Raw genomic sequence first — 72,089 nt, 5'->3', positions numbered from 1 at the left:
AAGAACACAAAACTGTCAAGTTTCCAAAACAATATTAAAAAAAGTATTAGATGTTTGCTGCCAGGTTCTTCTGATTGAGATTACAGAAACAGCAAGTAAAAAGGTACCATATGGAACAATATGGGATTTCTCTTTTGTTGTCTTGTGAGACAGTTTAACCTTCATCAACTAAGTAGATGATATAAAGCCACTTGATTCTACAGCTTTTATCTCCCGATGTACTTGAACCAGAGGGTCTTCTGTTATCAAATGTTTTAGTAGGCTTGACAAATTTTGTGGGTCATGTTCATAACAATGGAACTACTGGACACCTTATTAGGTACACATATTCAGCTGATTGTTATCATAAATCTCTAGTCAGCCAGCCACATGGCAGGAACTCAGTGCATTTAGGCATGTAGATATGTTCAAGAAAACCTAAGCATAAGAACTGGTAAGAAAGGTGATTTAAGTGACTTTCAACACTGCACGGTTATTTGGTTTCAGGACTTCAGAAACTGCTGTTCCACTGCAATTTTCACACACAACTGTCTCTAGGGTTTACAGAGTACAGTCTGGAAAAGGGAAAATAGCCAGTGTCCAGAAGTTGTTGAGGCCAGGGGTCAAAAGAGAATGGCCAGACAGCTTCAAGCTGAAAGGAAGGCAACAGTAATTCAAATCATTAATTACAACGAAGGTACGCAGTATTTCTGAATGTACATGTCAAACCTTGAACTTTGGACTATAGCAACATTAGACCACATCAGGTATCTCTCCTGTCAGCTAGGAACAGGAAACTGAGACTGCAATTGGCACAGTTTGACCAAAACTAGACAACAGAAGATTGCTTGGTCTGATAAACAAAAATTTTTGAGGTGTCAGAATTTAGCTCTAACAAATTAGGGTCAACCTGATACTAGGTGTGTGCTATACCAAACAAAGTGGATGGTGATTTTGTGCTCCTCACTGTACATTAATAAAGTTCTGAATCACAAAATCTTTATATTTATAGGCTCAAACAGAGCATTTGATTAAGGAACCAAACACTACCAGCTTCTCAGAAATATTCATAATAGCCATAAAAAATCTTATTCTGTTAGCCTTTAGTAAAAAACTAAATAATGGAAAATCATGCTGTTTGTTGATGTAACCATGGACACTAGCTGTGTGCTATCTATCTTAACTATATGTGGCCACCTCTATAGTTACACAAACATCACTCACCAAACAAACGTTTGATTCCTGCAAGATTTTGAACTCTAGATAAGAACATAAAATGTGGAAGTGCTTTATTTAGTGTTTTTGCAAAGTTGAGGTAGAATAGATATTGTAACACAATACAACAGTCTATTCATGGAGGTATTGCACACATTCTCATTTAAAAATACTGCTTTTGTATCAAAGTACCACATAAGAGAGAGATTATATTGGGCTGCTGGTACTTGGAAAGAGGGATTTAGGAATGCGTGTGTGTGTGTGTGTGTGTGTGTGTGTGTGTGTGTGTGTGTGTGTGTGTGTGTGTGTGTGTGTGTGTGTGTGTGTGTGCGCGCGCGCATGTACTCAAGTGTGTATTCCCAGGGCTTGGACAAGCTATCAAGCATCTATCCATCCTTTGTAAGAATCAATATTTATAAACCCCCGAGGACCTGTGGTATAAAGCATATAAACAAGCAATGGAGTAGAGCAAGACAGACCACCAAAAAAGACACGCACATACACACATAAAAGTAAGAATGTATTAAAGTGCATCTGAAATCAAACACATTAACAGAAGACTGAAGGCAAGACAGAAGGATATCTAGAAAAAAACAGTGGTTCAGCAGATAGTCAATATTTTTCAGAAGTGTTCATAATCACATAAGGAATATTGTAAATGGGGTCTCAGAATACTTCCCAGTGCGATTTGCTTTATGTGAAATCACCTGAAACAGGAGTATTGATTGTCAATGCCATTCAGCATCTTATTACTGTCACAATGATATTGTCAAATAAAAAAAACATACAAAATCTGGAGTTGTGTGCACATGATTACCTACACAATATTGCCTAAAGTATTCACTTGTCTGCCTTCACACTCATATGAATTTGAGTGACATCACATTCTTAATCCATAGGATTTAATATGATGTTTGTGGCCATAATAGCTTCAACTCTTCTGGGAAGGCTTTCCACAAGGTTTAGGAGTCAAGGAGGTTTACAGTAGGAGTGTGCATTTGTGAGGTCAGACACTGATGTTGGATGAGCAGCCCTGGCTCGCAGCTGCTATAATTCATCCGAAAGGTGGTCTGCTGGGTTGATGTCAGGACTCTATACAGGCCAGTCAAGTTCTTCCACACCAAACTTGCTCATTCATGTCTTTATGGAGCTTGCTTTGTGCACTGGTGCACAGTCATGTTGGAAAGGGGGCTGTTCCCAAACAAGCATCAAACTGTCCAAAATGCTAAATTGCATATTTATTTGAAGATGTATTTTTAATTATTTTATTATTTATTTATTATTTGTGTGTGTGTGTGTGTGTGTGTATAAGTACGCGCCGCGCACGCGTGTGTGTGTGTGTGTGTGTGTAACATACAGATAAAATAAAGTCAGTTTTCCATGCATGTCACAATTATTGTGTTAATCATCACTTGGCTGCAGGTAAACACAGCTACAATAGTTAGGTTACTTCTAGCTGTTTTTAAACAAGCACAGGCAACCTATTCTTATCCTGGCATGTCCAAAGTTTCGCTTGAATTCACAAGGGCCCCATACCAACACAACGTCCAAGACACTGTGTGTGCAGGACATCTTTTAATGTGCGTGTTGTGTCATCAAAGCAGGTGGAAACAGTGTGTAATTAACATGTCATAATCAATGTGGGGGAGTTTGACACCTTGTAATCACTGCACTGAGGAACCCTAGCCCCAGGACATACACGTGCACACACACACATACACACCAATGGAGAAAGACACTTTCAGCCCGTCCACACAAGAACAAACAGCCAAACAAAGACACACACATGCACGCACACAAACACGGCAGCCTTCACAAACATTCATGCACACGCACCTGCATGCTCAGCTGCTCAGGCTTGAATACACACTGGAAACACACACAAATTCACACACAGAGGGCCTGTTTAATATCATTTACATAATGAGAGAGCAGCCACAGTAATAGCTTTTCCTTTCTCTTATTATCATAATTTCACCCTGGGCACTAAATGACAGAAAAGGAGAAAGAAAGAGAGAAAACACAGTAGAAGTGTCTTGTCCTTGTTATCATGAAACAATTCTCCCTCAAAGTCAAGGCCAGTTATCCCTTCTAGCCTCTGTTTCTGCCCCTGTTCCTTTCGTGCTGTTCTTCATGTGCCTAATTTCTTTTATATTCTTATGTCTACATATTTAAGATTGTATTTTTTAAAATACATAATGCTCTGAATGACAGTAAAGTAGCTATGCTATTCTATTCAGTCCTATTTTTTTCTTCTATTTTAACATTTTGCTTTTTTGTGCATTTGCTTTAATTGCTAATAATCAAGCTATTCAGATTCGGATACTCGTAAATACTATATATTTAACTGTGTGTTTCTGATTAGCTAAAAAATATGCTGATAATAACCTTTTATTTTGGACATATAAAAACAAAGCAATACATACACATACACACACACGCTCAAGCACATCTCAGTGACCACTCAATCATTGAATGGAGTAGGAAGACATCTATCTATAAGACAGTGTAACAAATCAAACCGTTTTAGTATTATTATGCACTTCCAGTTGCAGTGTAATTAAGGTACATCATTTATGTAATAACAGTTAATAAAATAGTTAATAGTTAAAAAGTTTGAATCTCTTACAAACTGATATTAAAGCAGCTGTTGTAAACGGTTGTAAATTGTAGGGTTTTTTTAAATACAGGATTCATGTGAGTCAAAAAAAAAGGGGTTTTTTGCTTTTGTTTTTTCCAACTGTGGAAATTCTGTTCATTTGGCTTTAGGGCTGTTTTTATGTTTCTTAAGCAATTGCACACCATAAAACCACAATTTCAAAATGCAAGTACATCTTTAAAATCAATGTGGAAATGTCTGTGAACATCTATAAAGAGGAAAGTGGGTTCATGTTCTACTGAAATCTAAAGAGTAAAAGACATATCGGACTCCTGTGTCTCAGTGTGCCTGCAGAATGTCATTGATTTTGAACAAAAATAAGATAAAAAAGACCGTGTTTCATCCATAAAAGAGGGATCAAGTGTTGGAGGCAGAAAGAAAGAAAAGCAGAGGGAAGAAGTGGATGCACTGGTATGTTTTAATTGCTTCTCTCTTTTTGTTTTTTAACAGCATTTTCTTCTCTTCCTTATCAATCTCCTTGTCTTTTCCTACCTTCCACTATGACTTTCTCTCTTTACCTGCCTTCCTTTTCTTCCTTTGTCCAGTTTTTCCTGCCTCTTCCTCATCCACTATCTTTTCCTCCAAGTTTTCTTTTTACACTGATGCCACTAATACCTTCCCTTTACTCTCCACTTGTCTCTCTCTAGCTTCTCTTCTTTCCTTACATGGTCCCATCCTTTCACTTCTCCTCTTCTTTCCCTCTTCTCCTCCTCAGTATCGACAGAGGAGGTATGCATTTTGCTAAAACACTGGCTGATGAATCATTGATGTTGGTGTTGAGGTTTCAGTGGCTCGGGGGCAGCCGGATGTAAATAAGTGAGGACTAGGCATGGAGTATAGCTAGCTGATATTCAGCCCTCGATCTGAAACATTGATGAGATATGCATGGGAGTGTGTCTATGTGTGTGTCTGTGTGTGTGTGTGCACACTCTGGACCTTCTTTGAATGCTATTTAAGAAGGCCAGATATGACAGTTGTTTACAATTTGGTCCAGACACTGAAGAAGTAAGGAAGGAGCATGGGGATAGAGAGGATGACAGATGGATGTGGGTAAGGAGGAAGAGGGATGCAAGGATGTAAGGGAGGTAGAAAGAAAAAAAAATGAAAAGAAAGGAGATGAAGAGGGGGAGTTAATGATGATGTTACTTGTATAAGTAATGAATATTAGATTACATAGAGTACAAAAACATGAATCAGGCAGACATGTCATGATGACTGGCATCCTCTCAGACATGGATCAAAAAAGGGGCCGTGCCCCCATATTTCCCACTTTAGACACTCCCCCTCAAGATTGAAGAGTGCAAGTATAACTATTAGAAAGAAAGTGAATACCTTCTGTCAGTCTGCATAGAACTTCACAGGAATTTGAAGACAGGCACCAACCTAAACTAGCAGTAAGTCTTCATTCAAATCTGCTTAGCAAGAATGCTGTGATTGCATAAAACATAATGGCACTAGATAAGACTTAACTGTGGAAATAGTTACGCTTGTTGAGTAAGCAATGTGACTCTCATTTGATCTTTCCCAGCAAAAGTCAAAAGTTTTGATTTTGATTACAGTAACTGTCACTTTTATGGCATGTTTTCTTATTTTCTATATAGATCCTGATTGGACTGAATTTTCCTATGTTTTAAAGTTCACATATATCCATAAACATTGTTGTTTGTTTTTAAACTGCCGCCAGCTTTTGGGGAAATTGGCTATAAGGCCCCCCCAAATATGCAAAATTTATTTGTGATGGGATAACATAAGTTAGGATACTTGCCAACTTGCTGATGTTAGCACACAGTACACATCACTCAAAATTGTTTGGACCACAGATATGTTTTCATATTTTGTGTCAACTACACCAATGAAAAGTTAACAAAAGACACACACACACACACACACACACACACACACACACACACACACACACACACACACACACACACACACACACACACACACACACACACACACATCTATGTAAAATACAAAGTATTATTCATATAATCGCTTACCTAACAGAGTTACCACTTTTATAATCAAATCCATGATAGTTTGGTGGAAGCCATAAGTAGAGGCTATCAGTACACTGGAAAGATTTAACCTTTTCTCATATTTGTGGGAGACTATGCTGAGTAATGGATGGTGTTTTTGAGAAATACCAGTGGCTGTATTGATGTACTGCATCACATTTATAGCAGCACAGTGGTGCAATGGTTATCATTGTTGCCTAACAGAATGAAGCTTCTAGATTTGACTCTACAGCCGGGTGGGTACCGTCAGTTTGGGGTTTTTGCATGTTCTCCCTCCTTACGTGGGTTCTCTCTGGACACTCCCACAGTCTGAAAACATTTATGTTAGGTTGATTAATGAAATGTTTAGACAGGCTTTCAGCATCCTACAGGAAAACACCTTCTGTTTTGTTTGAAACTGCAATTTCTCCGTTAAAGGAAGAGAAAAAAAGATTTAAGAATCCTTGAAAATTGTCCTTAAATGTGATGGATTTCCTAATCTATCTATTAGCTCCCAAAAAGTCATGCACACACACACACACACACACACACACACACACACACACACACACACACACACACACACACACACACACACACCTATCGCAGCCAATCACCATTCCACACCTTCACTTAAAGCACTTTTCGGGCCTCTTAGTGCCTCCCTCCCTGTACTGAGCACCATTAATACAGTCACTTAGTCCACTAATACATCAGCGTGGTCAGTGCTGTTACATTATGCATCGTTTGGGGTCAGCGCACAGTGAACTGTACTGGTCTTGACTCTAACCACACATTGTAAAGGCATTATCCATTTCCCACAGAAAACAACACTGACAATGTGATGAGTGATTTAAGAAGACATGCACTGATGTGCCAGCAAATACTCTACACATATATACATTCATACTCAAAGTTTTATGTCCGTATGCTACATGTATGCTACAGAAAGGTATTATTATAAAGAGAAAGAGCTTTGATTAATAAAATTAAATAAGAAGGTACTGTACAGCCATTTGCAACAATGATACAGGCAATCACACCTTAAAGAGCCAAATTAGCTATCTCAATCAAGTCAGCATAGTTATGAGTCAGATAATAGTTCCAACATTCACAGGACATGCCACAGGCCTGCAGACTTTATATCACCTCACAAATGCACTGAAACAAAAACAAAAAAATCTGTTATCTGAGGAAATAGACAGACTATTTACTGCTTATCAAACTATTCTGCATTTTGGCTGAGCAAACATGAATTAAAAAATAAGTTAAAAAAAAAACCAAACAAACATCAAAAATGGCAATGAAAGGAGGACTGGCAGGAAAGGTTTATTGTACAATGTAACAGTTATAAAATAATGGCACCATAACTGTTGAGATTGTTATAAGTCTTGCAGTTACAGTGCTGGTTGCAAAATATCCCCAGGAAAAACGTAAGCCCCAACTGTAACCAAATCAAGAAGACAGATGCTGCTTTTGTCTGCTTATTTATTCGCAAAGAGTCACCAGAGCAGGTACATGCTTGATTTCACTGAACGTTTTTATATACCACAGACTCTTTGTGACACATCTGTCAATGGGATTTGTGCCTCATTCCAGGATCAAGCTGAGGATCTTTTGCTTGTTAGACAAATGTGTAAACCACTACGCTACCATCAGGACCGTTACATTTGTGTTCCTCAATAACTATGCACACTTCTTCTGGTAGCTAAAATGGCAGATGGTGGAACAACTAGAATGACTGTCGAAACGCTAACTTGCATGCTTAAGCAGGGAGAAGAGATAGTTTTCCACAACAGCTAGTCTGTATTGGATTTGAACATATAGAGCAGTTATTTTCCATTCCACATGCACCCATAAACATGAAATCCATTCTGCTTATTTCTCGTAACTTGAGGCTGGACCATTTCCCAAAATGCTTCTCGAGAAATCACACACGCAGTAACAACTCTGATTCCTTTCCTGTTTGTCTCCTATTTTAATTCCATAATAAAAAAAAAACAACCCACAGGATTACGCTTGAAATAACACCTCACAAATGCACAGCACTTCCAACTTAGCATGAGTAAACTCTAAATTTTTAATTTTTACGGTACAAATGAAATCACTGGTGGGGACTATTCTCCTAGCACAGAAACAAATGCACATGAATACATGCATAAACACACACACACATCCAAACACAAGTGCAGCTCTTAACCACACAGTAAAACCCCCATTATCTTTTAACCACAGAAAACAACAGCGCCTTAAGGTTAAAAAACCAAACTCTCTGAAGCCCATTAGCTATTCACCGCAGGGCAGAGCACTTTAGACTGGTGGTGTATACAGTTAACCACAGTATCTGAAGCACATTACCTACTTACCACAGCTCGTGTGTACTTGTATATGTGAATGCTTGTGTGTCTCTTGTGCAGTATGTACACCAGGCTCAGGTTAGCTTATGTGTATGCGCATTTTAACATTTGTGAGTTACTGAGCATGTGAGCATATCTTATCATTTCCTGGCTGTTTGTCTGTGTGTACACATGTAACACGACACTTTAATGAAAGGAAGAGAAAGACAAGGGTGGAAGAAAGATGACAGAGAAGAATATTGAACGACATAAGTCGCAAAAAATTCAAGCTATAGGGGGACACAAAAAGCAAGACATGTGGACATCGATAATGCCAAGCCACAAAGACACTTTGCATACAGCAATGTAGAAAGAAAAACAGAAAAAAAAGAAAAAGTTGCTTCTGAAACCTGCTTAAGAAAGCAAATTTAAGGACATTTTTAAGAAAAAAGCAGGGAAAAAGAAGGAAGAAGACAAAGAGAGAAAGAGAGAAGCGCAAGAGTGACTTAACTGTGAAATTCAGAGAGAGAAACTGCGATGAGGAGGCAGCAGTACATCTTGATCAACAGATGACTGATCATATCAGTGCTGGCCATCTTTCACCAGCCGCCGTTTGACGACATAACATGACCCCCTGTACACACACATGCACACAGCTGCGCGCACACACAAGCGAACACGAGCACACTCCCACATACACGCACATCCATTTCCCCCGACATACCCTGAGGCAGGAGCATCAATAACGAATGGCCTGGCCAGGGGCTTCCACTCACTCTCACTCACACACACACACACACACACACACGCACTCATTCATTCACACATGCACACAAGCATGTGCACAAATATACCCCCATATGTGTCTCTCTTTCACATATTCATGCATTCATTCAAACACACATGATGGTCAGGCTAGAGGAGAACAACAGAGGAATAAATTGGACACACAGACACACACATTAACCCCACAATATGGTTCTGTGCCCTCAGGCCTAAGGTCTTACCCCCTACTCAGGACCCTGTGTCCTCCTGATGCCCTCCTGCAGCTCCTCTCTGTGTGGTTATAGGCAAAAAGAAGAAGAAATGAGAGATTATTAATAAACTGTGAATACTGCTAGACCTAGAAACATACATTTGAAGTGAACAAATGATGTGTGGAAAACAGTAAAAGCCAGCAAGGGTAACACAAGAAGGGATAAAGAGGAATTAGAAAGTAAGAAATTCACAAAAAAAAAGTGACTCAAACAATTCATGAACTAAAAATGAACAATTCCAGTCTATCAGTACTGTTTCAACTGTAAGTGTAAATATTTCATTCCTTTAAGATGCCTCACATCACCCAGAGAATGGCTAAGAATGTATTTATTTAGGTTATTTATGCTATAAAGCACAACAAAAATCAAAGTCATGGAGATTTCTATAAGGTGGAGTTCATTTCCCCCTCCACAGTGTAGTTTTGACAATAATAATAAAGTTCAGCTTTAACTAACAGAATTTAGTTCAGACAATTTCTAGTTAATACTGAATTTCAATCAGTGTTGAAAACTGAACTGAAGATGGACTGTGAGGTAAGAGCAGAAAGGGGTTTTAAAAAGACAAAGAAGGTTAATAAAAGGTGGTTGGGTGGTGGAAAGATGGTGGTGTTGTGTCTCCAGTCTCATGGCTGACATCTCCTAAGTGTAATGGGAGTGTACTTTAACACCTGAGTCCACCAAAAGCAAGCGCACACATTTTCATATGAGATCCTTCACTTTCCATTCAGTCTTTCATCTTATATTCATCTTATATTATAGTATTTCTGTTTCTTTTGTTTGGCTCTCCTTTTTTCTTTTCTTCTGACTTTATTAAACAAACACACCTGGTGTCTAGCTACTTGAGGCCACACGTGGCTTCTGTTCACTCATCAAACACAAGAGCAGTACTAGATTAATTCTTCAAAGTACATATCCAATCTCTGTCTTCTTACCATGGTGGATGTCTCAGTCTTAAGACTTAGTCCAAGCCCACTTCAGTGGCATTGTAGTTACAAATACTAAAGTCCAGAATGATGGCTGAAGGGCTGTCCACAAATGGTCCAATCAATCGTAAATTTAGCTTATAAAAAAAACCCAAAAAATCATTTCAGGAGAGGAAATATTTTTTATCTAAGGAGGACTCAAACTATGGTTTACTGCATATAATTAAAACACTCTAAAGTACTCTGGACTCTAAGTACTGTCCAGAAGTCTTAAGTAACCCCTCATTTATTTATATTTCTTTATATTATATTTATACTGGACAAGTGGACTTCAACAGCAGACGAACAGTATCCAAAAGTCACGTCCTTAAGAAACAGGAAAAAAATCCAGCAAAGACCTGAACAAGCTCTAAGAGATTCATCTGCCCCTTTAGTTGATCCAATTACCAAAGCCTCATCAGAAATGGTCTCAGTGGAAGAGTGGCTGTCAAGATGCTATTCTTAAAGAAGAAAAACAGAGAGAAAAGTCTGAGTTATGCCAGATTACACAATAAGTGGTCTGAAAATCAGCGGGAACAGGCTTTTGATGAGGGCATGATGAATTCAAATGTGAAATTTCTTGTCCCCTGGTCCCACATTTTGAAACAACACCCTGTATTTTGACTGGTTCTGTTGGACATGCACTTTTCAAAACTTCAAAACTACTCCAATGAATACAATCGGTGTCTTTCTTTTATACTCAGACTGTTATCCTGTGTAAGGCCATAGTTATCCTGGAAAGTTACAAATCAAACATGCATCTAAACTTACAATTAAAGATTAAAAACTGCCTAAATTAGCTTGGAGAATTGTTATTTTTACAAGAAAGCTTGCCCCAGACTTCAGACTGTGTTGAAGAATTAAGGCGGTCAGACGAAATATTGACTTTCAAGTTTGTTAGAATTGTTCAGACTCTATTCTATTCTATTTACATTTATCTTTTTAGATGTTTCAAAAAAACACCTATTTCTAATTTTGCTAGCAAAATATAAAGGAAAAGGCTGAAGAGTTTTGCATTGTACTGCATTTCTAATTCAAGTTCAAATGCACCTATTTAACTTACTAGAGGCAATGTAAGCTGTGAGTTAGACACGAGGATCTGCAACCTATAGTCTAAGCTGATGTTTCATTATCACAAATACTGTTTTGTCAAGCATTGTAAATAAAAGAGCAGAACGTGACATATTGTACAGACAAAACCTCCCCTGTGACACAGGTAGTCAATTATCTCAGAACATAAATGTACCTGAAAGTTGACACTTTAGCGATTTGCTAAATATCAAAACCACTGTGCAGTCAAGTGTAGAGGCAATCGTTATTTGTGTAGGTTGACCCTGCACCTCAAAAGCCGACCATGTGGCATTTAGTGCTGATACACAAACACAGCTGATCTGCAGCAATAGCAGTCCAGCCTCCTATGGGAAGTGCGGCCTATCCCTGACTATTTAATGACAGAGGGGGAAAATCGCTGCACATAAAGCTGTCTTTGCTTCTTAATTGCACTCTTTAGTTATTCCAGTTAATGTTAAATACTGACAGAAAGGGTTTAGAGACACATTAACACACACACGCAGATTAACACTTACACACCTTAAGGTTGTGGGTGAACTATACATGACACATACACACACAAAAAGAGAAAAAAAAAATGCTTTAGGTGAGCCACCGAAAACACACTGAGGATAATTATTACATTCATATGCAAACGTCTGCAGTGCCTGCCTGGCAGCCTGTGTTTCTTAAAGTGTGTGCTTTTCTTATTTAATTAATTAAAACAATTGTCAATGAACTTTAAATTAGTCCAGCATAAAATAATCATTTCCAGTGTGTGTGTGTGTGTGTGTGTTAATAATTAGCAGGCAGTAAAGCGGCTGTGTTAATTGCATTTAGGATCCTGCCTGGGGAGAGAGAGGGGAAGGAGTGAGCAAGAGAGAGAGACACACAAAATGAGGGAAAGAGAGGAAGAGAAACAGCAAGCGAGAGCGCGCATGCAAGAGAGAGAGAAAAGGACCGTCTCTCATCTCTTGTTCCTGAAATAGAGAATTCCCATGTATTTTGAGATATAAAATGGAGCATGGAGCCCCCAGGAGCAGGAAAACACACATATACCGTCCATCTCACACACACTTTTTTTTTTTTATTCACTCACACCCTCATACATACACAGCCCCTGGGAGCATAGCGCTAACCTTAATTAGCCTAACACTGTGGTGAAATTGATTGAAATGCAGAACATCAATTATTAAGCCTAACTGTTTTCATAACCCCACACACACCCCGCCATGTAGCACATGTAGGGGGAGGCGGAGAATATTAGGAAGGTGGAGAGTTTGTGTGTTTGTGCGAGCACAGACACGTGCGTGTTTGTTTGTGCGCACGGCCTTCAGTAGCTCGTTGCTTTAAAAAGTAATGTGAGATGATGTAAAAATACACAGTGTACACAGCTGCACACTTAATACACAGAATTAACAGACAAACATGCATAATATGATCTGCTTCGCAACAAACAGGGAATAATATTGGCTGATATTATTGCACACAATGTATTGATATTGGGAGGAAAGACAAATAAGAGAAAAAGGTTGAAGATCAGCGAAGGAGACAAAAGCAGCTTACAGGCCACATTCAGAACTGCAAAAGTGACAGTAAAAAAATCGTTAAACTAAACAAAGAACAACTAGTGCTTTAATTTTATTTATTCAACCAACGTGAAAAGGTTAGAAGGGACAGAATGTCTTCTCCCCCTCCGCTCAAACAGCCTCCATCATTGTAAAAACAACCCCACAAACAGCTCATTTACAGGTGCTGCTGTATGCTGACAGGTTTGCCTGTGGTGGGAGAGCAAGACCTCGCGCTCACAGGGCACTAAATTTATCATTATGCAATTTTTTAAGGAAAAGTGGCTGTGAAGATATGAAAACTTGCTAATTCTTTAAGATGGCAAGAATGAGGTGAAATGAAGCGTCATGATCACTGCTGTGCAGGAAAGGAATGGTTGAGATGGTGTGTGTTTCAGCGCCTTAAAAAATCACCTAAAAATTAATTATAATTTCAAAATCTGAAGCCAAATACCCATCCCCAAAAACATTTATATGCATAGTTGAATATCTGTGCACAGCACTAAATTTCATTTTTCCAATTTGTACCATTAAGCAGTTGTATGAGAAGAAGCAATCGGCCTGTGCTGTCATTCTCACTGGACATTTCAACCTGAAGAACCATCTAACACCAGCTACACTTGTATTTTAAAGAAAGCGTAGAAGAACAACCTTGAAAGTATATTTAGATTTTACAAGAGATATTCAGTGTTCCCAGCTAAGTGTAATATTTCCCATCCACATAATGAGCGGATCTTAATTACAAATAACCCACCATACAATCTCATGTAAAAATTCCCCCTTAATGACCATTTCTGTTACAGAGTAACCTTTTGAACTCGGTTGAGGTGATGATATAACGACGTCACAAACACTCTTAGAGCTCATAACAGCTCATAATTGGAGGGATCGTTTTGGGGTTAAAGCAGAACTCACCAATAAGAATGACAAACACATTTGAATAGAGTTCTTGAGTTGATTCCTTTCATATAGAAAGACTATTTCAAGGGTAACTTTGCCACCAGTTTCATCCATATTGAAGACAAGTGCGTTCTAGGTGCTTTGCTGTCTATGATTCGTCTATTTCTGATAGTAAATCAGTTAAATGGAAATTGAAGGATAGCTGATTGTTAAGTAAGCAAGACGGTCAATAGAATATCAGGTTAAGCAGCATGTTCAATGCTACAGGAATGCAGTGGAGAGACTTTTTTTTTCTTTGTTTAAGTGAAACAAGTCATTTAATATGATTAATTACTGTCAATATCGTGTTATTCCTCCAGCAGAGAATGTATCCTTGCAATCTTTTTGCACAATTACACCTGTGGTGACAATGTATTACACATTTATGGGGCAAATAGGCAGCAGAAAGTATGGCTTTTGCTTCCGTTTTGGGACTTTTATATGTGAACAGATTACAGATATATAATTGTCACTCATTCCTTATTGTACATATTCATGAGAATAATTGTAACTGTTGATAATATGTGAAATTCTGTGGGTGGACATAGGAATGCACTTTCATTTGGGAAATTAAGTTGTGCATTCCCCCACATTAAAATGTTGTTCATATTCAGATGTAAGATCTGATATTTTTTTTAGAACCATAAAGAAACAGGGAAAAAAAGTCGTGTCAGTCTCCCCTAAAAAACCTTGACCAAAGGAGGTCTACCGCCTGCCACGCTGCACTCATTTCTTCATGTGACCACACCATGCCCCATCCCCAAACTTGATGACTCCCTGACCTCCAGCATATCTTTGTCCCAGCGCTGCCACGACCCACTGAGTCAGTGGAAAACTCATTTAGGCCTAATTACATGGACTAGCCGTCTACACCCCCTTACTTTCTTTCCCCTCTTCGGTGAAAGAAAGTAAGAGAGGGGTAGATGGCTCTTTTCTTCTTTGCTCTCTCGCTGTCCTTTTCTCTTTGCTCTCTCGTTTCTTCTCTCATCGTGCTCCAGTTACCAGGTCAGAGTAGCCCTCTGCTACCAGCCAGCCAAAACACACACATGCATGGACACACACAGGCACACAGGATATCCAACACTCTAGTGTGGCCAAGAGGCCACAGGTAAGCAGGTACAAAGGCTTTTAGATGGTTCATTGTTATTTCCTTGGGGTCAGCCATAGGTTAGGGCCCAGTCTTAATTAGTTAACATAACTTATACATGATCAACCTTCTTCGGGTCCTATGGTGCCCAAATACACACAAAGTGCCTTTCTAAGATGTAAAGCCAAGAAGTAAGAAGGGTTCATCTACACATGTATCGACTGTTCCCAAGGAACCATCCACTTAACCCTGTCCAGGAAAGACACACATCATTCGTGTACACACACACACACACACACAAACACACACACACACACGGTTGGATCAAGCAGCACGTATAAGGTTTAGGTTCAAGGGGTCAGGTAAGTGAAATGTAAGGAACCCATGAAAGGAATCTTACACTGGGACGTCAAATGGCACAAACACAACGTCAGAAACAAAAAGTCATATTAATGATAGATGTCAGTCTGGGGTCAGCACACAGGTTGTATGTCAGGACCTACGCTGCAACATCACCAGGTATTAAAAAATACCTGACAGAGAGAGTTAAAGGTATTCTTAAAAATCCTCCCGCCTGTGTCAGGTTTTTTTTTTTTTTTTTGCCTTAGATGCATAGACATAAACAAAGACAGAGACATGGACAGCAATAGATAAACAAATTACAAGACAGCTATTTATAGCTGTGCTGAAATGTATGATGAGGAGTCAAGCTAATAAGTCCAGCTGAGAGAGACCCTTGTCGGTACGCATTACGTAGATTAGCCATACTGTTAAGAGCAGCAGTCGTAAAACCAATGAAATGTCATAACTACACTCAAATAAACTTCATGCTCACGTGAAATCCATAATACACTACACATACTAACAGCCTGGAGTAAGATCACAGTTGCAAAATACTATATTTGCTGCTGACTGTAATTTACCAAGCCGAATTACTCTCATAGTTACTGGGAAACATATTTTGCATTTGCAACCTCTGCATGAATAGCCAGCACATCCGATCAATATCTAGTCCATAAAGCAGACGCCACAGTCACAACAATTAACGTTCTTGCGTCTATTAACCAATCGGAAATATAAATTGAAATCTTTTCTGCCACCGCAACTGAAAAAAACATGACTGCCACCATTAATAGTCTATATTACACTTCCAGAAAGTTTAGGCACACTCAGGATATGGTATTAATTTGTTTGGGAAATGCTTACTGCTCTGTACTGTAAGAGGACTCAGGGGACTGGATGAGATCCAAGGCCAAACCATAAGGAAGGAGGGTAAGCATCAACAACAACACCCTAATGATGCTCTGGTAATGGAGTGGGTCACTTAGAAAGACTACTCATTCAGGCAGGCAAAAAAGATGTAATAGGTGTACTGGCATAAATTTAACTGGGAAGACCAAAATGCTGAGTATTTACACGAAACAGGTTAAAATGTGTTGCTAAATATATTTTACTGCTTTTTTTTTTATCACAACACCAATTATCTAAAACCAACAACAACAGTACATACTATAACACATATAAAAGATACTCCACTCTCTAGACTGTTTACTCCACCCAGCCTTTTAACTGCAAAGGTTTTAATGTGTTTTAATGTGTCTGGGATGTTTAACTGTAAAACCACCATATCACTAAGTAGACTATTTCACTTCAAGGGAGGGGGTTAAAAGACGGTTTCACTCACTGACAGTAAACAAATATAAATAATTCAGGGAGGGAGAGATTACCATTTTATTTATGTTACAGATCAGTTACTGTTTCAGGGTTGTGATCCAGTGTCTGTATATATGCTTGTGAGAGTGCACATAAAGAAGAAAACATTTATTATCAAACTGGTTTGGTCAGTTTTTTACAGAAATATACAAACTACTTAAATCTTCATTACAACGCTAAGTAACTGTCAGTGTCCTTGTAGACAGGTAGTGTACCTGTGTAACAGTCCGGCTTTCCTTAAAACACATTTACAAATTAACACGTGCACAGGTTAATAATACTGTTGTGAACTGGGAGTAAAATAATGCAAATAAATAAATAAACACAAAAATCAAATTTAAATTTTAAAGTAGGTTTTGAGCTTCTTTATTGCGCCTCACACCCCTGGGGCGCTTCATTAGTTTGCTTCTACCTCCCCCTACCGACAATCATAAGACATCTAGCAACAGGACCAACCCATATTCTACAACCTAGGCTACTAGGCTAGTGATTTGCTTACATTTTTAATAGTAATGCCATCCTTTTTAGTATTTGAACTAAACCACCAAAGCCCTTCAGTTTACATGCAATACACTATAAACACCACATAAGCCTCACTAAATACACTTTAGCGAGGCTTTAAAAGCAAACACAAGCTAAAAGACTTCTAACAGACAGTCTAAACAAAGCTAACTTCAATAGACGTCTGTGCATCAACTTACTGATTTAAACAGTTTACTATACTTATATCTCTCGAGAGTTATAGGATGGACATTAGCCAAAGACAGTACCTGGACCTCCGAAATGCAAATTCTTCAAGTGTTACTGTTTAATTGAATCCATCGAAGAACTCAGTGTTTAGCTAATGAGCTGGAAGAGCCCGTCCTTGTTGTAGCTGTGGTTGAGATAATACTTATTCCAGCTAAATCTTGCAGCTAATCCATTTTAAAAGTGTCCTCACGGTGGCCTAAGCTAATTAATCATAATTTGGTTGGTCTAATACACTAATATTTATCAGTTTCGCTTCTGGGGAGAGCAAATAAACATGTCTCATTATACAAAACAAAAAAACAAACACTTTTTTTATGTGCACATAAAATGTGTGCAGCAACTCAGTGAAGGTCAAAATGAGCATCAGCGGGGGGGTGACATTGGTGTTGGTCTGAGTATTTTAGAAACTGCTGCAATCTGCTGTCATTCTCCTGCACAACTATCTCTAGGCTTGGTCTGAAAAGAGAAAATATCCAGTGAGGGGGCGAAAATACCTCATTGATGACAGAGTTCAGAGCAGAGCGCTTCAAGTTGATAGAAGGGGAACAATGGCCCAAATAAACAGTCATTACAACTGAGGTATGCAGAAGAAAATCTCTAAATGCACAATATGTGTCTTAAAGCAGATTAGCTGCAATAGAGGAAGACTCACTAGGTACCACTCCTGTCAGCTAATAATAGAAAACTGAGGCTACACACAGGCTCACCAAAACTGGTTAACAGAACACACAGAAAACCGTTGCCTTGATTTCTGCTGTGACATTCAGAGGGTATGGTCAGAATTTGACATAAACCATATGAAAGCATGGATCATGTCTAGTTTCTATTAACTCTCCAGGCTGTTGGTTCTGATGGTGTAGTCATGTGGGGGATTTTTTTCTTGACACACTTTAGGCCTCTTCATATCATATGAGCATTGTTTAAACACCACAGTCTCCCTGAGTATTGTTGCTGACCATGTCCAACCCTTTAAAACCACAGTGTGCCCATCTTCTGATGGCCCCTTTCAGCATAACGCACCATGTCGCAAAGCGCAAATGGCCTCCACAATCACAAATTTCAATCCAGCAGACCACCTGAGATATGCGGTATGAGTTTGGGATGTGCAGCCGACAATTCTGCATCCGAGGACTGTTTCCTTGTTTTATCTATGCCAAGAAGAATTAAGGCAGCTCTGAAGGTACAAGAACCAGCCTGTTTATGCCGAGAGCGAAAACACCACAAAGGACAGTATTTTAAATTAAAGAAATTCAGGTAAACTGTCAGTTTTAACTGATGACTACACCAACATGAGCTTTATTCATTTATGTAGAACACTCAGCCTAACAAAGGCTAGAACTATTTGCAATGCAACACAAGACACTATTTTCAGTTGAATTAAAACAGCTTTATTAGTGTACACAGTAAGAAGTTGTATATGCAAGGTAGTTGGAAAGCCTATGAAGTGAAGTGTTTGAAAAGACAAATTCTAAGAGACTGTCTAAGTGAATATGCTCCATTGACAGCAAGCAAAAGGAACAGCATGTATGATAAAAACAAAAGTACAACTATATAACAACACATCACTAGTGACATGTAGAAACTTCACTGTCTCCAAAGAACCACCTTCTTGACGATTCACCTGAAAGAGGCTTATTTGAAGATACACAATTGTCATCACAATCAGGAAACAAAAAGAAATAATAATAATAACAATAATAATACAACACGTGATCCTTAAATAGGAATGTGGACCTTCAGAATGTGTTGAATCAGCCGTCATGAAACCTTATTTGGTTTCATCTTCCCTCTGAGAGCTGGTAATTTGTAGGGCAGGCTAAAGTCTTAGGTGGCACTTAAAAACAAATAGAAGCGAAGGCTTTTGCTGGATCCCGGCAATACGCACAAAACAGTATGACTAGCCATCAGAAAAAAAACGAAAAAAAAACAAACAAAAAAAACCTTATCAATGTTTCTGCATAGAACAAACGTGGGTTAGCAATAATACACCATGATATCGTCACTTTAACATTTGGAAAGTCTGGCTATGACTTCCAGTCAACATTTTCCCTAATAAATAAAAAAAGAAAATATAAGACAGGTTGACAGATAAATAACAAAAAGATAAACAACATTTACCACATTGAGCTGGTTTTAGTCTGGTTACAGATGAGCATTAGTTAGGTGAAGAGTATAGGTCAACATTTGCCTGGGTCAAACCAGTATAAAGACAGGCAGGGCTCTAAAGTAAAGATAAAAATAAAGGCAATGAAGTACACTGCCTAATGAGAGACGTCATCCATCAACTGTGCGCTCTAAAACCCACCTACTGAAGTTTGACATCTTTGAATATGCAATAATGTATCATGTACCAGGATTTCTGGACTTCATGTCTTGGCCCTCATTATGTGAGAAGCTAAACCTTCATTTTGGTGTCCTTACTTAAAAAATAAAATAATAGCAATAATAATATGTCACATCTGCATCACTGATCAAGTAGAAGATGGGAATGTGTTTACGTGCACACCAACAACAGCTCTTTTATTTAGAGAATGTAAAATGAGGATACTGGGAATGTGACAGCAAGAGCCACAACAATGAGGCAAGTGAGTCCCATTATTATATATTTACATGTCCCACTTAAAATCCCAAGTAAAGAATTCACTTACAGTACAGAGACTTCAACTTAGTATCCCGTGTGCAAGTAAACACACTCATTGTTAATTAATGTGCATGTGTTGAATTACGGAACTCAATCAGCTTTTGATGCAGTTTGTTCACTGCACACTGGAATCTTAACTCCACAAATACACCTTTCAGCAACAGAGCTATATTAATTAATACCATGTGCTGTATACTCCATTGCGAGGCGGTTGGATTATACATCAATATCCAAAAGGTCAGTTATTTAGTCATCGAAACACCTTAATTTTTCTAATAGCTGTGGTACTTAACCATAAAATGCTCATCTTTAATTGTGGAGCTCAAACAGCCACTGGTGAATTTAAAGATTAAGCCGATCTTTGGTCAGACTCTGAGATGAAATACTGGTATCACTAAGATGACATCTGTAAGAGCCTAAATATGGTGAAAGTCTCCAAATTTCACACGTTGAAGAAAGAAAGGTATCAATTAGGACAATGTCAGTCATTGAGCGCAATGATAACTAAATGTGCTTTAAGTGGTAAATTCAGTGATAATGGTATATCCTATGCTACACGCACGCACACACACAAATAGTCATCAAGCTGTAATAATTTTCAAACTGAAGGTATGTTCTAAGAAAAATAAATTCTAATAAAAAGGAAGAAAGCTTTAAAGATTTTAAATATATTTATATGTAAAAAATACTCAGAAAATACAAAATGTAGCTAAAGGAAACAAGTAAAGAAAATAACTGTAGAGTAACTAGCTTGTGGAGTACTTAAAGCTTGAATACTTAAACGCTTTCAAACGCCAATGTCGGTACCAGCTGGCTTTCAGATAGGAAATTTTATTTATTTATTCATTTTTCAAATCAAATGAACACCAATTCATGCAATGTAAGGGCCCAAATCTTTACAGTAAATAGTCTAAAATAATAATCTTCTTCTGTGATTATCTTGAATCGAGTAGGCTTTTCAACACTTCTATATTTTCAATTTAAAAGCATACCTTGCTATATTTTACATGAAAGGCAACCATTTTTAATTTAGGATAGTGCAAGTGCAGAATAGAGGATGCTTGTTAATTACAGTCCAACACTGCAGGACTTTACTTACTGATAAAATGTCAATAATGATACACTATTGCAGAGATTTATGCCTCTTCCACAAATGTGAAACATAGGGAATAGGTGTTTATCTTTTCCTCTTGTTAGACGTAAGCAATAGTGAAGCCTTGTGTTTAATCTTAAGCCTGTGCATCTCAAAGTCTATACAGAGCTCCTCTTCACAAACAAGCCGATGTAACTGGAATAAAATAAGGAGAATGTAAGAGAGGGTGCATGGGAGGAACAAATTTTGGCCTAGTGTGACATATTGTAGACACTTGCTTCAAGTAATCCTCAACTTTAATTCCAATCATCTACACTAGGTGGTTAGTGATGACTACTACTATTTAATGGAAACTCCTCACCAACCAGTCCACACTTCGTATAAAGAGGAGACACTTTATCATTATGAAAACAAAGGAAAAGGAAAGCGTATATGGTTTGTGTGCAAGAGAAAATGCGAAGATGGGGTTCATGAGTAATTAAACCCCTTTAAGAGCAGAAGACTTTGCATTCCAACATAGTGAGGTCAGTGATAACAACAGCAAATGACTGACTGGGAGAAGAGAGGAGCATCCCAAATCAAATGGAAGTTTGGTCGCCAGAAAATGAAGATGTGAAGTTGGCTTTGGTCGATTGTGAGCCTGGAGTGGCAGTAGTACTGTTAGTCAGCGTCGTGTAAACGGAAATACTGACATGGGATCAAAGTTGTGCTGTGGTAAATAGGTAGTGAAGATGCGATCTGAACGAGTAGTTGGACAGACTGTCCAGCAAGTAGAAGGTCACATGCTCGATGCCCGAAGCAGCTGTTGCTGTGTCAGTGAGGGGGATAATAAAGCTCTGTCCTGCTTTGGGTTTTCAGATCAGAAATGTAGGCTCGCCCAATAGGACATCACTCTCTTGTCATTTTGATATTGCAAGGTGATCTCACTTGATGAGAACTAGAATGTGTCAGTTGTTCCAACAGAGTCAGGGTCTATTGTGGCATCACTTAATAAACCACTATTGTCAATTAGTGATGTCAAGCTCTTGTCCTCCGGGTCCAATGTGTGTGGGGGTTTTTTCTTCTTGTTTTTGTTTTGTTGTTTGTACATCACTTAAGACTGCATGGTGCTCTCCTTTAGGATACACTGTTCCAACACTGAAATGTCTGACTTTGTATCTGCAAAAGCAGGACACTGTTTAGGACATACTAGAGCAGCGCACTGAGGGTGAACCCATTTGGGTCAACACCTTATCCAACCACTGGAGGGGGCCATTGAGATGCAGTTCAATCCAACAAGGGGTGCTGGTGACTGTCTGACGCCTGCAAGGATAAAAATATAGCACATGGGTATGGGACAAAAGTAGCATTTCATGTGATTTGTTATTGATAATAAGCAGCATTTATAGATGGATTTCATATCAATATTCATTTTTTATTTTTTAAAGCACAAAAAAAAAAAACCCAGTATGTTAAACATTATTATGAGATTTCTTACGTGTGATTAAAAATACTAAAATGTACATCTGAGTTTGCAGTTTGTCCAAGACTGTTACATTGTGTGTTACTCTTGGCAGGATGCCTTTACTGCACTCACAGTCTGTTTGGGACATGCCAACCAACTACTACTCTGTTTAAATACAAAACTGTTTGGGGTGTAAAAAGCACCCGTTTTACCTTCCACTGAACACTGGGGAGCAGTAAGGCAAAAAGTCAGTCCTCATCCTTTGTTAATGATGTTCCATGCATTTAGCTCCTAAAAACTTAACATTTTACGTGCACACACAAACTATGACCACTTAAAATCTTGCACGAGCTGCTTCTCTACGACCTGCATGTAAGATATACTGCTGACACCGCAATAGAGAGTGAGAGTGTACCTAGATTTGAATTTCAAGTCCTTCATCACTTTCTCAAGTTAGGTTGCTGATTCACTATTTCTCCTTAAGACTAATTTACTTAGGTTCAGTCCATTAACTTGAAGGTATACAAGCTATGAGTCAGTGTTAAGGGAAACTACAGTCTTTTTCATGCACAGTCCAATAGCTTCAGAAAAGTCCCCCTAGAACAGCTTGAGAACTAATACAACTTCTATTGCTGACTATTCAACCATCACATCATGGCAAGCAAAATGTGCAGAGGTGAAGGGAACCACAAGCTTTGTCACAACTATTTGTGACACTTATGTGGCCTCTACCCACAAGCTCATTTTTAGTGCATAAAGAACTTAGATGGACACTGATGTGTACACAAAATTACAACCAAAAGTTGTTTTTAAAAAGGGAAGGTAGGCCTAAGCCTTTCAGTTCATAGAACCAGAAAAATATTGTTAGCAATCAGAGTCATGCCAACATTTGCAACATTAACAGTTTACAGAGAAATATAAATGAATTAAACGGCTCAGAAATTGCAAACACTATATTCCTGAGCAGTCCACAGAGAGAGAGAGACAACACTACTGAGTTTTACTGAGCAACTCTCTGGTCTGATGGGGACCAGAAAGCCCTCCATTCATTATGGATGGCAGTGTAAGAGAACATGTGCTTCAGAGACAAATTCACCTGTACTCAGCTCCCCAGCCCTTGACAAAGCTCATTCTGATGGTGCACATCCTGGTTAGTTGGTATACAGCCTCAAACCCTTGATTTACTGACTGGGCCAGCAGTGCGGCAAACTCCTGGTTGTTAAAAATCTTCAGATTACAGCCTATCAAAACAGAAAAAAAATACATTAGAAAAAGGAAACGAACAAAATGATGTGTGGGACTAATAATCCCCACCAGGAAAGATTTAATTTAGTTAATGCAAATACTCCGAGGACATTTCATTTTTCACATTTGTGCACATGTAACATTTTACAAAAATAAAGCCAAATTAACAACAAATTAAATAAATGTGCATTTCCAAAACCAGTAAGCTGAATATTAGAATTAGCAAGATCACAGTTGTGCTATATTTGTAGGTACCAAGCTGAACCATTGTGAGGAGTGGGTGTGTTGCATGTTAGGAATTATTCTACACAAGCCTTACAAATCTGACCCCTGAATGTTCAAAAGATCTTTGTGGTGCATTTCAGTACCACTGTGTGCTTCAGTAATGATAGCGTTCACACTGCTCTTTTGGCCAGGGATGAAATGTTCAAAGTTACATGGGTACAGATGAGTCAGAGTGTGGGTGAGTGTCTGAAAAGACTGTCACACTGTATTCCCTTTCTTCAAGCTCAATTTCATCAATATCAGAGGGGGGGGGGGGGTGTCTACATATCAGAGCTATTTTAATTAAAAAAAAAAACAAAAAACAAAAAGCACAGCCATCACGCACCATCATTTTCTTAATCTTTGTTTGGTGATACTTCCATTGGAGGAGGACCAACACTAAGGTTTTTTGTTTTTTTCCCCAAGAAGGGCACGAGCAGGTTGTATCCCCTGAGAAGGCAGAGATCCTTCAATGTGTACAGCAAAACACTAGGGATTTTCTATCAGTCGGACGCCAACAGACTAAACAAACCAATCTGGAAGGCCACCTCTGTGATACAAGCTGGACACGTTAGAAGCCCTCTGAACCACTTACTGTACAGGCAGCAGTGCACTTTTTACTAAGAGTGATTCAGCTCCAGACTGACTGACACAGGAAATTGTGGTTCATGCCATAACTGTGTTCAAATTAACACATATGCCTAGCAGAGAATCATCTCTCAAAAGTTTATCTCAACCCTGCAGTGTCACAGCACTTAACACTTACTGATTTACTTCACTGTACTGCACTTTCTGCTACTGAGAAACTTTAATAGCATCTGATATCTGCTATGCTGTTTCTACTACACTAGGTAAGTCACTTTTTTATAAACTTAGATTTTTTTTTTTACTGTATTGTATGCTACTACCTAATATTGTCAGCCAAACATTTACTTATTTAACATTTTTTAATACTCATTTTGATCCCAGATTAGTTTTTACCTTTCTGAGACATTTGCAAAATTCACATCTTTAGGATAAATAAAGTACATCTTCTATACTGTATCTTGTAAGCAAACCAGGCAGGACCTTTTTAAACTGTTGTATAAGAATCATTCAGCTTTATTTAAAAAATAAAACAAAACATGTACAAACCTGGTGGTATCTTGCAGACTGTGGCAGGGTGCCAGCCATATCGTTGATTGCAGTTAGGACTCTGGACAAAAATGGCACTGTCACTGAGGCACTCGGCAAACACCTCCCCTCCGATATAATACAATCTCACGCCACGACCTGCAGAATGTATCACAGAAAAATTAATGTGAAGCTAACGAAAAAAAGACAGGAAAAAAAATCACAAAGGCTTACTCTGGAGCAAAGCTTGAACTTGAGTGAAATATCAGTGGACATAGTGCTATGGAAAGTCTTAAATCAGTCACACCTATTCAGCAACATGTCTTTATCAGATAGATTTTTAAAGCCATCACTGAAAGAACTGCTGTATTTCTCACAGCACCTTTACAATTGAAATCTCTGTAAAGACACATTTACAGCTCAAGGACGTCAGTGTAATGAATCTGAGATTCATAGTGCAGGTATTGTTAAAGTGCCGCAACACTGTAAAAATCCTTAAAAAGAGCTTTTCCCACACAGAGTAGCTGCTACACCATGTTATTTTTGAGTGTGTGGCAGTGTATGCTGTACCTATATGTCTCCTTGTCATTTCAACAGTAGCATTTCTGTTAACATTGCTGAGAAGCCCTAAACAGAAGCGTTCAGAGTTGGAGGGATCGGTGAAGCCATCAACGGTCAGGGATGGCTGTGAGGCATGGAACGTCTCTCCAACCCGCTGGTTTAGCTCGTAGTAAGCTATAGAGCACCAGAATGCTGGTTCGCTATAGGTGACTGGCTGAAGGTCTGAAAGAAAGAAATCAAGGTGGTAATGTTTAAAGTTTTCATTGAATCATTTATTGATCATTTCCAAGGAAACTAAAGATAAATAAATAAACCAATAAATCGCTCTTACCCAGGCCGTGACTGACAGGCGACAGGGTGCTCGGTGACATTTCTGCTGGTGAGCCTGATGACAAAAACATACAACACATTACATCTTGTTGTACTCTGTTTTGCATTTTAAACACTGCCTGTGTAAAACACACTGCTGTAATGACGTGCATGTGTGAGGAAAAAAAAAATCCAGAAGTTTACATGCGAGTATAATCTTAAGGATATTTCCAAGTGCTAAACTCAACTAATCTACCTGATTCCATACTTTGATTCATCTGCTGGTCGCTGGTTTCACCATCTTCACTCATATAGCCAGGTGGAGGAGTGTCTGTAAAAAAGGAACATTAAATAAGATGTGTATTCTTAACAGCAACCATTGCTTAAAACCCAAACAAAGCCAAGGGGTTTTTATACTAAACCAAAGCTCAAGAGTTAGCACAGAAAGATCAGTTGTTACTTTAAACAAATGAGTGAAACTACCGAAATATGAAGGAAAACATACATACCTGGTATATAGTTATTAGGAGGATCTATGCCTGCAGGGAAGTTGGTGTTTTCAGGAATGGAGTTTGTAAAGTCGTCTAGAGGCGGAAGCTCTGTCAGAATCTCTGTGTGACGTGGGACCAACACCGGTGGCAGCACTGAAGAGAAAAGGAGTGTTATTGACAAGTACAGATGGAAATTGTTATACCAATTAATATGATATAATTATATGCATTTTTCCACTAAATATAATCTTGTAAAAAGACGAATGAACACTAATATAAACACATTTAGACTGATTTTAACAGCACAAAACGGAAAGAGACTAGGAGATCTAAAACAATGATTTTGCTATGACTACCATGCTCATAGGGTTGTTCAAGGACATCTTGAACACCAGAACCAAAAGTACTTGAAGTAAGAGGACACACAATTCTCAAGGACCCTTACCAGGTGTCTCCACTCTCTGGTAATGGTAGGGATTGACACACACTTCATCCTTCTTAAGGTTAAATGCATACTGGCAGGTGTCAATGGCCCTCAGCTCATGGTGGCTGTGAAGGTCAGGCCATCTCCACAGGCGGCAGTAGATGACGTGAGGCAGGCCCTTACGATGAGACACCTGAAGACGGCCATCCAGTGACCTAAGCGAGAGAAGATGAAAAGCAGCTCATAATGTGCCAAGATCTTCACAAAAAACTCTCAGAAACTCTGAAAGGTGATTGTGTCATTTCTGGTTTGAAAGTGCTTACTAATATATATATATTTTTAAAAGTTACTGGATATGTTGCATGGCTAAACCTTATTTTAAAAGCCTACCTGCTAGTTGATTATTTAAAAAGCTATAAAGAAAGCTTTTCAGTGGAAATGACCAGCTACATTATTTCCTTATCGTCTAAATAATAAGGGTGGGGGAAAAAAATCGATACTGTGTAGTATGGTGATATTTTGTTTGCTAATTATGTATCGATACAGGGACAGCAGAAATCGATATTCTGTTACAAAAAGGTTTTTGTGCTCTGACTTCAGAGCATGTTGATCCTTTTTCTGAGCAAGAATCATTCCTTCACTGTCCAAATGTGTTTAACTTGTTTTTTGGCAGCAATAAACATGACAGTTTACTTATTTTAATTTAAGACATGTTTTATTTTAATTAAGTTTAAAACTTTTTTATTTAATGTAAAATTATATTTTGTTTTAATTTACTTTCAAATTCTTCAGTTGCTGAAGGGGCTGCATAGTTTTCATAAATTGCATAGTTCAGAATAGCTATAATTGTACCAGATGGTTGCATTCAGTTAAGTTGGACTAGACTGTAAAACAAACCGTTCAGTTTGTCAACAATAAAACTGACTGAAATGAGAGAAAGACTGAGTGTGAGACTTTGATATCAGATAAAATGAATATTGATAAAGTTTACCTTTATGGAGAGAATCTGAATATCGCAAAATATTTTAAAAAATTACAATAATATCGTATCGTGCGTTAAGTATTGTGATAATATCGTATCGCGGGATGTATGGTGATTCCCACCTCTACTAAATAACCAAAAATGCAAAGTTGTAGCACAAGTTGTGATTACATCTGGTTTAAAAAACAAAAACAACAGAAATGACCCCATCTTAAAAAAACAATAGGCATTACTTTTTTCTGCACAACTTTTGCAATAATGAAGACATATGTAGTAAATCTGTTGGATCACTGTATTTTTCATGCATGTGAGTATATTCACCTGCTGTGGTCAGGATATCCGTACATGCCTGCTGAGTCCCACTGCTCTATCATGTGGCCTGAGCCTAGACCCCAAAGGTCTGAGCAATTGCTACAGACACAGAAACACACAGGCACGCACACCAAAGACATGCATACACATACACACGCACACAAGTGGAAAAAGAAAAAAAAAAATACAAAATGAAAGCAAACAGATGGTAAACATGAGGCGTTTCATTCCAAATTAGTACGATGAAATCACAGATATGTACAGTTGGTAACTCAATGGCATGAAGGAAGGAAAAAGCTCCACCTTCAGTTTCCCAGTAAGAGACCAACAAGATGACAGATGACTGCAAGACAAATCCAAATCAGACAATAGTGATGTGGTGCAATCAGGTGACACAGAATGGCTCCGTAAGATAATACAATTCCAGGCATGCATCCAATTGTCATTTACTTGACTTAGGTGGCTAATAAGCCGCTAAAATGCACAACTGCAAAGAACACACAAACAAATAAAAATAAAATAAAACCACACATTTGGGCATGTTTTTTTCAAAAACATGAGAAGTGTGATGTGAAGAAATATATTAATCTAAACATGAATGATATGTGAATGAGGACATTTAAAAAAAATAAATAAATAAAAAAATCACTAAACACTTCGTGTGTCAAGACGTGAGAAAAGAAAAAAGAAAAAAAAAAGGATACAACACTAATGTGTATCTGCATATAAGGAGTTTGTGTGAGAGATCCTGTTGTCTGATTAGAGCAAAATGATTGTCATGCCTGTCTGTGCAAGGTTCTCTATCTCGAAGCTTATCACCCTACTTGCATAGTTTTACAACTACAAGAATCACAGATAGCACTTTGCCTTCTTCCTTTCCTACTTAAAAAGGTCAAAAGTACAAGGTCTCTTGAGTCCATCGTCAAAAAGCCCCCTGTCTGGGAACCCTTGATCTTCATCTATTCACCTATTGATCACTGGAGATAATTTGACACAAAACTAGAACTGTATTTTAAAAGAGTCTTCTTGCAAGTTTAACCAAAGTATGCGCAAAACATTAGGCTGTTGTCATTTAAAATTTCCATTACCACCAACTATCTCCAGAAATAGCAGAGCTGCTACAGTGTTTCCTACCTCCAGTCAGAAAGAAACCTACAAACACCTTGCAATACTCGAGATACCTTTTTCCACATCCTTCACTCCACCCACAAAAAGACCAAAAGAAAAAAAAAATTATCTTAGACTTTATCGTCACTTTCTTGAGCTTAAAGGAAATTAGAGGCGATGTGACGTACTATGCAGCTAAAAGAATCCAAGCTGTGTAGTTACAACCCTTAAAACATACTGTCTAAACAAATGTCTTTCGGTAACTATCATGATTTTATCAGTTCTATATCAGAAACTACAATCTAACCTACATTCCTCAATGAGAAGAAAACAGCAGACATTTAGCATCATGCAAGGCTTGTCTTTTTCATTTACAGGACATGGATGACAACATATGATGAGCCATTCTCATCTGTGCTAAAATCTCTGACAACTTCCTCAACAGTTAGACCACTTTCAGATGCACTGTTTAGAATACAGTACATAACCACATACAATACTGTGCAAAAATGTTGTGCTGGCCCTCATTTCTTTGCATCTTGCTTCTATGACGGCTTGGGCTGCATTTCAGCCCTAGGTGTTGGGGATCTTGTAAGAACTGATTGTATCATGATTACAGAAAAGTATCATTAGATTTTGATCCACCACACAATACCATCTGGAAAGCATCTGATGGGCTGCAACTTTCAGTCTGGCAATGATCCCAAACACACTCGAATGGAAAACTGTCAGTTTCAGTTATTGATTGGTCTCCCCTGAGCCTGGACCTCAATATTATTGAAGTGGTAAGGGATCATCTAGACAGAGAACAAAACAAAAGACATCTGGCATCCAAAGAACTTTGAATGTCCTTCAAGAGAACAATTCCTGAAGACTACTTAAAGAAAGCTTGCCTAAGTTAGATTAAGTCTACTACAATTGTACAAACCCTGTTTTTGCCTTTTATACTGTATTTACATTTAGGTTTTTACATGTTTGAATACATCACTGCACATATTTCTACAGTTTCTTAGCAAAATATAAAGAAATGATGGGTACCTTAAAACTTTTGCAAAGTACTGATTTTATATCTATATATCTATCTATCTATCTATCTATCTATCTATCTATCTATATATATATATATATATATATATATATATATATATATATATATATATATATATATATATATATATATATATATATATATATATATATATATATATATATATATATATATATATATATATATATATATATATATATTATGCGCGCTCATCCATTCAGAGTACATCTACACAAATGCATTAAAGACTGCAATGTAATTATGTCTGTCTGACCTCAGCCAGAAATCTGACCAGAGTGCACTGCTGAGAAACTATCTGCCCACCAAGGACGTCGTCTAATATTCCTTAATACAGAAGGTGAACCTGTGTGTGCTACAAGGCCAAAAAAAGGAAAAAAGAAATACAGTGCAAACTCCATCACATTAGCTGCATTTACATTTCTGGTCACCTCACAAAGCCCTCAATTGTTTCACAAACTAAGTTACAAAAAATGGAAGGAAAGCAGGAAAGCACCAGTCTGCCAAACCAGACACATGCTAGTTTCAACTCCATTATATTCTCGGTAAATCTGACCAGCATTCTCTGTGACTATATGGGTTTCTACCCCAATACTCCAGCTTCGTCCCACAGTCAAAAGGTGAGCTTGTTTTGTTAATTGGCCATGGATAAGAGGTAGATACAGTGCTTTTAGTGTACAGAATAAGACACTTGCATGGATGTATGGTTAAATGTGGCCTGTAGTCTAAAGCACATATGTAGGACTAGAAAAATGTTATTGAAATGCCAATTGCTTTGAACACCTGATGTAAATTAGATCTGAATTTTCATTTCTTTTTCTTCTCCATATCTGTCAAAAGCTACCAATAGAAAGCAATGGGTTGAGTGATCAAGAATAGCACCCATCAATTCAGTGACAGGCCAGTCTGAGTGTGCTGATTTATGGTCAGCATAAGTACGTAGTGTGGTACTAAAATAATACCAAATTATAATTTGTAATTAACATGAGGCTTAAGACAGAAAGGAGAGAAAGACTACATTGCATAAAACACTTGAGAAGGGAAGCTTCTAATAATCCAATCCTCAGTGAATTAATGAAAGGTGATCACGTGTACTTTGTTGGGTTTCCATGACTTTTTTGTCTCACCTCATCTGGAGACTTCCAACACCTTCTCATGTGACAAACAGAAATCTACTGAAGCCATATGTAAGAGAGGTAGCCAGCGACTATTTGAACTAGGTATTATGGCAAACAGTTTCAGAATGAAAAGAATAAATAGATGCATTTTCTTTTGTTTTTTCTTCACTTGTTTGCAAAAACTGCAATTTGTTAAGAGAATATTCTTCACTGTAACAAACTGCACAACTCATTTTTTAATAGAATTTCATCAGCTTTTGTAATCATATAATGTTCATCATATTTCAAACAGTTTGTTAACTGGTGCAGAATGCTTTACATACCAAAGGTATTCTTAAGTTTTTGGACATTGCTTCAACAGCTATTCACATTTGGTTGTCTCTTACTTTATTGCTTGAGAGTTGTAATAACATAATTTCTACAAAACTTACTGGACTTAAAGTGCTTCATGAAGTGAAGTGGCCAATGCAGAGTGCTAATTAAAAAAAAGCAGCTATTTAATTAGTAACGCCTGCTGTTATCTGAAAGTACTTAAAAGTATGCTACCAGTTAAACAACAACATTATGCTCCTACCTTTGAAGCCAGAGACGTTTATTACTTAAATAACATTTAGATCTTTGATTTGAAAATAAACTTTATAGAATTAGGAGACGAGATGGTGCAAACTACTGGCGCAAGACAAAAAAAATTTCTGAATATATTTTAAAGATAAATTCTAGAATAGGCACGTTAATCTTTTCACTGTTTTCACTGTCATTATATTATGCTGCTATTCATACTGTCATTATATTAATGCTGCTATCCTGTATATATTGTACATACTATTGTTTGAGTACTTACGATTGTTTTTTTTTGTACTTTTTATATTTTACATTTATATTTATTATTGAAACTTGCACCAAGGGAGTGGCACTCCAATTTCGTTGTACTCTGTACAATGACAATAAAGGCTATTCTATTCTATTCTATTCTATTCTAATCTTTTCACTGTTTTCGATCAAATTCATCCGAATGATCAGTCATCGGTATAATGTTCTCAAAGGAAACACTGAAATCAGCTCAGGCAGTTCATATTCTTAAGGTGCAGAAGACCACAAGGCTGATGCAATCAAAGATTATCAGAGAAAAATCAATATAGAGCAAACTCTGCAGACGGTGTGAATGCACCCCCGAGTTCTGCATATAGGTTAGTGAGTTCTAATGAAAGCAAGCACAAGATGGTTTTGGTTGGCAATGCATGCAGGACATCTGTTTCCTCCAACCTGGTTTCACTTCTGCTGCCTTGCTAACCTATGGCACAAAGTATTGGGGAAGTGGACCCACTGTTGCATAACGGAGACTTCTTTCTGCAAATGTGTGGGTGCCTGTCACTCTTTTTCTTACTTTCATGTGTGTTGATATACCTCACTGCACTCACTAATTTGCGGTATTGTGGCACACCATTCCATGCTGCCAGCAGATTTGTTTTTGTGTGGAAGTGTGACAGTGCTGAAAAAAGCAACTGCATTGTTCACTGTTGTAGTCTTCATTTTTAACCATTCAGTGGAAATGAAAAAATTTGCTTTATATAAATGTATTAATGCACAAAGCTGTTGTGAATGAGCGTCTACAGTTCAGAGACAAAAAAAAAAAAACATAGAAATACAGGATCTCTGGGTCCCTATCTTACCTGGGTATGGTGACACACTTTGTGTTGCTGTTCTGTGTACTGATCGCTTTCTCTAGCTCGTCCAATTGTCCCGTCTTCTTAAGCTTCTTTACCAAGCTTTTAACTGCTTTTTCACACCACTTCTCCTCCTGTCCACCTCCATTCTGCTCCCCAACCCCTCCGATTCCTGCTCCTCCGCTCCCCGCTGGAGTCTTCTTCCATCCCAAGAGCCGCTTCACAACAGGTGGGGTGAAGGGAAGGATGGAGGACATGGTAGCTTGTTGAATGTTCTGATGCCCCTCTTAATCTGTCTTGAGTTGGGAAAGAAGGGTTTGGGGGAGTGATATAGTTGACTGGTCTGAACTCACTGTTAATATACCCAGCGTATGTATGTCTTTTACGAGTAATGTTTGATCAGAACTAAGGCATTGGTCTTCAGAAGTCAAACTAAATATAGGGATTGAAGGGGAATAAATCCAAAGAAACCTAGAAAACAGAGAGAAAACACACATTAACATTTGTGCACAAAAATATTAAGTGAGATGAACAATTGAATGTATTTCTTTTAAACTTAAAGTTGTTGTTTTTTTTAATCATTTGTATCACAGCTTTCCACTATCACCTCTCCCACTGCACACAAAGCACAAAAATTTGATGCATCCGTATTAACAACCATCTCTCACCTCTCATATATTGTTTTTTTTTTATTAAAGCCATTAACACCTAACTTTTGCAAACACTTTAAACAGAGACATATTTTTAGGACTACAACACTCACAGGTCATTTCACTGGCTATTTAAAGATATATAGAAATGATGAACAGCATTTGATTTGAAAATCTGAGTACTTAACTGACATAGCCTAAAAAAATGCCACCAATACACTATTTACAGAAACATGTTTCAAGTACAGGCAACAGAGCAACACTTATACATATTTATGACAGTCCTATATTACAAAGCAGTATTTGGGGCTTAGTGGAGGGACTTTAGGTTCAACCCAAGTTTTGAAACCCACTGCCTACTTATTAACTTAATATAACTTTCACTTTTGTCATTTTCTGGCAACAACTAATTAGACATACCCTGTGGTTACTAGCAGTTTTTAAGCAATTTTATATGTTGTTGTTTAGCCTTTAAAATAGTTATATAACACTAAAAGAACGCTAAGGCTGGTATAAAGCTTTGACCTTGTATAAAATTTGCAGTTCTACTTACCTGCCAGTTTAAATTCTGTTTATATTTTTGTTCGTTACTTGCTCTCACACAGTCTAAAACCACCAGGGTTGCATCCATCTTACCAAGCTAATGCTCAACCTGTGCTTCTATGACAGAGTTGTGGTGCTGAGAAGTCTACTAACTTACATATACAAAGCTTACTTGCTGGTTTTCTACTGGGCTTTAAATAGAGTTTTTATGTGCTGCTCCAGTCTTCCTAACCACACATTAATATACTTCTTATTTATATCATTTACATACAATGCCCACCAGACACATACAATGCTGCTTTGGTTGCAGTAAATGTGCTACTTTTAGCTTGACATGTGTCTTTGACCACTTCATATTTTCTATTATTGTAGTTTTCTATTATTGTTTCTATTGTAAAGTAGAATAGGCCACCCCGCTACCAGTAAATGTATGCATGTTTGTGCCATATGTGGCCAACACCACTGTGTGAATGTGCTCATAGCTAGACTTGAAAAGCCTAGCTTGACTTATCGAGTTGATAGGAACCGTTGTGTGACCACTTAGCCCGACTGCCGATGTTAGAGTGAGTGAACCCAAATATCACAATTCATCCTGGTATACTGGATTTGCTTGTTAGTACAGCCCCCTTGCATTTCACTATTTACACCAAATTTTTTGGTCCCTAATGTAGTTATTCAGCATCACATGCATGTTGTTCATACAAATGCAGCTCTAGACAAATCAATACTAAACTTTTGAAGGATCCTAACCCATATAAATCTGTTATTCCAAATGGTGGATGGTGCACTTGATCCTGTTCCCCAGTATATAGTCGGCTTTGGAAACAACTAAAGGGTATATAATTATGCTAAAGTATTGTTTTTACTTAACAGGGAAGAACACCCATCTTAGGTAGCAATCTATAGCATTTCTGTAACCAAAACCTGTTATTACCCTATCATAAGGAAACTGAGGACTGTTTAATCCTGGTCAGTAGCAGGTTCCTAGAGGGAATTTCAGATGAAACCTGCTGGCCCACCTACTCCTGATAAACTCTTAAGCTTCCAGGATGCTTTTCTTTAGACTTTCAATCTGATATTCCCCTTCACTACAACTGAGTGGAGCAATTCTAAACCTCAACCTCACCCTCAATTGGACTAGCAACTAAGCAGAAAACAGCTCATGAAATGTGGAACACACACTAAACACCAAGTTCAGGACACTGATGTGAGCTTTGACTCGCAAGTGTAACCTCCTCCTGTATTAGACCTGTCTTTTTTATTACAGAGAGCCATTTTCTAGCCTATTGATGGAAGAGCACACATGCTCAGACTGTGCAATTCAAACAGGACCTCCAGAGACAACTGTAATTGAATTACTAAAGGAAATTTGAAAATACATCTTCTTTGCGGACTCAGTCTTGCCAAGACGTATACTCCATTGCTTTTGGATTAGACAGCTGCACTACAGATCAATGGACTCTAATAAATCCAGACAGAACTACTGGCAGATGCAGATTTCTCAAGTTAGCTGCCAGGTGGAAAGGATAAATATCCTTAGTGTGTTACTCTGAAAGTCCAAGCTCCTTCTAAGAATTATTTTCACTTAATGCTTAACCCTTGGACTCCTACAGTAAGAGCAGCTTCCAGAGAGAGACCTTTCCTTAAAATAATTAACTACAAGCTTAATTCTGTGTTTGTTTGATACTTTCCAAACAGCAAAGCACGCCAAGCAATATTTCTAGCTGCAGTACGCAAAATAACAGCTACTGGATGAAAGCTTAATGGCTTTTTCAATAAACGGATTGAGTTCAATGAAAAGCAATTATTTGGTCCACATGAATGATCACTTAAGCGTTGTGGTTAATATGCTGAAGAGAAGCAATGGTTTTTCGAAATAACAAAATCTCAGGGACAAGCCGCTGGCGAGTGTGAGAGCCTTCAAAGTGAACACAAAGTCTCAATGCAAGTTAAGGAGTCAGGAGAACAAAACGTGCCGATTAGGCCGTTTGTTATTTGCTCCTCGGCCATTCGTTGATTCGTGTCAACTCGAAATCCTGGCATACTATCGGGATCTTACGAAGGGAATAAGCAACAATAATATGTCTGCAACGATCTGTTTGGGTTACTTCTTCTCCGAGATCGCCTGCATAACACACGCGATTCGAAGAATAAGCTAACGCTACTTAATGGCAAGGGGATGTAGACTTCAACGAGCCACAAAAGGCGAGTTGGTCTCATTGCTGGCTGTCATTTGCCCTCAGCCACATATTGGTGAAGATATTAGGGTTTCTTTTGTCTCGGAATGACTGATAGTTCCCCCTCACCCTCTTCACCTCGCCCCCCTCTCTCTCTCAAAAAAACAACAAAAAAAAAAAAAAAACAAGAGTGCGAAAAAATCTGCTAGCAACCTTGCTACTTTGTCACAGACAAACAGGTCTGTGGCATGTTTTGTCGCTTACAAATCAATTCTCTTTCATTATTTAAAAAAAAAAACACGCTTACCCAGCACCGAGATAAAGTGAAGCTTAACAGTCACTGGAGTACCTGTGAAAAAAGCCTGCTTGCTCATTTTGAATTCATCCAGAGATACTTTGAAATGTATTTTCCACCTCCTAGCCGCCGGGATGATGGCTCCTCATTCAAAGCTCAACCAAACATGTATTGCTTCACGCAAAACAAACGTAAGAAGACTTCACAATGCCCCGCCCCCCAACTGGTTCTATTGGTCACATCCGGGGATTTAGCCCCAAAGCCCTCGACTGTTTAGCCCGTAACCTGTTGCAAGACGCGTGCTCTATTGGTCTGAGGCAGTGTCCGTCACAGAGTGTTATGCATGGAGGTATGTCGGTGTTACCTTGATTATCTTTATAAAATTGCATAATACACTTGTACACTAACTGTATCTCTGTATCTACACGCACACAAACATACTGACACACAGAATATATATATATATATATATATATATATATATATATATATATATATATATATATTCTGTGTGTGTACTTAAGTGAAACCTTAAACCACTAATCATTTATAATTTGCGGTTGGGTGGGTCCAGACAATCTGGCTACATCATGCAAATAGCCTCTACACCTGCAACGCATGTAAATAAAATCAATGTGTTGGCAGGAGACAGTACAACAAATCATGTGGATCCCTTTGTTCTTTTTTTCCCCTCGTTATGCTTAAGCGTCAAAGAGCCAAAGGAGCGCATGCTCGATGCGCATGGGACTCACCTGGGACACGTTGCTCAGCTGCGGTTGAAAGTCCCATACGCTGAAGGACCAAATGATGCACTACAATACAAACTGTGCTACACAGCTGCGGCTTAATAACCAGCTCATGACGAGGCCGGATGCTAAAACTAAAACAAGAAGTGGACACCACAGGTGACTGTGCCTTTTTTCCCACTCGCCATAACCAACGAAAGTTCCCTCGCTTGTAAGTACTTCTGTGTTTCCTCTCGTCCCTTGCCTAAACCTGTAAGAGTTTGACAGAATTGTAGGAAACACATGTAGCAGTTCTAACAAGTGTATTTTGTAGACTAAAAGATGCAGGCAAGTTTAGTCTATTCATCCATCCTTGGAATTAGATAGATAGATGTAGAATCAATAGGCCATTCTTTTCAAGTCAAATACAATATGGAAGCAGTAACTGATGAAAGAGGCAAATAATCCTTGTTGTTTCATAATACATTTTCCACATTGTTCCTACAGGGGCTGAGTACCTGTCGACAGGTAGGTATTAGATGATGTTGTGAATGTGTAGAGAAGAACAGATAATAAACCTCCCTGGACCATCACTAAGGAGACAAAAAACCTCCCTTGAGTTGATGGCAGTGTTTGCTATAAAACCTCTTATGAGACTCGTTCTGTTGTATAAATCTGTACAGTGAAGGCAGTGCCATTTTTCTTTCTCTGCTTTGCATTATTATCTTTAAAAGAAAGCCTCATGTTTTTCTGTGTGCAGGTGTGTGTCTGCTTTGTATACCACAGGCAATGGGAAAATGCTGCAAACGCAATGGGAGACTGCTGTGCTTGTGTCTGCTGCCTTGTATGATGACTGGCCATCTTTTAATTTATATTGGCATCTCCATATTCATCACCATCTCCTACGCTCCGCCAAAAATAACTATCCACTATATTGCTCCAGGGATTTCTGCTAATTCTTCAACTATGGCCTCCCATCCACTCGGGCCTTTCTGGAACCTTCGTTTGGAGGACAGTGCTCTGTGGAACCAGCTTCAGCATGCTTGGGACCGTGAGCACAATCCACTACTGATAGGAAACACAACTCGCATACAGAGGAAGCCCAAAGCTAAGTTTTTATCAGAGATTAACAATGAATGTATTTCTGACAACACATCATACAAGTGTTCAGTCCCTCACATGCAAGATATAAACAAGCTGCCAGAACAGATTAGGGCATTTATCAGGTCAATGTATTACAGGGAGTACCCCCTTCTTATCAACCAACCTGGTATGTGTAGGAAAGACAACAGTAGCTTTGATCTGGACTCTCCCATGCTCCTCATGGCTATCAAATCTCAAGTGGGAAACTTTGAAAATAGGCAGGCAATCCGTGAAACATGGGGACGCAGTGGTCTGGTGGAAGGGGAATCAAATAAAAAAGGTGGATTGGTGCGCACAGTCTTTCTTCTTGGAAGGCAGGACTCAGGTACAGGTCCACACCCAGACCTAAAAAATCTCCTGGAGCTAGAGAACCTGAAGTATGGGGATATTCTACTGTGGGACTTCAGAGATACTTTTTATAATTTGACCCTAAAGGACTTGCTGTTCTGGCAATGGTTCGAGCAGTACTGTCCCACTGCCATCTTTGTTTTCAAAGGAGACGATGACGTCTTTGTCAGAACAAATGCCCTTCTGGATTATCTGCACAAGAACGAGGAGGAACACAAACTACAGCTACTTTTAAAAAGGAAAACTGAGATGGATATGTTCATCGGGGACGTGATTACTAATGCAATGCCAAACCGTGAACCGTCCACAAAATACTACATACCAGAAAATTTCTACAAAGGAGTGTATCCACCCTATGCTGGTGGAGGAGGGGTGGTGTATTCTGGATCACTTGCATTACGTTTGAAAGAGGTGTCTGAGAGGGTCCACCTTTTCCCTATTGATGATGTGTATCTTGGAATGTGCCTGCACAGACTCGGGCTTTCTCCAACCCATCACCCGGGTTTTTTAACATTTGACCTCCCAGCAGGAGAAAGGGAAAATCCTTGTGCATACAGATCTGTTCTGCTTGTTCACAAACGGAGTCCCAAGGAGATGGTTACTTTGTGGAAAAAGCTCCGGAACCTGCCTGGTCAATGCTAAGGCTCATTTGCCAACCAAATAGGACTCAGTGAGTACAGGATGACTGCTACAACCACACTCACTGGCTTCATCTTCATATCAATCAGGCTTTGTCACATTACGTAAGGTCACATAATGGACATTTCCTGTGTGGAGTTAAAAACTGAATAGAAGACCAATCTACCTCAAAGAGGGTTTGTTAATAAGGCATCACAGATTAAGGGCATACATTCTGGCCCCTTATTCACCATTTGTATTTATTTACTCTTCTTTAACTTAAAGGTTTTATTTTCTTGACTATAGAAAATATTTTACCATTGTAAATGATTTAGATGTATTTATACAATGGCTGGTGAACATAGTTTTTTTTTTTTCCCCTTTCTTAAATTTCTTGGCACTATTTTCTTCCCTTTAAGTCAGCAGTTTCTCTTAAAATGTTCTGATGTTTAACTTTCACTTCGAAACTGCAACACAGCTTGATTAAATGTATAATTTTCATGTGATGTCTTCTGTACCTCAAAAAAAGCAATGCTTGACTTTGAAAGGTGTGTATCTACATGGTTGTAATCCTTGAAAAAAACTTTGTCTTTTTTTTTTTATGTTCTCTGCTGCCAGAAAAATGGTTTTTTTAGTGTCAATCTATGATGCTAACTACTTCCAACTTCTTGTATTAAATCATAAAGCATAAAACAACATCTTTCAAGTCATGAAAATCTGAAAATCACTGATAAAGTAAAATTATGCAGTTGTTATTCAAAACGCTATAAGTTGCCTTAAACATGGACAATGTTCATGGGTATATAGATGTTGTAACACTGGAGTTTGGTTGTGAATAAAAAAGATGAACTTTAGCATTTCTTGAAAGATAAAATACTCAGTAAGAGTTTAAGTGCATTAATAGACACATTATAAATCAGCAGCGCTCGTCTCTTCTTTCTTCTTGATTATATTAGTAGCCCATTCTTGTCTGGTCTCAGTTATTGATCTTAGTACTAATAGGCAGACAGTGGCTTCAGAGTAATGCATTTGGAGGAGTCCATCCAAAGAAAAGACAGGAAAGATTGTTAAGATGATGAATACTAAACACAAAATATATATTTTTTAAAACATTGTATAAAAACAAACACCCTAATTGTGTTTATGTGTACACATATACATTTATATGTGTTTATATGTGTGCTTTTGTTGAGATGATACTCAGATTAGATCTGACAATATTAGCTCATGATAGTTTAGACAGGCATCTAGTGTTGCAGTGACGCAAATGAAGGCAAGTTCCTGAAAACACAGGAGTGATGATTTAATGTTAGTAAGCCTGAGTAACAGCCCCACCCAGTGAAGCTCTGTGGTAGTGACCAGAAGGTTCCTGCTGAATTTTGACCTCTTTTAGTTATAAAAGAGGTCAAAAGACGATAAACAGTCCTATTTTTGAGAAAGAAGAATGACAGAAGGGATAAGTCAAGAGAACAGACACTTGAACATTGTTGCATCTCAACAATGCTGATAATTTATGATTCTGTGTGCTTTAGTATTTTTTATCTGATAATGAATAAATATCATAAAAGCTAAACTGTGTGTTTTAAGTCATTTTGTTAAAAAAATTGCCTTGCCTGAATGCATAGAGGTGACATTCCAGTGAATACATAATCGTTGATATAATTCTGAAATGACAGATGTTTTTTTCCTTGTTTTTTTATTTTTGTGTGTTCTTTGACCACAGTGGAGAATACTTCTATATTTATATATTAGTATTATTTTTAGTACTAGTATTTTAAGTGGAAATTGATCGCGCATAGGAAAAAAAGGCACAACGTTACAGACAATACATCCTTGATTATTTGTGTACATTGATGACAGTATATTTCAAGTAGTCCTGTAACCTTCTTTGTCAGGAAGAACATCTGTACATGAAGAAAAGAACCCTCATCAGCTCAGTAAAATCAAAAACTGTGTGATTAATTCTTAGAAGGTCAATATCAAGGTTGCTTTTGAATTTACAGATGTATGCTCAAGACGTTTATTAATGCAGCTTTCATGGAAAAACGTAGAATAAAAATATTTGTAAAACATAAATTTTGATGGAAGAGGAATAATAAACGCACTGTCTAGAATTTTTGGTACAGATTGTTTTAAATAAACTTTAAATAAAGTCAAATTGGGGAAACACTGTACACCAAATAATTACCTGTATTACAAAATCCAAACAAGATATTCAAAAATAAGTCTTTGATCCAACAGGAATAGTCAAGTGAAGTTTGTATTCCTGATGAACCGTCACCTGTGGTGATTTTTTGGGTATTGCAATTAAATGGAAATGCAAACCTATAATCTGAAGTAAAAGCTTATTACACATTTATATATTTTACATGTTTTTGTCACTGAGGCAGCCTATCAAATAGTTTCACAGAAAAGAAGTCAGACATGATGGATGAGCAATTGACGAGTGATGTCATTAGTCCAGTCAAACAGCGTCACCCAGTGGAGATCTCTGGGAGAGACCAGAAAATTCCTGAAGACTCTGGAACTCCTCCACTTAGTATATATAAACTGGGACAGTCTCACTGCTGAGACAGAAAGCAAGACAAGCAACACCAAGAAGACAACAGACACCTGAACAGTGTTTCATCTCACAAGAAGAGGACTCAACACTAAACCCACTGAAGATGCTGTGCTCTCATGGAGTCCAGTCTGCACTCAGTCCATTCATGGACTTCTACTGGCCTGTACGCAGTCTGTGGCCAGAGATCAAGCCTCTGTTCTACCAGCAGGATCTCCTGCAGAGAAACCTACAGGAGCTGTGCAGCAGTCTGGAGCTGATGGATAAACTTCAACGCAGGATCCTGGAGGAGACAGATCCTTTCCAAAGCAGCATGGCTGTGCAGCCAGTTGCCGTCCAGCTGGAGAAAGAGGGAGACAAGTTTGCTCTGATGCTGGACACTCGAGGCTTTTCCCCAGAGGAGCTGTCTGTCAGGCAGGTGGGCAGGAAGCTGAGAGTCAGTGGCAAGACAAAGAAGAAGCAGGAGGATGGGAAAGGCTCGTACTCTTACAGACTGCAGGAGTTCAGACAGGAGTTTGATCTGCCTGAAGGACTGAACCCTCAAACCATCACGTGTCACCTGTCTCCAGATGGGAAGCTCCACATCCAGGCAGCCAAAGCTCCGTGTGTTGAAGAGGCTGAGAGAGAGCTGACTATCAAGAGGAGCTCAGAGGACAAAGCACAGCAGAGTGTGTGTTCACAGGCAGAAGACAGCAGGACAGAGACACACAGCAGCACACAGGACAAACCTGAAAACATGGATATGAAATGATACCAATGTAAAATAAATGTGTTTTTTTTTAAATAATATTAATTTCTTTTTATATGTGTAATTGTGATTTATATCTGATGATAAATAAACATCACAAACACTGAATCATGTTGTGTGGGTTTTTTTTCTATTTCATACATTAAAAAAATACAGCACATAAATGATAGAAAAAGAAAGTGATAAATAATATAATCTATTCCATCCATTCATGTTCTCCAGCTCCCAGCTGCCATAGGTGGCATACAGAGAATGAATGTCATCCATGTTCATATTATACAACTTACAATCAAGCATATGTTTGGACTGTGGGAGGAACATTGATTATCAAGAAAGATACTTCAAAGTAACCATGATGGTGGTGCAGTCGTTAGCACGGTCACTGCACTGTGGCCTTTTTTTATTAATATCCATATAGGCTGTGTCACTTTAAAAAAAGACATGTAAAAATAGGATAATGTACATATAAAACAAGTAAAACATACGTTTTAACTTTGATTTCAGATTATAAACTAGCATTTGTTTTTTATTGCAATACCCATATATCTCAATTTGGAGAATCTTTTTATCAGGATTTCAGACTTCACTTCATTAATCCCAATGTACTAAAGTCTTTTTTTAATGTTTTGTTCAGATTTTCTAATGCAGGTAATTAATAGATGTATAGTATTTCCCTAATTTGAGATAAAATAAATACATCTGGCAAATAAAAGATTACACAAAAGTGTTTACTGTTTTAAGTTTTTAAAGACAAATGACCTGAACTCAAAATTGTTTCTGTTAGTATTTGTTTTATTGTTCCATTTTGCATGAATGGTGCAGTAAGTAATTTCTTCAACATGTATTGGTAAATTCAAAAGCAAGCTTGACCTTCTGTAAACTAATCACACAGTATCTGATTTTATTGAACTGATGATGGTTCTTTTCTTTAACATCGATACTCTTCATGACACAAAAGATGAACAGTTTAAAGTGTTAAATGAAACACTATCAAAATTGAATGAAAATAATCCATGTGGCATTGATGAAAGCTTTGTGCTTTTTTCTCTGCATAATCAAATTTCATTTTTGGTGATTTCTGTAAAATTAAAATAATACTAATGTATGAATAAGAAAAAAGTGGGGAAAAAACATCATTTCAGAATCATACTAACGATTATATGTTCACTGGCATGTCCATTCTATCCATTCAGGCAAGGCCTTTTTTTAAACATATGACTTAAGTAAAACACACAGGAAACAGAGTTCAGCTTTAAACATTTTTAATCGTCATTACATTAAAAAAACAAAAAAACAAAAACAAAAAACAAACCAAAAAAAACCCAAAACATATAGGACCATAAATTATCATTTGCATTGAAAAAAAAAATCTATTTTAAATTGACGTCATTTTAAATCTCATTCCATGTTTTCAGGTTTGTCCTGTGTGCTGCTGTGTGTCTCTGTCCTGCTGTCTTCTGCCTGTGAACACACACTCTGCTGTGCTTTGTCCTCTGAGCTCCTCTTGATAGTCAGCTCTCTCTCAGCCTCTTCAACACACGGAGCTTTGGCTGCCTGGATGTGGAGCTTCCCATCTGGAGACAGGTGGCAGGTGATGGCTTGATGGTTCAGTCCTTCAGGCAGATCAAACTCCTGTCTGAACTCCTGCAGTCTGTAAGAGTACGAGCCTTTCCCATCCTCCTGCTTCTTCTCTGTCTTGCCACTGACTCTCAGCTTCCTGCCCACCTGCCTGACAGACAGCTCCTCTGGGGAAAAGCCTCGAGTGTCCAGCATCAGAGCAAACTTGTCTCCCTCTTTCTCCAGCTGGACGGCAACTGGCTGCACAGCCATGCTGCTTTGGAAAGGATCTGTCTCCTCCAGGATCCTGTGTTGAAGTTTATCCATCAGCTCCAGACTGCTGCACAGCTCCTGTAGGTTTCTCTGCAGGAGATCCTGCTGGTAGAACAGAGGCTTGATCTCTGGCCACAGACTGCGCACAGGCCAGTAGAAGTCCATGAATGGACTGAGTGCAGACTGGACTCCATGAGAGCACAGCATCTTCAGTGGGTTTAGTGTTGAGTCCTCTTCTTGTGAGATGAAACACTGTTCAGGTGTCTGTTGTCTTCTTGGTGTTGCTTGTCTTGCTTTCTGTCTCAGCAGTGAGACTGTCCCAGTTTATATATACTAAGTGGAGGAGTTCCAGAGTCTTCAGGAATGTTCTGGTCTTTGCCACAGATCTCCACTGGGTGGAGCTGTTTCCCAGGAACAGAACCTCACTTTTGCTGCTGGAAAAACTTAAATCCCCATCCATGACTTGAAATATGTACTATTTTTCCCCCAAATTTTCATTTGCTTTGACTGAGAAGAAAAACTATATCTACTAAACAAATATCTGATTCATGCTGATGAAAGACGAGCAGGAAATTGACCTCTTCTTCCTCAGCCCTCAACCTGCTCTCACCAAGACTGAAAAATACAAAAAATAAACTAAAGAACAAAACTCCGCATTACTTGAGAAGTATAATATAATACAATATTTACTGGAATATCCATTCTAACCATATATGCAGTGAATTTGTTTTTAACAAGTCCATTGATTTAAATACGAATTTAAATGCAAACATTGGAGGTAAGCCTTAGATGTACACCATTTCCCCAGAAGGGGTCCAGAATCTTCAGGAATGTTCTGGTCTTTGCCACAGATCTCCACTGGGTGGAGCTGTTTCACAGAACTTCTGACGTCACTTGTGAACTGAATGCACTTCATGTCTGATGTGAAAAGCTATTTGTCTACTGATCAAAAAATGTTTGGGTTCATGCTGATATTTTTTAAACACTAGTTCAAATCAATTTTATAATCCAAAACATATTATTAAAATCAAATAACATAAACTCCAAATTCTAAGAATGTGTAGAGAAACAGGTGAACATGTTTCAACATATAGCCATTACCACATATGTCCACTAGGATGGGTTGTTTCTCAAGAGTGCCGAGTTCACTTAATAATTCTTAATAAGAATATGTTTTTGCAAATGTGTTTTGCTAACTTCAAATAGCATGATGTTAGTAATTATCACATGTGCAGTATATAATTGTTGTTAAATTATATGGTGAAATAGTCTGGCTTGTAAAATATTTGCTCAATTTATCAATACTTGGTACATTCTTCATGTTTGTTTGAAGGCTGTAACTTTCATTTGTTTAATAGATTACTGGAAATTGAAAAGCAACACACACACACAGAACTTGTGGAAACTAATTGCGCAGTATTTGATTTTTCTTACTTGTGAACTGAATGTTCTGTTGTTCACTTTGACATCGAGTGTTGTCACATTTTTGGAACAGACAATAAGATTGCATGAACTACTCTGAAACCACCTGGTCTATGAAGTGTTAACTCAGATAAAGCCAGGAGCTCATTCATCAAACCCAGATGGTGTTGAATTAAACAACAGTTTTCAGTCTGAACTACCAAATTCAATTTGTCCTCATTTGTTTCTATTTTTAAAAGCCATAAAGTTTAGAATTTTAGAGCTGGAGAACTTGGATGCATGGATCACAGGACCTCAATAAAACTCCTTCTATCCTCCTCTGTGCTTTTTTTCTTTCTTTCTTTTTAATGTAGGACTTAGAAAGAAAGACACAGAAAACATAGTTAAGCTTTGATAACATTTATTTCTCAACACATGAAAACTGAATGAATATTGTTAGGTATTTTAGTACCATGGTAGCATTTACTGGATATTGTTTTATAGTGACATTATGCAGGAAAACTCTGTTACTCAATAAGGCCCATATACTAGTTGTTTTTCTCTTTCTCTGTGACCCAAGAATTAAGGTGTAAGACTCACAAGCTGGTACCAGAAGGTCGAAAACACCACAGAGATGAGACCACTTCCTTACTCCCATCCTCCCTTCCTTATCTCTTAGAAAAAGGCTCGTTAAAGGCCAGGTGGTTTGTTTCAGAATTCACTAATGAAAGAACTCTGTATTCTGTGTATTTTGCTGGGATGATCATAAATTGTAGCTGAACTGATAAACTACACACAGGATACTTCTTTGCTCACAAGGCAGGAAGACGTTTCCTTATTTGGTCTGTACCGGTTTGAACTGGGAAAGCTGACACACGAACCCTTTTTTCATCTATATAAACTGCTGTGTATCAAATAAACCTTTGAGTCGATTGGGAAGGCAACCTAAAGCAGTCTCTGTTTTCTTGTTCTCCCAAGCTGCTCCCGAGCTCGTACTAACACGCTGAATGGCATACCTGAGTGTTACTTTAAATAATTAGGAATCTTAGAAGGAAAGGACAAAACTCTGCTTATCGCTCACGCCACGGAGGAAACCCGGGATGGCAATTTCCTTCAATTTTGGTGTCAGAAGTGGGATCCGCTGACAGAAGGTAAATATGCGTCTTTCATATTTATATAGAGACCATATTATACCTCTCTCAGTGATCGATCCATAAAAAAAACGGGATATGCTGACGAAGTTTCACTTAGTGATCCAGAGAGATACACTGACTGACTTCCTCAGTCCCCGAGTAAAGTAAATTAACCCTTGTGTGGTGTTGGTGGACACAGGAAGTTGCCTGTTGTCTTGAATATTTTAATTTTGTTTAAAAAATAATAATAATTAATTGTTTAATTAAACGTACGTTAAAAAGTGAGAAGTTGCTCACTCAGAAAAAGTGACACAGGAAGTCGCCTGTTGTCTTAAATACTTCTCGTTAAGTCAGAAGTTGCTCAGAAAGAGTGACACAGGAAGATTGCCTGTTATCTTGAAACGTACGTTAAAAAGTGAGAAGTTGCTCACTCACAGAAAGCTAGTAAATAATTAAATTTAATTTTGTTAAAAAAAAAAAAAAACAAAAAAAAAAACGAAAGAAAACTGAAAACGGGTCTCACAGACCCGATTACCATACAAGGGTTAAAAGCAGTAAATTAAAAGCAGAAAGACACAGGAAGTTGCCTGTTGTTTTACGAGAAGTTGCTCGTTAAGCGAGAAGTTGCTCGCTAAGTGAGAGTTGCTCACACAAACAAAAAATTGCTAGCAATAAATTTAAAGTGACCTCAGCTGTGCCGCAGCGAAAATACTAACATAAATCCTCCTAGCGTGTAAACCCCTCTGGAAATCACTGAACATGGGTCAGAATAATTCAAAAACCACAGACAAGTCCGATAAAAAAAATCAAAATTACCTGTAAAACCAAAAAAAATTAATTAAATTTAAAGTCTCAAATAACGGCTCAGTATAACTCCCATTTCCAGTTACGTGTAACCCACGTCCACGAATCGGCGAAGACTTCCATGATTACGTATCCAGAACATGCGGAAGTGCTTATGTGACTGACTTTGTTTACAACTTACGGACTGTGAGTACAATGCATTCTAATTTCTTTTCGGAGCCTTATCCCGAACGATTATCGCCAGAAACCAGGTCAGTAGAAATGTTGAATATCATTTGTGATAAGAAAAGTAGTCTGCTTAAAAAGTCCTGTAGAAAATATGATAGAATGCCGCGACGTGATGCATCAAATGTTACCGCTATGGACAAAAGGACCGGAACCAGGTGTAGATACTTTTACATCAAATAAAACTAGTGCAGGCTCTAGCAAAGAACATAAACCTACCGCAGGAAAAGCTAGTCTTGCATGCTCAGCCATTCAGCCCACAGCCCCGCCGCCTTACGAAGATGAGACCGAATTAATAGTTGCTGCAGCAGCTGCACGCAAACAATGTCAGCATTCTGATCCAACCAGCTCAAAAGAAAGCGACGAAAAAAACCTGAATCATATGCAACGGATCTTAGCCATCTCTTTAAACAGGATCAGGAAAAACAATATATACGCCGCGAGGAAGAATTAGCAGAACATAAAAAAAAAAGAGAGAAAAACTTTTGAAAGAAGAATGTGAGGAACTTATGAAAAACAATTTAGACGTCTATGAAGAAAAACTTTTGCATCAGGCAGTGTCCACAATAGACACCCACATGAAACGCCACGATATCGTAGCTAGAGGTTTAGAGGTAGCTAAAGAAAAACCTGTTACCCGAACTTTAATAAAGACTTATCTAAAAGGAAAAAAGGAAAAACAAAGCCGGAATGACAAAGGTCCTCACGCCAACACTCGCGGTAGTAAACAAACAGACCCAAAGCATGATAAAGCATCCACAACTGCAGAGTTTTTGTGGGTAAATAATGACAAAATCACCAATTTCTTTAAGAATCTAAAGAAATTCCTGCTAACAATGTCCAGAGACAAAATTGACTTAAATGCAATAACTATGTGTAAACAGAAGCCTGATGAATCTATCCTAGTATTCATAAAACGCTTTATGCACTGTTGGACAAGCTAGAGGTGCAAATTTAGCTCAGTTTTCCAGCAGCCGCAGACACCCAAAGCAAAAATGAATTTGTGTATTTAATTTAACACAAAGTGTGAAATGTTTGCTGACACTGATAACAGCTTATGTTTTCTCTGCCCTATGTACCGACATGATGGAGAAGGAACATCCTCTGTGTCAGCTGGACCCTCAGCAGAGAATGAACTCAACATCCTTTTTGTCCGGTACTCTATGTCACACACTGTGCCAAAAAAACGTGTACAGACGCCACTAACAGGTAATCCCATGACTGGGAGCCACACTTTTGTTTCTCTCACACTTTTCAACAACATGATAACTGCTCACACAAGTGAAGGTCAAACAGTGATTTTGTCACATAACTCAGACATAGGTTATGACATAACTACACCATGTCGTCACATAGATCTAACCTAACCTATCCACTGTACTATTTCTGCAGTTACATTGCCAGCTGAATACCAGAATATGACATTGTGGTCTAAAAGTGAGAATGATGTAGGATTTATTGACTGTATACCTTATCACGCACAGCTAAAAAAAAAAACAATAAGCCAGTATATGTCAAGCAGTATCCCATTTCTGTCGAAAAAGCCTCAGCCCTAGATGTCATCATAGGAGATTTATTGACTACAGGAGTAATAAAGCCTACAGTATCTCCATATAATACTCCTGTCAATCCTGTGCCAAAGCCTAACAAACCTGGCGTATGGCGTTTCATACAAGACTTAAGGCAAATTAATGCAGTCAACATTCCTCTGCCACCTCTCGTTTCAGATGTTCACAGCATATTGACATGCATTGCATACACATTTTACCGTGGTGGATTTATGCTCCGCTCATTTTTCTCAGTAAGACACACAGCCGTTATTTGCATTCACACATAGAAATAAGCAGTACACTTGGACTCGTTTGCCCCAAGGCATGATAGACGGCTCTGCTGCTTTCTCAATGGTGCTTCACTCCTCCAGGGCTGCACCCTGATCCACATGTGGATGACCTCCTCCTCTGTGCTCCGAGTGAAAAACTATGTCAAACTGCTACACACATGCTTCTCCAGCACCTCCAAAAGACTGGCCACAAAGCATCTGCAAAGAAAATGCAGTACTGTCAGACTTCTGTTCAATATTTGGGATTCACACTGTCTCACGGAAAACGTTCCATGACTGCAGACAGGGTCAAAGCTGTGACCTCTGTCCCTCGTCCCACTACACAGAAGGAAATGTTGTCCTTCCTGGGCATGGTGAACTATTGCAGACAGTGGATACCAGACTGTTCTTTTCATGACCACATTCTGCGTGACTGTTGTAAAAAAGACAAGCCTCCTCGAATACTGTGGTCCACAGAAATGACTGCCTCTTTCAATGCATTACAGGGAGTGCTGACCTCCGCCACTCAAAGGTGCTGCCTGAATTGTTCAGGAATGCCGGCCTGCCTGAGGGCAGTAGCAGCTTGCTCTATCATGATAAGGGACTGCGAGAAGCTCACACTCTCACATGACACTATTCTACACACCAATCACCAGGTCACGACCATTGTAGCAAACATAACTAAACAACATATGCAAATCTCACTATAAAAGCGAGCAGCACACCCAATTCGCCAGCACATTTATTGATCCTATGCTGTGTTCTTCTGACCGACAGGATGGCTCAGACAGGCTTGATGATCATGACTGCATGACACGTATACAGGAATCCACAGCACCACGTCCAGATTTAGAGCAGACACCTATCCCAGACTCAGCCACGGTTTATGTGGACGGGTCCTGTTCAAGGCCGAGTGACAACTCATTTCTTTGTGGCTATTCAGTGGTAACAGTGCCTGACATCATACTAGAGGCTCACTCATTACCATTTCACTCAGCACAAAAAGCAGAGCTCATGGCTTTAATACGCGCCTGTGAGCTACATTTGGATAAGCATGTGACGATTTACGCAGACAGCCGCTATGCATTTGGCGTTGTGCATGACTTTGGCACATTGTGGAGACAAAGAGGATTTAGATCTGCTGATGGAAAATAAATTGCTAAATTCTGATTTTGTTCAAAGACTTTTTCAGGCTATACAGCTGCCATCGGCCGTTGCAGTTGTAAAAACGAAAGGACACAGTACAGCTGACACAGACGAAGCAACAGGTAATGCCTTAGCAGACGTGACAGCCAAGGCTGCAGCTGCATCACAGCTCCCACCTCCGCAGGAAGTATTATCTGTGCCCCTACAGCTGTCACTTGTTACACTCCCAGACTATTTAGACACAAATGTTGATTTAAAATTCATACAAGAGCGAGCCTCTGCATGTGATTACACCTATTGGGAGAATAATGACTGTACCTTAGATGACAGAGATGGCCTATACAAAATCTTAAGGGTTTGATTGCCCTCCCATATTCCCTGATGCCAGTCCTTGCCCGACATTTTCACTGTGTGAGTCATGTCGGACAAAGAGGGGTAATAGGGGCAATAAAATCAAGATTTGTAATTGAGAAAACATCACATGCAGTAAAAAGCATATTAGCAACCTGTCTAACATGTGCGCGAACTAATGTAGGTAGCTCAAAAGCGAAACATCAGCATTTACCACAACCAGATTTTCCATTTCATACATTACAAATTGATTTTACACATATGCCAGCGCAAGGAAGCATCAAGTACTTACTGGTAATAGTGGATCAATTTAGTAAATGAGTAGAAGCTTATCCAACCTCAAAAGAAACTGCAGAAGTAGTCTGTCAAAAGTTGAGCAATGAAATAATACCCAGATTCGGAATACCTCACCAGATTAACAGTGATAGAGGATCTTCATTCACATTAGAAGTAATTCAAAAGTGTGCTAAAACTTTAATGACCTGGGTCAAATTACTTACTCAAGTCCTGTGTGAGATTAGAAGGACTCAATCTGCAGTAACCAAATTATCTCCATTTGAAATAAGACTATTTCCAACACCATGGTCAGCTTCCAGAGGGGCACCGCTAGTAGAAGGTGATGTATATTGCATTGTCCACTGATGTTCACAACCTGGTAGAAAAACTGAATAATAACTATCAGAAAGTTTGTCTCTCTCAGCTTTTCCCCTCCACAGTTCCACCAGTGGAGACAAGGAGACGCATGTTGGAGAAGCCACTAAAACCAAGGACTCTCTGGGAGGCCGCGCGTGTTCCAGCCCCAGACTGTACTGGCAGTGACGAAGAACCAGCATCCTTACGGACGGACAACCTCAGTGGATTCATGCCAGCAGGGTTAAGACCAGCCCAATCGGACCATGTCAGGCGTCGGATCAAGCAGATGACATCTCCGGCGAGCCAGCGCCCGGAACTAGAGCAAATAAACACACACGGGTAGATGACATCTCAGGCGAGCCAGCGCCCGGATCCAAAAGTTACATACACACACGCAATCACTGATTAACACACAACGTCTGAAAGAACAACAACAAGGTACTCAAACATCCAGCAGGAACAGAAAGCCAAAAGTACCACATGATGTCTAACCTGATAAAGCTAGACTCATTCCATCCTGATAATGGAGAAAATGAAATGCCCATTGTCATCACACGACGCTTATTCTGTGTCTCTCGAACCTGGGACCAGGCCAGGAGACGACTGAAGAACTGTCTTTCTTATATATTTAGGTTATTTATCATATCTATCGCATTAACCTTAGGATTTCTCTTTGCTATTTTGTATTGTAGACTGCAACCATGTTCATATTTCTGCAGGTCATATTTTGCTGACTATACCTCATGCTCTATTTTGCAAGACACCTACTTAATGCACTCCTCACGTTCCCTAAAATCAGTAAATAGCAACATAAACGCCACTAATGAACCATTTTATGCGCCCTCTAGAGCAGGAGCTAACGCCTGGTATGAAAATGCCAGAACAGCCGCTCGTGATTTAGGAAACAGTAACTGTTATGTCTGTTCAAAGGCTAATCCAGAACAGGTAATAGTAGGATACCCCATATCCGGTTTCCCCCTCACTGAGGGACTAGAGAAAATCAGCGGAAATAATGCTCTCTTTAAAGACGCTTTACAGTTGACTCTGAGCCCTCTCGACTGCCTACTTAGACACACACACACACCAACTAACCCTGAGACTCCATTAGGCGAATTATTGAAGTTATCTAATGACACCGCAGGGACCTGCGCCCCAATGAAACGCCCCAAGAATAGGTTAAAACCCTCACTGCCCTTAGGACAGATCCCTCTCCATTTTAATACTAGTATGATATGCCTGCGCAGACTAAAGTTAACTGGCCCAGACACACACATAGATTATACAAAGGATAACTATACATTCTTCTCTGACTCCCCAGGTGCACGCTGTAATGAGACATGGCTAGCTGTCTCTGTGGCTGAAGTTGTATCATATCTGGAGGAACACACACACAGTTCAAGTTCGAGCAGAGAATCGATCATTGTTCCCCCAGAGGGTGTCTTAAATGATACTGACTGGGGGGAGTTAGTTAAATCACACATGGTCACGCGCCTGACCAGACCAATCCCACATGCTTATTGGATGTGCAATAATACCCTTAGATTAGCTTTACCTGTTAATTGGACCGGTACCTGTGGTCTAGTAACCGTTGATGTATGCTGTACTTTCATTCCCAATAACACCGCTCCTAACGGTTCATTCACACAAGCTATGAATAAACTTGAAGCATTGCAGATAGAACTAATTGCCAATACAGGCCACGGTCAGTGGCTACATAAGTGGCTACAGGACACGTTTGGAAGATGGAAGGAACTAATTGTAGCCTTTGTAACCGTTGCAGCATGTTTTTGATGATTATTGTCTGTTGTGTGGTACCCTGTGTACGTTCAATGATAACCCGTATAGCTACTAGTACAGCTACTTCAATGTATTTGCAATTGGCACAAATTGACCCAGATTATGTGTCAGATGTCATCGATGATGATCCTGATGTATGTATATTGAACATTAGGTTGTGAACTATTACATTTTATGATTTGCTTTTTATATTATGTTATTACATTTGTGATTTTTCCTTTCTATTTGAGTTATTATTTTTAAAAATAATAAAAGGGGGGAACTGTTAGGTATTTTAGTACCATGGTAGCATTTACTGGATATTGTTTTATAGTGACATTATGCAGGAAAACTCTGTTACTCAATAAGGCCCATATACTAGTTGTTTTTCTCTTTCTCTGTGACCCAAGAATTAAGGTGTAAGACTCACAAGCTGGTACCAGAAGGTCGAAAACACCACAGAGATGAGACCACTTCCTTACTCCCATCCTCCCTTCCTTATCTCTTAGAAAAAGGCTCGTTAAAGGCCAGGTGGTTTGTTTCAGAATTCACTAATGAAAGAACTCTGTATTCTGTGTATTTTGCTGGGATGATCATAAATTGTAGCTGAACTGATAAACTACACACAGGATACTTCTTTGCTCACAAGGCAGGAAGACGTTTCCTTATTTGGTCTGTACCGGTTTGAACTGGGAAAGCTGACACACGAACCCTTTTTTCATCTATATAAACTGCTGTGTATCAAATAAACCTTTGAGTCGATTGGGAAGGCAACCTAAAGCAGTCTCTGTTTTCTTGTTCTCCCAAGCTGCTCCCGAGCTCGTACTAACACGCTGAATGGCATACCTGAGTGTTACTTTAAATAATTAGGAATCTTAGAAGGAAAGGACAAAACTCTGCTTATCGCTCACGCCACGGAGGAAACCCGGGATGGCAATTTCCTTCAAATATCAATACAAAAACATTTATTTTACATTGGTATCATTTCATATCCATGTTTTCAGGTTTGTCCTGTGTGCTGCTGTGTGTCTCTGTCCTGCTGTCTTCTGCCTGTGAACACACACTCTGCTGTGCTTTGTCCTCTGAGCTCCTCTTGATAGTCAGCTCTCTCTCAGCCTCTTCAACACACGGAGCTTTGGCTGCCTGGATGTGGAGCTTCCCATCTGGAGACAGGTGGCACGTGATGGCTTGATGGTTCAGTCCTTCAGGCAGATCAAACTCCTGTCTGAACTCCTGCAGTCTGTAAGAGTACGAGCCTTTCCCATCCTCCTGCTTCTTCTCTGTCTTGCCACTGACTCTCAGCTTCCTGCCCACCTGCCTGACAGACAGCTCCTCTGGGGAAAAGCCTTGAGTGTCCAGCATCAGAGCAAACTTGTCTCCCTCTTTCTCCAGCTGGACGGCAACTGGCTGCACAGCCATGCTGCTTTGGAAAGGATCTGTCTCCTCCAGGATCCTGCGTTGAAGTTTATCCATCAGCTCCAGACTGCTGCACAGCTCCTGTAGGTTTCTCTGCAGGAGATCCTGCTGGTAGAACAGAGGCTTGATCTCTGGCCACAGACTGCGCACAGGCCAGTAGAAGTCCATGAATGGACTGAGTGCAGACTGGACTCCATGAGAGCACAGCATCTTCAGTGGGTTTAGTGTTGAGTCCTCTTCTTGTGAGATGAAACACTGTTCAGGTGTCTGTTGTCTTCTTGGTGTTGCTTGTCTTGCTTTCTGTCTCAGCAGTGAGACTGTCCCAGTTTATATATACTAAGTGGAGGAGTTCCAGAGTCTTCAGGAATTTTCTGGTCTTTGCCACAGATCTCCACTGGGTGGAGCTGTTTCCCAGGAACAGAACCTCACTTTTGCTGCTGGAAAAACTTAAATCCCCATCCATGACTTGAAATATGTACTATTTTTCCCCCAAATTTTCATTTGCTTTGACTGAGAAGAAAAACTATATCTACTAAACAAATATCTGATTCATGCTGATGAAAGACGAGCAGGAAATTGACCTCTTCTTCCTCAGCCCTCAACCTGCTCTCACCAAGACTGAAAAATACAAAAAATAAACTAAAGAACAAAACTCCGCATTACTTGAGAAGTATAATATAATACAATATTTACTGGAATATCCATTCTAACCATATATGCAGTGAATTTGTTTTTAACAAGTCCATTGATTTAAATACGAATTTAAATGCAAACATTGGAGGTAAGCCTTAGATGTACACCATTTCCCCAGAAGGGGTCCAGAATCTTCAGGAATGTTCTGGTCTTTGCCACAGATCTCCACTGGGTGGAGCTGTTTCACAGAACTTCTGACGTCACTTGTGAACTGAATGCACTTCATGTCTGATGTGAAAAGCTATTTGTCTACTGATCAAAAAATGTTTGGGTTCATGCTGATATTTTTTAAACACTAGTTCAAATCAATTTTATAATCCAAAACATATTATTAAAATCAAATAACATAAACTCCAAATTCTAAGAATGTGTAGAGAAACAGGTGAACATGTTTCAACATATAGCCATTACCACATATGTCCACTAGGATGGGTTGTTTCTCAAGAGTGCCGAGTTCACTTAATAATTCTTAATAAGAATATGTTTTTGCAAATGTGTTTTGCTAACTTCAAATAGCATGATGTTAGTAATTATCACATGTGCAGTATATAATTGTTGTTAAATTATATGGTGAAATAGTCTGGCTTGTAAAATATTTGCTCAATTTATCAATACTTGGTACATTCTTCATGTTTGTTTGAAGGCTGTAACTTTCATTTGTTTAATAGATTACTGGAAATTGAAAAGCAACACACACACACAGAACTTGTGGAAACTAATTGCGCAGTATTTGATTTTTCTTACTTGTGAACTGAATGTTCTGTTGTTCACTTTGACATCGAGTGTTGTCACATTTTTGGAACAGACAATAAGATTGCATGAACTACTCTGAAACCACCTGGTCTATGAAGTGTTAACTCAGATAAAGCCAGGAGCTCATTCATCAAACCCAGATGGTGTTGAATTAAACAACAGTTTTCAGTCTGAACTACCAAATTCAATTTGTCCTCATTTGTTTCTATTTTTAAAAGCCATAAAGTTTAGAATTTTAGAGCTGGAGAACTTGGATGCATGGATCACAGGACCTCAATAAAACTCCTTCTATCCTCCTCTGTGCTTTTTTTCTTTCTTTCTTTTTAATGTAGGACTTAGAAAGAAAGACACAGAAAACATAGTTAAGCTTTGATAACATTTATTTCTCAACACATGAAAACTGAATGAATATCAATACAAAAACATTTATTTTACATTGGTATCATTTCATATCCATGTTTTCAGGTTTGTCCTGTGTGCTGCTGTGTGTCTCTGTCCTGCTGTCTTCTGCCTGTGAACACACACTCTGCTGTGCTTTGTCCTCTGAGCTCCTCTTGATAGTCAGCTCTCTCTCAGCCTCTTCAACACACGGAGCTTTGGCTGCCTGGATGTGGAGCTTCCCATCTGGAGACAGGTGGCACGTGATGGTTTGAGGGTTCAGTCCTTCAGGCAGATCAAACTCCTGTCTGAACTCCTGCAGTCTGTAAGAGTACGAGCCTTTCCCATCCTCCTGCTTCTTCTCTGTCTTGCCACTGACTCTCAGCTTCCTGCCCACCTGCCTGACAGACAGCTCCTCTGGGGAAAAGCCTTGAGTGTCCAGCATCAGAGCAAACTTGTCTCCCTCTTTCTCCAGCTGGACGGCAACTGGCTGCACAGCCATGCTGCTTTGGAAAGGATCTGTCTCCTCCAGGATCCTGTGTTGAAGTTTATCCATCAGCTCCAGACTGCTGCACAGCTCCTGTAGGTTTCTCTGCAGGAGATCCTGCTGGTAGAACAGAGGCTTGATCTCTGGCCACAGACTGCGCACAGGCCAGTAGAAGTCCATGAATGGACTGAGTGCAGACTGGACTCCATGAGAGCACAGCATCTTCAGTGGGTTTAGTGTTGAGTCCTCTTCTTGTGAGATGAAACACTGTTCAGGTGTCTGTTGTCTTCTTGGTGTTGCTTGTCTTGCTTTCTGTCTCAGCAGTGAGACTGTCCCAGTTTATATATACTAAGTGGAGGAGTTCCAGAGTCTTCAGGAATGTTCTGGTCTTTGCCACAGATCTCCACTGGGTGGAGCTGTTTTACAGGATTTATGACATCACTTCTTTTCTGTGAAACTATTTGATTACCGCATGTATTTACTAATGTCCATATAGGCTGCCTCAGTGACAAAAACATGTAAAATATATAAATGTGTAATAAGCGTAAATGCTACATATTTCAGATCTGACATCAAGTTTTTATTGTTTACTTTGATTAAGTAAATATTCAGTTACATTATTTAAATTTTTGTTCAAATGTGATATTTAAAAAAAACACAACCAGAAATCCAAAATCCAAGAACGCCTAGATACTCTTTCACGGTAATTGCAGAACATAGTGCAGTTTGATGCATTTATCACATATAACCAATTTGTGGGGCTTTTTCTCAAGAATACTGACTTCAGTTAATGTTCAATGTAGGATCAGAACTGTAAATCTTTAACATACTTTATTAAATTGCTACAGTTGGCTGTTGATAATTATCAGATTTAAAGTATTCATTTATTTATTTATTTATTTTCAGTCTCAGCTCAAATGATCTGACTTGTAAAATGATTGCGTGTATTAGCCGATACTTATTTTGTTCTTCATGTTTCTTTGAATTCTGTAGCACTGCATTTGTAAAATAGGCTGCTGGATATTAAAAAGCACAGCTCACATAGACCTTGTGGAAACTAAATGCACAGTTTTTAATTTTTTTTAACACCTGAGCTGATAAACGTTTTCTTGTTCACTTTGACATGCAGAGCTGTCATTTGTTGGGAACCAACACAAAATTAAAACTACCCACATGGAGTTAAATATTAAGTGGGTTTTTTTTGGTCTGCACAATCAAATCCCATTTTTATTAATTTCTCCAGATTGACAGAAGAAATAAAACGATTAAATATGTCTGCTTTTTTCTTTAAAGAAACAACAATAATGTTTCTACAAGAATATGAATGTCAGACAAAGCCAAAATTAAAAGTAAAGAAAAAAATCAATTGAAATCATTTAATCTGTTCATTACTGTAAGACTGAATAAATATGTGTATCTTTAAATCTGTCAGACAAAAGTGTGTTTATCTTGAAGACCAAATGAGCAATGAAATAATAATCATTTCTGAAATATCCCCTTAATTTAATTTAGCATCATGAGTAAATACTCAGAATGAATTTGTTCATTTCCATTAAATTGCTAAAGTGAAGTTGAGATTATATATCCATCACACAGCTTTTGTGTCTGCCGACAGCATACTCCAGCAAAAGAAGGACTTGTTTGCCTGAACAGGTTTACAGTCAGTCGAAGAGCCAACACAGAGAAAGACAGAAGATCACTCAAGTACACAGTCATACCTTTGTCAAATTTAGAATCGCCAGTAAAGTTAACTTGCATGTTGTTGTACTGCAGGAGGAAGCAGCTGAACAGATCCGACATAGATTCAGTGAGAAACTACACACATAAAGTCCTGAACCAGCCAGCTGTAGATTCGCTGTTGCTGTGAGGCCAGAGTGAAGAAACTGTGCTAAGTACTGCACCATCATCATGGATACTTTGAAGTATCTTTCTTGGTAATCAGGCTTCCTCCCACAGTCCAAACATATGCTTTCTTTATAGATTGCATAATGTGAACATGAATGACATTCATTCTCTCAGCATTCATCTCAGCTCCCTGTGAAAGACTGGGAACTCTTCCAGGGTTTCACAGGACTTCTGACATCACTCATATGATTTCTTCATTACAAGTTTTTACCAGTGATCATAAGAGACTACAAAACTACCAAGCTTAGATTTGAGAGAAGCAATATTCAGTTATGGTGCGAAAGTTAAACTCAATTTTTAGTGGAAATCATTTAATACAGACCAGACTTTTTTTTTTTTGAAAATCGACGACTTTTCACAAGTCTATGAAGAAAGTATGAAACACCTCGTCTATACATAGGGCCTTTTTATTATTCTTCCAACAGTAATTTGAGGTTTCATCCACTAGATGGCAGGATCTCCTTCCTCATACATGTACTCCCAAAACTTTTGAAATACCTCTGAAATATGTCTTCTATTATACCATATTTGGTATTAAATACTAAGCATAAATACATAAATAAATTAATTTTCCTTGTTATTTTTCAAGTTGTTTGCAGACCTGCTTTGTGATTTCCTGCCTTTTAATTTGCATTTTCCTTTTGTTAAAATAATACTTTCCTACTAGTGGTTTTACAGTTTTATGATTAGAAATGAATAACACAACCATGTGATATAATGATACACATATAATTGTAACATACTGACTCTAGACTACACAATCCAAGATGTACTCCATGTTTTTTCCAAAGGGTAATTAACATTAAAGCCCTCATCTGGATGTATACTTCTGCACATAGAAACAAATTAACAACTGTTTATGCGTCAAACTAAACAATCACACCAACCAAAATATGTAAAGATATATTTTTAATCAATTAATTATTGTCATGCCTTGTAATATGTTGCAACTGATAATTTACAGCACTGAATGTTATTTTTGTCAGATTTTCTAATAGCAGTTTATACCTCTCATCTATCCTTACTTATTTTACCTTTCCTAAGAGTATAGAACAAAGACTAATATGATGATGATGCAGAGAAGTAGGGCAGAAACAGCATGGAGCCAGGTTTTAAACCCACAGTCTTTTCAACATTTACTGTGTCTCTCAAGAAAACAAGACGGATGATGAAACCTCGACTGGCAAATACAGCAGTTTGCTGCTCGGGGATATTGTGTCATGGTTGGTGTCAATATTTTTGACAGATAAAGAGAATATATGATTTTTTGGAGTGGGAAAGATACTTTTTCTTTTTCTTTTTTGTCAAGCATTCACCTTTGGATGAACTCTCAAAAGTGGAGGCAGGATAGAAGTGAGGAGGAGGTGGAGAAGAATGAAAAGTAACAAAAATAGAGGAAGGATGAGGAGGAGGAAGAGGAGGAGAAAGCAAGGCTCCGCTCCAAGTAAATCATCTGCATTGTTCTCCTAATGCTTCTTATACGCACCGACACCCACATATCCTGAAAGTGTCGGGACAGCGCCGCACACACAAAGAGAATCCCAGGCACAAATTCACACTTCCTTGTTACTGTCTTAGTTTGTCCCTCACGGAGATGGTTTTTAATGCACCATAATCCCCCTCGTTCCCTTGAACACATAAAAGACATATCCTTCTATCTGTGTAAGTGGCTCTGACGGCCACCAGCTCATCATAAACACACATGCACACACAAGCGCACACGGCCGCCAGCTCATCAACATGCAGTTATTCCTTTGGCGCGGGATCGCAGGCTGTTAATTGGCTGCCAAGCAGAATGTGTGTGTTTTTGTGTGTGTATGTGTGTTTGTGTCTGTACTGCAGAGCTGGGGTTGCTTAGAAATTCCCGTCACGTCCGGGAGCCTCGATTAAGACGTTGCTCCAGTTTCGAACAGACAGACATGTGGGGAGGAGGGGAAAGAGGTAGAGAGGGGTAGAGGATGCAGCAGGGGGGAGAAAGATGAGAGAACTCCAGAGGAGTGGGAAGAGAGAAAGAGAGGTGATGAAGCGGGACTCGGCAAAGAACAAAAAAAAAAGAAAAAGGAAGGAGAAGTGAGAGTGAGAGAGAAGAAGTGAAATACTGCAGTGGTCCTGTGTGTGAGACCTAGAGCAGATAACATACACTCTACTGCCTGTCTTATCACTGTGATAGAGTTGCAAAGTAGAAGACAGTATTTTAGGTATGTGCTGTAGAGCAGTGGGAGTCCTGTTCATCTCCTGCAGATACATTGTTAGGTGACTGGCTCACATAGAACTGACAGTCTCCTGGATTAAACAGCAGTGCAACTGTGCTCAAAAAAGGGGGAAAAAAATCTGTTTCCACGATGAAAAAGTGACACATACAAGGACACAAGTCAAGCAAGACTGAAAAGGCTCATTTCAGTCAGAAAAAGTAATTCACTTAGTCTCTGTTAGCAGATGAAGTTGTGTTAAGTGCTCTTTACTGAGAGGAACCTACAGATATCTGATAAAACATTTAGCAGTTTAAATTAGCTCGCTTTCAGAGTCCGGATCACTTCTGGGTGATGATGACTCTATTACAAAATTGAACTTAGTACGTTTTGCCTTACAGTTCTGTTTGAATGTCATTGTGGAGCGCAAAAACTCAAATGTTTGTTCAATAGCTGGTATCAAAGCTAAGGCTGGTGACCATGCATAGAATATACAGTGGGGCAAAAAAGTATTTAGTCAGCCACCGATTGTGCAAGTTCCCCCACTTAAAATGATGACAGAGGTCAGTAATTTGCACCAGAGGTACACTTCAACTGTGAGAGACAGAATGTGAAAAAAAAAATCCATGAATCCACATGGTAGGATTTGTAAAGAATTTATTCGTAAATCAGGGTGGAAAATAAGTATTTGGTCAATAACAAAAATACAACTCAATACTTTGTAACATAACCTTTGTTGGCAATAACAGAGGTCAAACGTTTACTATAGGTCTTTACCAGGTTTGCACACACAGTAGCTGGTATTTTGGCCCATTCCTCCATGCAGATCTTCTCGAGAGCAGTGATGTTTTGGGGCTGTCGCCGAACAACACGGACTTTCAACTCCCGCCACAGATTTTCTATGGGGTTGAGGTCTGGAGACTGGCTAGGCCACTCCAGGACTTTCAAATGCTTCTTACGGAGCCACTCCTTTGTTGCCCGGGCGGTGTGTTTTGGATCATTGTCATGTTGGAAGACCCAGCCTCGTTTCATCTTCAAAGTTCTCACTGATGGAAGGAGGTTTTGGCTCAAAATCTCACGATACATGGCCCCATTCATTCTGTCCTTAACACGGATCAGTCGTCCTGTCCCCTTGGCAGAAAAACAGCCCCATAGCATGATGTTTCCACCCCCATGCTTCACAGTAGGTATGGTGTTCTTGGGATGCAACTCAGTATTCGTCTTCCTCCAAACACGACGAGTTGAGTTTATACCAAAAAGTTCTACTTTGGTTTCATCTGACCACATGACATTCTCCCAATCCTCTGCTGTATCATCCATGTGCTCTCTGGCAAACTTCAGACGGGCCTGGACATGCACTGGCTTCAGCAGCGGAACACGTCTGGCACTGCGGGATTTGATTCCCTGCCGTTGTAGTGTGTTACTGATGGTGACCTTTGTTACTTTGGTCCCAGCTCTCTGCAGGTCATTCACCAGGTTCCCCCGTGTGGTTCTGGGATCTTTGCTCACCGTTCTCATGATCATTTTGACCCCACGGGATGAGATCTTGCATGGAGCCCCAGATCGAGGGAGATTATCAGTGGTCTTGTATGTCTTCCATTTTCTGATGATTGCTCCCACAGTTGATTTTTTCACACCAAGCTGCTTGCCTATTGTTGATTCACTCTTCCCAGTCTGGTGCAGGTCTACAATACTTTTCCTGGTGTCCTTCGAAAGCTCTTTGGTCATGGCCATGGCGGAGTTTGGAGTCTGACTGTTTGAGGCTGTGGACAGGTGTCTTTTATACAGATGATGAGTTCAAACAGGTGCCATTCATACAGGTAACGAGTGGGGGACAGAAAAGCGTCTTACAGAAGACGTTACAGGTCTGTGAGAGCCAGAGATTTTCCTTGTTTGAGGTGACCAAATACTTATTTTCCACCCTGATTTACGAATAAATTCTTTACAAATCCTACCATGTGGATTCATGGATTTTTTTTTCACATTCTGTCTCTCACAGTTGAAGTGTACCTCTGGTGCAAATTACTGACCTCTGTCATCATTTTAAGTGGGGGAACTTGCACAATCGGTGGCTGACTAAATACTTTTTTGCCCCACTGTATATATAGTCATGTACAGATATGTTTAGTGCTGGGTGATATGGAAAAAATATTTATCACGATATGAATTATTTTATGTCACGATAACAATATATATCACGATATACCACCTGACCTGTGGTCATCTGGAAAGTATGCAGTCTGTAAACAGCGAGCACAGAGGGTGCTGTCTTTGTTAATGAAAGGGATGGTTACGCTCATGTAGGGCTGTGTATCTCTGCTCGTCCATAGGTCAGTCATCAAGGCATAATGCACGACACTGCAAACATCCTTCTCTACTTTGGCCCGGCATGCATCATATAAGCGAGGCAACTCAACTTTACTGAAGTGCTTACGACCGGGCATAACGTACCACGGATCAAAGACTTTGATGAGGTCACGAAAGCTGTCCTTCTCAACTACATAAACAGGAACCATGCCTTTACAAATGTAACGCGAGATGGCTCCTGTGATTTGTTTATGGCGCTGGAACGTTTTCTCATACGGCGTATCTTGTGCGAAAGACTGCTGTATCTTCAGCTGGCTATAGTTTTTCTTTTCCCAACTTGCTCCCATCGTTCCACAACTTGGTTTAGCTCGGATTTTCTGGATTCTTGAGTTTTCTTCTTCGTGGACCTTCTGTAGGTGATAGAAGAGATTTGTTGTGTTGCCATTGGGTGCAGGAATAGTTTTATAGCATAGCTTGCAAATGGGCGTCTTCTTTTTTTTTTTTTTTCTTTTTATCGGCCTCGATACCACATTTTCTTTTTTCTTTTTTTTTGTGTCCCGTTTGGATCTTTAGCCATCAGAATTGTTGTCAAATGGGCGTCTTCTGCTACGTGTTGGTGCTGTTGAACCCAAAATGTAACCAAATCACAGACGTACCCCCTCTTTTTTCGGTAAAAGTGCTTCTTCTTGGGCTGCCTGTGTAGCTGTCTCTTCCTGTTGCATGTCCAGGCATGAAACTGCAACCTGTCGCACGTCCATCGTTTTGAGTTACCGTAAAGCATGCACATAAAGCAGCACCATGTCGCAAAACCACAAGACGGAGTTTCTTTGCAAAAAATATCTTTTTTTTAACTTTATTTTCTCTTGCATAAAGTTAAGAGTATGTATAGTGAGAAGACAACACTAATATATCTGCCACAGGCTGTTTAATGATATATTTTATGTAATAATTTATAAAATTAGGTTAGAAACGGTAGAAGACAAATGGCATGATAGACACTTTTCTATCGTCCACACGATATATATCGTCATATCGCCCAGCACTAGATATTTTTATGAAGATTAGTACAACAGTGGTATCTTTATCATGATGTCAGGTCACAGTTCATCAGCTAAAGCAAAGCAACCAAAACATTGCTTTCAAAACAAATGCTCGATTATTTCTGAAAGAAAATCTGGAATTCGGAGTGCACAGAAATAGTTTCAGAGCCAAGTGAGTGACAGAGAGAGAAGATTAGGTGAAAAGGGAAATAAGAAAAAAAACAAATACACAAGAAGCCCAAGATTACTAAAAGATATGCTCAGATGCAGAAAGAAGAGAAAGAGCAGGCTGCCCATTATAGATTATAAACTTTTACGACGCTCTAATAAATCCTTGAGAGACTATTGGATGAATCTATGTCACACATATGTACTGAGTCAGTCAGCACATACTGTAACAACACATACACAACACAAGATTTTACTAGACATACCCTGTTATGTAATCATGCCAAAGAGAGAGAGAGAGAGAGAAACAGAAAGAGGCACTAATCAGACACCACACACTTCTCACAGCTGTCTGTCAGACGCTGACAGGGGCCATGTTGCTCTTTCCAAGCTGTGACATCCAAATGGCTTGTTTTGTTTTTACATTGACATGTTGCCATTCTTTATTATTCATGCAGTCAGATGGTGGCAGTAGACCACAACAGCTCAGATGCTTTAAAACAGACAAAGCTTTATGTATGATGAGGCTGAGCTGATGAACAGTACGTAAGATCAATTGCCCAAGTTTCCAGTTCCAAAAGGAAAGACACTAACACTGACTCTTATCAAGTAAACCCAGAGAAATCAGATTCTTCTTACTTAATTCATATTCAATTCTATCTTGCCAACTAGCCTCGCTGATTACCTTTTTAAAGATTTCCCCCTAACAGAGAACAGGGGTTAAGGGCCGTTGTCCTTCTCTGCTGGTGACCTTGATCCTCTCATTTTTTTTTCTATTTGAAAAATAAAATTGACTGCTGCCCTCTCTCTGTGAGGGTGTGTGTATGTGAAGAACTGCAGCCCAAGTGATCTTAACATGCTACCGTGTTTGTTTGATGGAGGATAATTAAATAGGCAATAGAACCCAGCCTGCTCTAATCGCTATCGATTCATTTGCAGCACTCAGACACACAGAAACACACACACTCGGCCAATACCCCAAAGCCTCAGGTCTCTACAAGTAGATGTCTGATACTCCCACATCAGCTATCAGCAGCCTTTCATGTTTCAACGGGCTTATTTAACCTAATCCATATTAGCCTTCATCCTCAGCCCTGTAGTGGGCCAAATCTATACATAACCCTTTAAGGAAAAAGGATTTGTCTGATGAACAAATGACCCTGCAAAAGAGCCATGCTCAGTCCCAAGCATTCTCCATTCTTGAAATCCAGAAATTTAAAGCAAAACCAGACCCCAACGATGTGATCGACACAGAAGATGCGGAAGTTTTATTATTGATAAAATGCTCTCAAATTCCCATTCTCACCCAGTCTGCTTGTGTGGCAGCAAACATTGTCATTGTTAATCCCCAATAATAGAATAGCTGGGATACATTGCAAAGTGTCAATAAAAACAGAAGGCAGAATGTCACGGTTCTGGGTCATGTTGACCCAGCTTTCTGTTTTTCATGCTTTGGTGTTTTTCTAGATTATGATTTATCAGTGATACTGTTTTGATTATGATGATTATTTAGTAGACTTTGGTCAGTGTCAAGTCTGTCTCTCTCTGTCTAGTCCGTGTCTTAGTAAAGTGTGTTTTGTTTCCTGTTTTACTTTGAAGGTTCTTGTTCCCGTCTGATGTCAGTGTTCCGGCTTTGCTCTCCCTGTCTCGTTAGGTCTTATTTCTCCCAGCTGTGTCCCCCTTCTGTCTCTAATTCCTTGATGACTCCCTCAGTGTATTTAAGCCCAGTGTGTCTTTGTGTCAGCGTTGCGTCGTTAATGTCTGTTCACCCTCAACAAGCTGTGTGTGTTTTGTCTCCAGTGCCAGTTCAGTATTTCTGCTACAGTGTTTTAGTCCACCAGCATTTTTGTTTGTCTTTTGGTGAGTTTAGTTTAGTAAGAGGTTTTCCCAGCAATAAAGCTGCGCTTTAAGTTGTACTTCTGTGTCTGAGTCCTGCATTTTGGATCCACCACTCCTGCTTCCCTGCCTGCCACACAGCCATCCATGACACAGAATGTCTCAAAAGGTTGGGACATGGTCACCTTATTTTAGCAACAGAGTGTAAACCTCTGGGAACTGAGGAAACCAGTTGCTAATGTTGTCCTGTTCTTTTGGTGCCCCATCCCAGCATTTTTGAGACTTGATGCTGCCATTAAATTCAGATCAAGGTTTCATACAGAAATTAATTTCCTTTTTTCATTTCTCTCTGATGATAAAGTGCCTGTTGTGTTTGCCTTTTCAAAGTGCATCATTTAATTTAACACGAGTGTCATAAACAACAACGTGGTTCTTTGCTCCATACAAGCCTTTGTTCTCTACATGTGTGTGCCTTTGTTCTCCATAATGTGTTTTGTTTGTTCGTATCTGTATGACAATGATTAGCGTTGATGGATGATAGTGACCTAATAATTGTGACAAGGACACAACATTAACATTGAAGCTGGAACAATGGTAGTGCAGCTGTGTGGCCACTGCATTATTCAGACAGGATGGCTAACGGAGAAAGAAGGGGAAGGGGAGAAGATGGGAAGTAGGAACAAGAGGAGACAGGAAGGAAGGATGAGAGGAGAAGGAGGGAATGGGAGCAGGGCTAGGTGTGCAGCAATTTAGATATGAAAATAGACTGGTGGAAGGAAGGAGCATAGATACATATAGCTTGTGATAGGGCTAACAGATATTTAAGACCTCAACCAACAAAAAGAAAGGAGATGGAATTGTCTCTGACGACTGTCTATAGTCAAACATCCATCCATTTTCTAACCCTTACCTAGGTCTTGGCCACATGGGACAGCAGTCTAAGCAGAGATGTCCAATGTCATGTGTACAATTTTATTCAACATACATTCATTTTTTAACCGCTTAACCAAAGTCACAGAGGAGCAGGAGCATTTCCCAGCCAATCACCAGTCCATTACTGGGCCAAGACAGAGAGACAGCCAACCATTCAATGTCACGGTCACAAAGGACAGTTTCCAAATGACGAGTGAGGCAACAATGCTAACCACTTCAACAACTGTCTTAGATACTAGATACTGCTGCAAATATACCACCATTGCTAAGGCCGACAATGAAACAAAATATAATAATAATGTTCATTGTGACCAAAACTCTATCAGTACACACAAGCCCCCACCAGCCCCACCTACACACACAAACTCATTCCTCACAACCCCTCACCCTCTCTCTCATAACAACTAAAACCACAGGGACACCTAGATAAAGCCCCTCTTTGGCACAGTACTGATGGTATCACTGGTGTCTTTTAACAAGATATAAGACAAACAGGACCCAGAGGAATGGTTTATTGATCCTAACACAGTATCTGTTCACTCCATCTCCATCATAATTTAGAACAAATATAAAACATATCATCTACTTCATCTCCATGTTGATCAAATTTGATTACCAGTTTAGTCTGTAACACATCAGGTTAGAAGGTGTTTGGTCACTGAGATCAATGGGGTTCAGTATTGCAGTTCCTGTCTTTGGTCCTATCATGGTCTATTTTGGGTTTAGCTATATGTTAAATTTTTTGGTCTGTCTTGCCTTTGGTGTCAGTGAGCTGATAAAATATGCATGGTTTGGACTTTTCACCTTTCCGATTTTTATTCCTTGTATAAATCAAAGGAAAATGGAGCCTTTTATGGCTGGAGCTCATCCATGTTTGATGTGCAGCCAGGAGGGAGACCTAGATAATAGAAGCTATCAGAGACATACAGCGCTCTGCGTGTGTGCGTGCATGGGCGTGTGCATGCATGGACGAGTATCTTTCCTCTTTCGGATTCTCTTCTATTCTGAGGCATTAATGGACTCGAACGCATAGACTTCCAGATGTTCTGACATAGAGATTAATTGGTTTTCATACACATGCACAAACATGCACACAATATGTGTTTTTAATAACTGTATTTAAAATGTGACAGTAGTAACATTCAACAACGTGGCGTGGAATCTGCCACGGCGGCAGATGAGGTCAAGCAGCCAGGAAGTTGGGATTCTCGTATTTCAGTTCAAGCTGTTAAACCTCACGAAGACATTTGAATTGTGTGCCCAGAAAGCGCCCCCCCCCCATTAAAGCTTATAAATCATTCAGTCATTACTTATCTATTCATACAAATTCAGCCATTCAAAGTAATTCAAACAGTCATTGATTTTTCTGCCAGGGATACTACAAAATAAGAGGAAATTACCTTGAGCAAAGTGATCAAAGCAGCACAGCGATGAGCGATTCATCAGCAGCTGTGGATAATAACTAATCGTCTGCAGGGACTGATCTCATAGAAACTTCACTCTTATCTCTGCTTCTGCATTTTGTCATTGCTCTTGGCTAGCACTTGCTGTGTGAGAAAATCAATAGTCATTTTAGAAACATGACTTAATAATGACTTATTGCACACTGTAGTGAGTAGTAGTTGAATTAAGGTCAAAGACTGAACAAGCACTTCTTTTAGATTTATGCTCATATGTGACTTGTACTAGCCATTATTCTTGGAAACTGAAGAAAACCTTTGTTTCAAACATGCTCGCTGTTAACCTTTTCAAATTCTTTGGAAATTTGTTAAAAATATAGTTAAAGAAGATAAAGTAATCATGTTTAAGCACCTGGAATGGCAAACTAGCTGAGACTGACTCCTGAATCCATGGTTGGAATGACTGGCTCTGTGTCAGTCAAGATGAGCACAACAATGCAATATACACTCACCAGCCACTTCAGAGAAAGTGTGCCTTGTTGATGACCGAGATCAGAGGAGAATGTCCAGAATACTTCTAAACTCTAACTACAGCAACAGTAACTCAAATAAACAGTTGTTACAATCAAGAGCATCACTGAATGCAAAACCCCAGGAGGTCCAAACAATTATTAGCAAGATGTACCTAATAAAGTGTACAGTGAGTGTAAACAGTAAGCATGTGGCAGTAAAAATAAGGACAATCGTTTTTTTGTTTGTTTTCTTTGTAATCATTATTTGTATTGGATGAAGTAACGTCAATTCCATCTTAAATTTTAAGATGAAATACAAACCTCTACCTAAGGTGGTTCAAGTGAAAACCTTTGGATGGTTCAATTTATCTACCTATCCATTCTTCCATCCACTACAGTGTGCCACACTGCACTGCTGGTGTTATCTACATGTTTTTAATGGAAATTTAACGGCAATTGAAGTGAACGTACCCCACCCATCAAATTCACTGTATGAGCATTAAAGAGACAGGATTGGAAAGAGAGCAAATTCATTAGACATATATGACGCGTGGCGTGTAGAGCATGTTAAATTAACAGCTGTTGCCATACGGATAAACAGAGTGAGGGAAAAACTGTTCCAAACAGAAATGGGAGACACACACATGTGCACTTACTTTTTATTGAAATACAATTTCCAGGTGATGCATTATAGTCATTAGTCTGTCTGTGCTGAGCATGGGGAATATTAAGACAGATGGGTTGTTTTTCACCTAAACTAAGGCATTCTCACACTCATTTACTCCAGTTTATACATATCCAAGAAAAATCACAAATTTCCATATTATGTACTATAAAGGGTTTTGGTGCAGTGCAAGTTTGCTACTGTTGTTGTAGACTTTTCTTTTCTTCTTTTTTATATATTGAATGCGAGTTCTGAATTGTGAACTCTAACTGAGCTTACCAAAAACTTCTGGAAAAAAAATGATAGGGCACATTAGAGCAATCTGATTGTTTTTAATGACCAGATATAAACCTGGTCAATTTAAAAAAAAAAGAACAACACTTTAATATACTTATTTAAAGTAAGAAACTGATACACAAATGTGCAGTTATTGCACTTTATTGATAATCTCTATATACAAAAATCATGCATGCCCTGATTACAACAGGAAGGAACTGCCTTACACTGTTTAGTGAAAAATTCTCATGATATTCCAATTAAACTGTTAGGCTAACTGTAGTCCCTAGATCAACTAATCAGGCAAGAGAAACTGACAAAATAATAACAGATCCATTCATCTCTTTAAGTTTTTTATTAAATCAGTGCTTGCAAAATTGTGATGGATGCAGTCATACAGATCAACTTAACTTAACTCTACTGTTATTACAGTAAAAAAGAAAGTGACTAAGGTCATTTACATGGAAAATGTATGGCAAGCAGACGCTGTGGAGGATAATTCCCTTCCAGCTCTCAGCAGGTAATGTCAAAATAATTATCAGACGAGACAGCTCAGTAGGCAGGCAGCACCTCTTCATTATAGAGTAAGGTTGAGGAGGCTAACAACCTCCAAATGTAGTAGTATACACTATACAAGGTCCAACATGTAACTTTCTAAATCTTTTTCATTTTTAATGTTTTTTTTAAATACACCTCTCTTATATGACCAACTCACTAAATAATGTGGACCAGAATGGGATGAGGGTGAGAAGAAAAAGAATAGCACATGGGAATGTACAGTCATGGTGAAAAGAAAGTACACCCTTGGTCAGTTCTTGGGTCTTAGAAAATAAAATAAATTTGGTCTGACATGAACAACAACGCATTGCATATTACACGCTGTATTTATATGTTTAAAAAACCAAATAAATTTTGGTATACAGAGGAGTTCATGGTTGACTGCAAGGTGCTCAGTTGACAGCAAAACCAGCCCAACTCATTACAACTCCATCACTGCGTTTGACAGTTGGTATGAGGTGTTTGTGCTGATATGCTGTGTTTGGTTTCCACCAAACATGACACTAATTATTGTGATGAG

General features: G+C 39.0%; 6 protein-coding genes and 1 long non-coding RNA gene across 10 annotated transcripts; 3 read left to right on the top strand and 4 right to left on the bottom strand.

Annotated features, from left to right (window-relative positions):
* Positions 1-18,667: 18,667 nt before the first annotated feature.
* Positions 18,668-36,965, bottom strand: smad2 (SMAD family member 2). 3 transcript variants are annotated; one of them, XM_080876008.1, is made up of 11 exons: positions 36,807-36,965; positions 33,136-33,600; positions 28,184-28,273; positions 26,902-27,095; positions 26,475-26,609; positions 26,222-26,296; positions 25,988-26,041; positions 25,666-25,878; positions 25,117-25,254; positions 23,570-23,714; positions 18,668-22,331 (listed from the first exon to the last, which is right to left on the bottom strand). In XM_080876008.1, exons 2-11 carry the CDS (start codon positions 33,384-33,386, stop codon positions 22,208-22,210), a joined length of 1,419 nt encoding a protein of 472 aa, XP_080732134.1. In that variant the 5' UTR covers positions 33,387-33,600; positions 36,807-36,965; the 3' UTR covers positions 18,668-22,207. The 3 variants fall into 3 exon arrangements, with proteins under 3 accessions (XP_080732134.1, XP_080732136.1, XP_080732135.1); XM_080876010.1 differs by having other exon boundaries at positions 26,234-26,296; XM_080876009.1 differs by having other exon boundaries at positions 36,849-36,953.
* An 83-nt stretch (positions 36,966-37,048) lies between these two features.
* Positions 37,049-41,144, top strand: LOC308392784 (N-acetyllactosaminide beta-1,3-N-acetylglucosaminyltransferase 2). Of its 2 annotated transcripts, XM_080876011.1 has the most exons (4): positions 37,049-37,143; positions 37,501-37,751; positions 38,027-38,047; positions 38,280-41,144. In XM_080876011.1, exon 4 carries the CDS (start codon positions 38,309-38,311, stop codon positions 39,650-39,652), a length of 1,344 nt encoding a protein of 447 aa, XP_080732137.1. In that variant the 5' UTR covers positions 37,049-37,143; positions 37,501-37,751; positions 38,027-38,047; positions 38,280-38,308; the 3' UTR covers positions 39,653-41,144. The 2 variants fall into 2 exon arrangements, with proteins under 2 accessions (XP_080732137.1, XP_080732138.1); XM_080876012.1 differs by lacking the exon at positions 38,027-38,047.
* Positions 41,145-42,188: 1,044 nt separating this feature from the next.
* Positions 42,189-42,973, top strand: LOC308392246 (heat shock protein 30-like). Its single transcript, XM_080875212.1, has one exon. The coding sequence runs from the start codon at positions 42,295-42,297 to the stop codon at positions 42,937-42,939; it is 645 nt and encodes a 214-aa protein (XP_080731338.1). The 5' UTR covers positions 42,189-42,294; the 3' UTR covers positions 42,940-42,973.
* Positions 42,974-43,894: 921 nt separating this feature from the next.
* LOC308392514 (heat shock protein 30-like) lies at positions 43,895-45,060 on the bottom strand. The gene has a single exon (XM_080875582.1). The coding sequence runs from the start codon at positions 44,971-44,973 to the stop codon at positions 44,335-44,337; it is 639 nt and encodes a 212-aa protein (XP_080731708.1). The 5' UTR covers positions 44,974-45,060; the 3' UTR covers positions 43,895-44,334.
* Positions 45,061-46,628: 1,568 nt separating this feature from the next.
* Positions 46,629-54,834, top strand: LOC308389524. Its single transcript, XR_013970293.1, has 2 exons — positions 46,629-48,355; positions 52,346-54,834. It is a non-coding gene; the product is annotated as an uncharacterized lncRNA (long non-coding RNA).
* A 172-nt stretch (positions 54,835-55,006) lies between these two features.
* On the bottom strand, positions 55,007-55,766 carry LOC308389517 (heat shock protein 30-like). Its single transcript, XM_080870966.1, has one exon. The coding sequence runs from the start codon at positions 55,678-55,680 to the stop codon at positions 55,036-55,038; it is 645 nt and encodes a 214-aa protein (XP_080727092.1). The 5' UTR covers positions 55,681-55,766; the 3' UTR covers positions 55,007-55,035.
* Positions 55,767-57,285: 1,519 nt separating this feature from the next.
* On the bottom strand, positions 57,286-58,090 carry LOC308392997 (heat shock protein 30-like). Its single transcript, XM_080876426.1, has one exon. It carries the CDS (start codon positions 58,001-58,003, stop codon positions 57,359-57,361), a length of 645 nt encoding a protein of 214 aa, XP_080732552.1. The 5' UTR covers positions 58,004-58,090; the 3' UTR covers positions 57,286-57,358.
* Between the last annotated feature and the right edge of the window lie 13,999 nt (positions 58,091-72,089).

The sequence above is a fragment of the Rhamphochromis sp. 'chilingali' genome, assembly GCF_963969265.1.
Source record: "Rhamphochromis sp. 'chilingali' genome assembly, chromosome: 2".
Taxonomy (NCBI): Eukaryota; Metazoa; Chordata; class Actinopteri; order Cichliformes; family Cichlidae; genus Rhamphochromis; species Rhamphochromis sp. 'chilingali'.
The sequence above is the reverse complement of the archived record's forward strand: the minus strand, read 5'-3'. Positions and strand labels throughout refer to the sequence as shown.

What these genes read in the sequence shown, in the direction of transcription:
- smad2 (XM_080876008.1), bottom strand. Translation starts at nt 33,386, where the DNA reads ATGTCCTCCATCCTTCCCTTCACCCCACCTGTTGTGAAGCGGCTCTTG. An exon ending in AAGTGTGTCACCATACCCAG is followed by an intron (nt 28,274 to 33,135) that starts GTAAGATAGGGA and finishes CTGTGTCTGTAG; the next exon opens with CAATTGCTCAGACCTTTGGG. An exon ending in AGTCTGCAAGATACCACCAG is followed by an intron (nt 23,715 to 25,116) that starts GTTTGTACATGT and finishes CTGTTTTGATAG; the next exon opens with GCTGTAATCTGAAGATTTTT.
- LOC308392784 (XM_080876012.1), top strand. Translation starts at nt 38,309, where the DNA reads ATGGGAAAATGCTGCAAACGCAATGGGAGACTGCTGTGCTTGTGTCTG.
- LOC308392246 (XM_080875212.1), top strand. Translation starts at nt 42,295, where the DNA reads ATGCTGTGCTCTCATGGAGTCCAGTCTGCACTCAGTCCATTCATGGAC.
- LOC308392514 (XM_080875582.1), bottom strand. Translation starts at nt 44,973, where the DNA reads ATGCTGTGCTCTCATGGAGTCCAGTCTGCACTCAGTCCATTCATGGAC.
- LOC308389517 (XM_080870966.1), bottom strand. Translation starts at nt 55,680, where the DNA reads ATGCTGTGCTCTCATGGAGTCCAGTCTGCACTCAGTCCATTCATGGAC.
- LOC308392997 (XM_080876426.1), bottom strand. Translation starts at nt 58,003, where the DNA reads ATGCTGTGCTCTCATGGAGTCCAGTCTGCACTCAGTCCATTCATGGAC.